Raw genomic sequence first — 62,364 nt, 5'->3', positions numbered from 1 at the left:
GGAGTACTGAAGAGGTCGCACGAAACGCGTTAGGCTGTTTAAGCTTTCCTTCATCCCTGCGGCTCAGCCATAGCTTCTCACCACTTGTGCTTCCTGCACTGTGTGGTAGGATATATCCCAGCAAGTGCCTTCTCTTGTTTTGTGCACAAAGTCGTTTGTGAACCTCCGAGCCTAAAGGTATGGCTGAAAGGTTTGTTTGCTGAGGGTAGAGTTGGTCTGTGAAATTCTGTTGTGGAAATTGTCGGCATATTGTCACAAAATCATAGAATTTTAGGAGTTGGAATGCACCTTACAGACCATCTAGTCCTCACCCCCCCTGCCCTGGGCAGGGACACCTCCCCACTAGACCAGGTTGCTCGAGGCCTCATCCGACCTGGCTCTGAACAGTCCCAGGGCTGGGGCATCTACTACCTCTCTGGGCAACTTTTTTTTCCTTTTAAAAAATAAAGTTTTGTATTGCTAGTTTTCATAAAACTTGTAATTATAAGGTTGGTACATGTAATGTCAGAAGAGTCAGTTTGTTCTTGTGGCTAGGCTAGAATCCAGTACTCTCCACCTGCTTAAGGAGTTGGCACGGCTAGTAAACTTTTAAAGCACCTGAGGTTTAGCATCAAGTGCTCTTTGATGTTAAAGTATAAAAGGATACTTGGATTATGTGTGTCCTGAGAGGGAACATTCTTAATCTTCTTACCGCGTTTTTGGAGATATTGTCCATATGCTTATATGAGGATTTCTTACTCCATTCAAAGCCTGGGCTGGCTGCTGTATGACTTCTTTTTGTTCTTTTTAGCTGCCAAAGCCAAAGTGTGGGGTGGTCTGTGGATGGATAAAGAGTGAAAGCAGGAAGCAGCTGTCACGACTCGCCTGTCAAAGTCAATTTAGTAGGTAGGTAACAGTCCTGTGTACTGAGTGGGCTCCACTTTGGGAGAAGTTTTATTTAATGCTAAAAGCATTTCTGCAAATGTTTAGCCCTTTTATGTTTAGATAGCACTTCTCATGCTGGAAGATGCTAGGGTAGTTTGATGCTGCCATACACATGCAGTTTTGAAGGTAGCCATGTGTGTTCAGCAGTGTAATGCACAAAAGCTTTGTAGCCTTTTGAGTGTGGGGAATGTTTTATACCTGAGGAGTCAACACAGACTTTGGAGAATGTCATTCTCTACTCTTAAGTTTTGTGTATTTATTGTTTAGTGAATCCTGAGCACAGCAGAGATGATGAAACAAAACTTGCAATGCCAGGTGTCTCCAGTTTTGGAGAAGAAACCTAAAAAGGAATTGAAAACCCTTAAAATGGAAATATTAGTGCAGTAGATTCTCAATGACCAGCTAAGGGAGATGTCTTTCAAAGAACATTGTAAAGATGATGAAGAGAATCATATTTTATTTATCCATCAAAGTTTAAATGCTGAACTTGTTGCTTTGGAAATGAGTATTTTGATGGTAAGGAATTTGGGTAATCCAGGTATGTTTGCATTGATTGTCTAATTCAGTAAATAATTTAGATTAGGGGTGGGAGGAATGATGTTTGTCATCTCTCCAGATTGTGTTTTTGCTTATAGCTCTCTATTCAGGCAAATCACTAGGTTGCATCTCATTTCAGAATGCATTTTGTTAACTTTATTTTTATTTTAAATCTTAGTTTTTCAGCTCAGTTGTGTGGAAGGTAACATCCAGTTGCAGATTATGGCTCATCGAATTTCAAAAGAGGAATTAGATGAGCAGTTTGAAGAGTTCCTGAAAGAGGTATGTTTGACAGCAAGGCCACATCCCTTTTGTCTTATAAAATACAGAGGAAATTTGAGTATGGAAGAGCATGAAATGGAAGATTCAGCTGTGCTTTCATCACATAATTTACATAAATGTCTTACATGTGGGTCTTTGCAAGGTCTTAATTGCTAAACTTAATTAGTCCTATTTTGCTGTATTGAAATCAAGAGAACAGTTTTCAGATTAAATCATTACTAGGTTTTATCTTCAGAAAGAGCCTTCGCTTCTTGATTTTTGTTTCAGTTTTATTGTATGTGTTATGTAGCATCAGAAGCTTCAAATTGATATGTAGTTGAAAATGAGGTTTAAAAACTTTTCCTGTATATAAACACAAGGTATGTTTTAAGAATAGTCTTATTTTTCTGCATAATCTAATGTCACTGAATTCTGTTTACAAATTCTTGTAAAAATGAAGCATGTTGTAGTGATTAGAAAGTTTTGATTCCTTTCATTCCTGGTGCTGATGATGATTTTGAGTACATGCAAAATCATGCATGTCTGTGGGTTATGACTTCAGCTAACGATTATCAGACATCATTGAAATGCCTTGACTTGGTATGTGTTTTTCACTGCAAATTAGACCTGTAATTTCAGAACTTGCCCTGTGGTCTTTCAGACATTGTGGTAACCCAAAAACATAAATCCTGCATACATAAGGCCTTTACTAGATTCTGTTGCTGTATGTAAGCTAATGATGGCAGAGATTATTCTTGAGATCTCTGTTAAATGTAATGTATGCTTGAAGGTTTTTAGGTGCAAAGGCTGTGCTATAATTTAATGACTCATGAGAAGTAATTAATTTGGTGGTGTAATTGAGTTAGCACTCTTGAATCCTCTGAAATTATTAATGTTAGTACCATTAGAAAATTAGGCTTTGCATTCCCTTCAAAAGTTCCTTATACTGTTGTTATGAAGGGAATTGCTCTGGGGAAGAAAAAGGAGGTTTATTCTTTCATTTGATTTGCATATCTGTCAAAACTCTGCGTGATTGCTTCTGGTGTTTTGTTCCTCATTTGACATGCTCTTCTTGCTCCCCAGCTATTGCCCACATTGAGAATGCTTGAGTTAGGAAAAAAACAAGTCAAAATAGCTGTATTGAATTATTTTGAGTGGTATTTGGCATGTTCCAGAGACTGTAACTTTTAACAAATCATGCCTTAATTGTCTTCTGTCATTTCAAAGTAAAACTGCCAATCCAGTCATTCAAAGTATGGATTCTTCTGAGTTTTTGCTGGCTAGATACAGACTCGAATAGCACTGACATTATCTACTCCTGTTACTTTTACACATGCATCTTCTCTTTGCTTTTGTTTTTTTATAAAAGTGTGTGGCCTTTTAATGTTAGAAAGATGAGAAGCTGATGTGCTGCATTGTTTGAAATCTCTCTGTAGGTGATGCTTGTGTTGAGTGTATGTTTGTGGTTAAAACATGTAAAGTTAAAAGAAGGACTCTAGATACAGTTGGATGATGCAGGTCTAATATGAGGATTACACTGAAGTCTTTTGGCATATACATGAAACTTTAAAAGCTATCAGTGAAGAGGATTTTCTAAAGTATCATACAGAAGGGAGCACAAATGTGTGATAACAATTACTGCATGTAGGATGAATCTTTTAATGATTCCCTCTGACTGGTTTTGCTGATTCCCAACCCCTTTCCAGATGACTTGTCATCCATGATTCTTTTCTTCTTCTTCCACTGTCTGTGTTGCTGTGGTCCATCCACTCCCTGCCACTACTGTCTTGTTTCAGTGTGCTTCACCTATTGTCACTTTGATTTCCCTTAAGCATCATCTGTCATATTGGTATATCTCCCAGTTTTGCAGAAGTTCTCTTGGTCCATCCAAAGTGAGGAGGTCTCTCTAGTACACAGTGCTTCAATCATTTGCTTTTTTTTGATGACCACAGGCAAAACAAAGTTGTGAAAAAGCTTTTGTCTGCTTCTAGTCTTTTTAGTTGACTTTGTTCTACTTGATATGTATGAGCTGTTGAGAAGGAAGACTTCCAAAAAGAAAGGCTATAACATCTTTATTAGAAAATCTGTAGAATAGTACCTGGAAGTGAAACACCACACATTAAACCATGTTTGAAAAACATTTTTAATTTTTATTGAAACACCAAATATGTTAACATATTATTTTGTACTAAAAAATATAATTTGGAGTAGACTTATTTCACTGAAAAATACTTGTTGTTTGAAATAATTAGGACAGCTGGTCGTGAAAGTGTCATAGAATCAACCAGGTTGGAAGAGACCTCAAATATCATCGAGTCCAACCCTGTCAGTGATTTAGCACAAATCCTGTATTACCTACCTACTACGTTAAGTTCCTTCACATGTAAAGGAGGTGGTAAGCTGATTTATGTGCCGTGTAGTTGTTCCAGGTCTTAAAACTGAATCCTTTGGCTTTTATTTATGTGGAGATTAAACAACTGAAGCTTTTTTGGTCTGTGTCTGTCTTCCTGAAAGACTGACAGGCTGTTTTGTAGAGGAAAAGGAAGAAATTGCTGCTACTTACTCATTTTGTAAAGTCATTACTGGTCCAAAAAGTTGATTGATTGACTTACTGTTCAAAAGAAGGAAGAAAATCTCTAAGTTTTGCTGTTGAGACAACTGACATGTTGGGAAAAATGCCCCACTCTTTTTGTGTCAGCATTTCTTTCCCAGCTGCTGAAACTTTGCTGTCTGCAGTTGACAAGATGACTGGACATAGAAAGTTTCCAAAACATGAGAACAACCTGTGGGAGTTTCAGGTTCTTTAGTTACGATGCTCTAAGGAGTATGAGCATCACTGAAGTTCTGCTTGCAGAGCAAAAGATACTGTTAGCTGTCAAAGAAAGGCAAGTGATAACAGAGCTTGCATCAAGCACCTGTCAGTCCTTCTAGCTAGCATGAGGCAGTCTGACCTTTGGGGACAGTGGCACTTGTGTTGTGACTAGTGTAAGGAAGCTGTTATTTGTTGGATATTTATTAGGAATGTAGAGCTGTTATGTTCTATATCACTGAGCCAGCTTAAATTGCAATACATCCTGTTGTCCTGCAGTTTTATAATTTATTAAAATTGTGGTTTTATTAAAGTGCAAGGCTCAGAGCATAGTTTTTCTTAAGTGAAACTGTAAGCTCTAAAGATGTTACTGATCAGAGATATTCATAGGAACATTTTATTGTAATTATTTTTCTTAAGTGATGGTTTTATGTAGTTGGTATTTGCTTTATGGATGTACCTGTTGGGCCCATATAAACTGAAGCATTAGGCCTGTAGTAAAGGTAGGCTCTTATGGTAGTGCTTTTTGTGTAATTGGGATCAGGCACAGGACTGCAGGGGCTTGTTTTAATAAAACATACCCTTGTGTTTAACATGTTCAGTACCCACGATCCTGTTGCCTCTGATATTCTATTTATCATATTTTGTTATTTGTGACTATTACAGAAATGAAGCTTTGGAAATTTTCCCCATATGATGCATTTCATATGTGAATTCTTTGTTTCTTATGCTTTACAGCTTTTGCTAACTCAATTCAACTGTCTTCTTTAAGACACTTTAGGACAATTGGTTTCAACAGTTATGGCTAAAAAAAGTTAAAATTAAAAGTCATTCTTTCCATTCTCCCTTAACCCCAGCTTGCTGCACAAAGAATACACAGCACGTAAGGTTGCAGTGCCCTAACTTAATGGATGTATTTCCTTGTTCAGTGTCTGGACAGGTAGTGGTGGCTTTGAACCTGCTGTAGGCCACAAAGAGCTTTGTTAAAGGCAGGAGCAGAAGTTAGTTGTCTTTTCCTTCCTGTTATTCTTCAATAACTGAAATTCATAGGATGTTTGTACTCATAGACTTTTTCTCCATTGATTTAAGGTCATCAGTCAAAATCAGCATGGATGACTAACACAAATGAAAGCTTAATACACAGTTGGGTAGGAACAACTCTGGCATGTCTGTTATATTTCATGAACACAAAGTATAAAATTAGTTTCTGAAATCTGATTTGCTGGGAGCTAGAATGTTGCTTGTGCCTGTTTATTTTTAGATTTTTAATAATGTTCCTGTACAAAGCAAGGCCCATGCAAAACTGTTTCTGCTCTATTTCATTATCTTCAGAGATGTAGTCAGGATTTTGGTTCTTATATCTTGTAACTAATTGAAAAAGAGCTGATGATGCTATTTATTCTAACATACACTCTCCAAAGTAGTTAACTTTGAACATATCCAAATTCTGGCTGTGGGGCTATTATAATGTGCAGTTTTATGCCACAGGAATACAGCTATTGTTTCTTAATCACCTTTGTCATGCATATACAAAAAAGGCAGACAGTGAGGAGTAAAGACAGGCATTTGGACTCAGAATTCCAGAACTGAGTGGCTGAAAGACTGAAACAGTGTGAAAATGTAACAGCTGAGTTTAATCTTGTATGCAATTGTTTCAGTCTCTTTCAGATGACTCACTTGGAAGCTCAAAGAAGAAGTCCAGTATTCTTGAGACATTGGGACAGCCCAGGAATAAAGAAGCGAAGAAAAAGGATTCGGTGCTGTGGTGGTTGTCTGACAAAGATTTGGATGATGCTGGTAAATATGTAGTTTTGCAATATTTTGGCCACAGGGGGTCAGGCTAGTTCTTTCTCATACTGCATGTTAGGCCTGGTTTCAGATTAAACTGATACCACTCAAGTGCTTTAGAATATTACCAGGCAAGTTTGTAAAATATAGGACTCAGATATAATTGGGTTTTTTTTAAAGTATTAATATTCAAGCTGTAAGCAAACTTGCTGCTCTTTTGTCTATAGCTTTTGAGTTGTTAAAACTTGTAGAGAATAAACACATTATAAATAGTAATTAGAAAACATAGCTTATGAATGCCGCTGGAATATTTATAGGTGTGTTCTGTAACCAACCTGTTCTTTACACTGACTTTTTTTAATTTTCTGTTTTCAAAACTATGGAGGAAAAAGACCAATTTGTGTAAACTTAGGCTAACTGCAACATCTGTAAGAGGTTGGAGAAGCACAGAAAAACTTGTCAACAGCAATTGAAGCAAAGATGTATATCTCTCAGTATTCTCAACATCTCCCTTGCCAAGAACCATGGCTCAAGGGGAAATGGGCTGTGATAACATGATTGCTAGCTCAGTATTGACATGGTCACATAGTTCTGGAAGAAAAGATACTGTTGTTTACAAGCTTTCCACCTCTAGTTTTCCATTTCTCCATTGTTTTCTTGTTGGATAGTAAAGCCTATGAGTAGTGAGTTTCCAGAGAGTGATTGCCTCTTGTTCTTGCAGTAACTGGTGTCTTCTTCAGTTTCATGACTTGTATTACTTATAACTGGAGCTTAGCATAAAGTTCCAAAAATCAGTTTTTCATATGTCAGAGTAAGATACTGCTGGTAGTCTCTGATTTTAACCATAGCTCTGTCCTGTCAGTGTTACCATAACTGGGAGTCAAATCCTAGTCAGCAGTTGTGCCGTTTAGGCATAGCCCTAATAGGTGGTGTCTGCACTGCTTATCTGTCTCTGGCTTTTCAAGATGTTGCTGCAAATCCCAGATAGATATGAGAGTTGCTATCAGGTAGTTATGAGATACAGAATCATGGAATATGATTTTTTCCTTACAGTTGTTAAAAAAATGGAGGGACAGAGCATTCTTGCTGGGCAGTGTGAGACTTAAGAGGTTAGCATGACCTCATTTTTCTACTACTATCAAAGAAAATTTTCCCATGTCTTCTTAAGTTCAGCATTTTTCCATGTTTTTACTGAGATGCTTGAGGCAACCAAACTTTGATGGTACAAAACACAGTGGAATAGGTACTTAAAAGGCAGGGTGATTACAAGTTGTAGAGAACAGTGCTTGATGGGTTAACTAAAATGTAAAGCAGACTCAGAAGAAACAATATTATTATATCAAGTTGTTCCATCCAAACAAATTCCACCCCTTAAATTTTTTAAATTAAGACTATCTTATCAGCTGTTTAGTTTAACTAGAGGGAGGGAGTTGGAAGTACTCTGTGTATAAGTACTCTGTGTATAATGCTTTTTGAATCAAAGGTCCAACATCACTTGGCATTTGGACATAATTAAACTGAGAATATAGGAACACAAACCAAACATGCTAGGTCTGTGCGCTGAATTCTTTCCCAAGCACCATTTTTGCCAGCCAAATTATTAGTTTTATTTTATTTACTTCTCTGTCACCACTCTCTGCAGAGAACTCTATGCTCGCGGGACATATGCAGTGAGCCATATCTTACCTCATATTTTCATATTGCCAAGCAGAGAGTCCTTTAATTCCTACTAGAGGGCTTTCCATTTTCAGTCGTGGCAAGATGATAGGATAGCTGTGGCATGAAGCAAAGCTGCTGGTTGTACCATCCCATGATGAAAGGGCTCTGTTTGTCACACTGGACACTCACAAGTGGTCACAGTGATGGATTAGGAACTGCACAGCACAGAAACAATACAGTGAATGCCATTCTGCTAACTAGGGTCTAGTTGTAGGGCAATTCACTTGGAGTCAAAAGAGAGCCATTTGCAGAGGCCAACTTGGCCAACTTTGTTATGAACTAAGTTTTCCTCTGCAGTTTCATGTGGCTGCAATTGAGAATTATGAATCCCACATATAAAGGAGGGTTTGTATATCAACAAATTATTTTAGTTTGTGTAGCTATACCTGTGGTGTTTTAAAATGAGAAGTCAGGTGACTGTAAGGATGTCAGTGTGGATAGGCTTCTAGAACTGCTCCATTTTTCCTCTGTGTGTGTGTCTCTTGGTCTTGCATGCTTCCAAGTACTTTCTCAAAGTTTTGCCAGATCAAATATTCTCCAGCAGGTGTTGTGTCGTGTGTTGCTCTGTTGTATTAACAGTAGATGAAGGCACAGCCACATTGCAATGTAAAGTTACTGCACAGGATGGCTGAGAAGATGAACATTTCGATTTGTAGTTCTTCATAGGGTTATTAAATGCCCCCTAAATAGCAAAATAATTGTCCTACGGGGAAAAATAACAATATTGCTGTGATGGTAAAAAACATGAAAATAAGCTAAATTTAATTTCTGAAAAATGTTGGTATGCTTTGAAATGTTGTGGAGAGTCTTGTGTGTTCCTCTAGGCTTGGTTGCAGATAGGACATTATTAATAGTCTGTCAGCTAACAGAATTAGTATTGTCGAAGTGTGTTACCATCATAAATACAAGTTATTTAAATGTATAAATCTTACCTCCACCCACAGTATGGCATTGCATTACAAATATCTGCTCTGTATGTATAAGTAGATGTGTTTGGGTGTCACTGTGTAGAGGTATTTTCACCTTAACAAAGTCTGGCTAATTAGTTTAGGTAATATACTAAGCTGATAAGTTGTTTCCAGTTTGAGGTTTTGAGTTACTTCAGTATCTATATCATGCTTTCTTGAAAGACAAGAAGACTAAATGTGCTGTATGTTTATTTGTTATCTTGTTCTTTTTTCCCAAGGCATCTTGTTACAGAAGTGCCAGGAAGTAGGCAGAGAGTTAAACTAATAGTCTGTTTTCACTTGGTTTTGTAGATTAATGGTAATGATGTAGACTATTTCTGTTCATTTGGCTGAGAAGTATAAAGTACATTTTAAAATAACTCCACTAGTTATTCTAGGCACGTTTGAACTCTTTGGTCTTTAGCTTTAAACTGAAATGTGCAAATTATGATTCAAAACAATGTCTTCCATATTGGACAGGTTAAAGGCCTAACTCTGACTAATGTCTCTTCTATTTGCTTTTGTCATTTCAATGATAAAAATAAATTGAATAATAAGAAGTCCTGTCTTGCTTGCCTGTCTGTTCCTGCTGTTTGTCTTTTCAAGATTCTCAAACAAAATTTGTTAAACTGAGGAAAGAGAAGAAACTGACAGAAAGCCATGCTGAAATAGTGGGAAATAGTGAGCAAAAGAGTCCCCGTTCAGATCCCCAGCCTGGTATTTGATTTAATATGTTTTGATGTATTTATTCAGTATTGACCTTGTATTACTAGTGTGTCTCCTATAGAAAGATCCTTAGCAAGTTGTCCATTTGACCCTAGTGTTCTCAGTTAAAACAAGCTACCACTTACTTCATTTGTCATTTCCAGAAGAAACTAATAACTGTGTGAACTTTTGCTCAGTTGTCATAACATCATACACTACCTGTAGCAATGTGGTAGGACAGGCAGTATTGAATGTAAGCCTGAGAAAGGAGGGGGAATAACTTTGAAAATGTGAACAGAAATCTCTCACTTGTAGTAAACACCTGTTTAAAAAACAGAAAGTCTCTTATGCTTTCTGTATTTCATACTCAAGAGTTATTAATGTTCATTGTTCTACTTTTTAATTTCAAAGTCAGCAGTCAGGTAAGCATTCCACTTGCTTTCTATTGATGTGGTTCTTTTCCCTTTGCTGACCAGTGTACTGCTCTGTGCATGCTGCTCCTGGAATAGAAACAGCAGAGTTGGTGTGATAATGACAGACTTAAATTGCTTTGTCTGCAGGATTATTTTAGTCAGTGAAACTTCAGATTCAGCGTTATATGTGAAATCATTTTCTATGCTATTGGAAGAGAAACTCCAAAGGATAATTAAGAGTTATAAGCATTGATCCATTAAATACCTTTGTTTAAAAGATAATAGCAATTAACTTGTACTAGCTTAAGTGTGGTGTTGGTGTTAAATTCAAGCAGATCAATGGTATTTTGGAGAGCCATGACAATGAAATAATTGGTACTTGTTTTTGAGATCATGTTGGTGATCTAGTGTGTAGCCTATAGAACATTTCCCTGTGTTAGCTTTCTAGAATGTCTGTGCTGCCCTGTTTTCATAAGCCTCGTTTGCATAGAATAGCTACAAAACATCTCAGTCTAGGAGATAAACACTAAAAATGAATTTATTTCTTGAATTAGGATTAATATTTGAAATATGAGCAGTAGGAGGACTTTGGTAGTTATTTCAAATTGCTATTTTAAAAGGTACCGGGTGTTTGCATTATGTATAATAGAAGACATACTGTCAACACTCATAGTTTCCCAGTAAATGTGGGAGAACATAAATCTAGAGAAGTGATGCCTCACTAGAGGTCCTATACATCAGTTGAGAGAATAAAGGACCCCATCAGAATGGATTTTATACCTCTTCTCTCCTTGCACTGCACCTGCTCTATGCTCACCAGCTTCCTTTAGTCATCTTGGGTGTTTGAGGTGTTTCAGGTCACACATCCCCACACTCTTGTTTCTAGATAGCAGAAGTATTTGGCCTGATCCCTTAGACTACACTCTCTCTCATGTCAAGGTAAAGTAAAAAAGACCCATAACTAAGAGTTTTCTCTGAATTTAGAAGCCTCTTCCACCCTGACAATTTTAACAAGGGGAAGTCTTAATACAGACCATCTGGCTAGCTGAAGGTATGTAAAGGGTGTAGCATGACTATCCATAGCAGGGCCACTAAGATGATTAGAGGGATGGAGCACCCTCTTCTACAAGGAAGGGCTGAGAGAACTTTGTTTGTTCAGTCAGAAAAAGAGAAGGATTTGGGATGAGCTGATTGTGCCCTTCCAGTACCTGAAGGGAGTCTACAAGAAAGATGGAGAGGGACTTTTTACAAGAGGATATAGTGACAGGACAAGGGGAATGGATTCAAACTGAGAGAGGGTACATTTAGATCAGATATTAGGAGGAAGCTCTTTCCTGTGAGGGTGGGTAGTGAGGCACTGGAACAGGTTGCCCAGAGAAGTAGTGGATGTCCCATCCCTGGAAGTGTTCCAGGCCAGATTGGATCGGGCTTGGAGCAACCTATTCTAGTGGAAAGTGTCTCTGCCCATGGCAGGGGATTTGGAACTAGATAATCCTTAAGGTCCCTTCCAACCCAAAACACTCTATGATTCTATGATGATGAGAGAACAGTTTTCAGCATAGGTACTGTTATCTAAAACTTAATTCTGCTAATGTGGGTGGGAGGTGTTTGGCTGTATTTGCTGCTGAGCAAGTCCCCACAAGGGTTTGTTTGCTGCTGAGCAAGTCCCCACAAGGGAGCAAGTCCCCCATCAACCAACTGTTCTGACATTGATAAAGACAGTAGTATTTGCATGTAAGTACCTATGTTTTCCCACTTTTCTATGTACTGATCTAGATGCTTTCTTTCAAAACCTGTAGTACAAACCTTTTATTCTTGAGGTGGTTCTACTAGTTTCATTTGTTTTCAGGTAATATATAGAACAGTGTAATTGAATGCAAAGTATATATGTAGCAAGAAGGAATTGATTTATTTTTTTTAGCATAAAAAGACCGAAAAAAGGAGTACATTTTCAGAAGTTATAAATATTAACTTTAATTTTTAGTTGTAGCTGGAAAATTAGAGATAATGCTATCTACAAGAAACTGAACTGTATTGCTTTTTGAAAAGTGTCAACTTGAAGTTTCACATCTTAATTTTCTCTTTATTCCCTGTCCATTATGCATAAAATCTTGTAAATGCTTATGTACACTTAGAAGTAGCTCCCTCTAAACCTTCTTCCAGTGCATCTCGCAGCAAGGCTTTGTCTAAATTCAAACTGTTGGAAAAATTCCATAAGGAGAAGAAAGAGTCATACTTAAACAGAGGAGAAGGAACCTCTTCTTCTGACAGTCCAGACATTTCTGAGGGTAACAAATTTACTGTGTTTTTTATAAAATTAAAATGGTAAAATGGCTCAATTCTGACAGTCTCGGTCAGGTTAGGGAAAAAAGAAGTTACTTTTTAAGAAGATGTTTGTCATTGTTGGTTTCAGTCCTTTGTATTTATGTTTTTAAACTTTTCTGTGCAAGTGTGGTGGCTAGAAATACTCTTCTAAGTGAAACTCAGGTTCTTATTTTAATTTAATTCAAATGGCAGGACTTAAAATAGTAGAGTACTGTGTATCATTAGCCTTTCAAAATGTCACCTGTGAAGTTACAGGTAGAGAAATCTTTGGAGTTCGAGAAAACTGTTGCTTTAAGAAGTTTTTACAAAAAGTAACAAATACACATACACCCCTTCCCCCCCCAAAAAAAAAAAAGAAAGAAAAAGAAAACACTCTTGCTAGCCCCACAGAAACAAGTAGGACTATTCAAGCAGCCAAAACCATGGTGAAAATGCTTTGAAATCCATATAAGTTTCTATTTTTTCCAAGTTTGTTAAGTTTCTCAGAGTTCCAGTTGTGTTGGGTGAGTGTAAACAGACATTGTTTCTTTCATTAGTGACCATAATATCCCCTGTAATCTGCACCGTTTGTCTGGGTGTTGAGAGTGGCTAAATTGAAAAGTTTAATGGCTGCAAAAACAGTACCTGATTTTCAGATTATTATGAGAGATACTTTTTTAAAGACATAAACAACCCAGATTTGGTTTGAACTTTTAAAATATTACATAGTTTACACTAATCCCATGAAGCCTTCAAGATCAATGTGCATCTGTTCAGAAAGTTCATTGAGTTTGTGATGATTTAAATAAAACAACATAAGACAATGTCTTTAAAATGTTGTTGTATTAAGCATTCTAACTCTTTTTACTGATGTATATCCCCTTCTCCTTTCTTGCAAGTCTTACACAGGAGGTCTGTCACAGTTTATCATTTGATTCTGCTAACATATTCTCATTCAAAAAGAGGGTGTTGAAGGTCTGGTGAGATTATGGCTAATCTAAAGCTCTGCAAAAAAACTTGTGTCCCAGCTGCAAGCAGACTCCTGTTTGTTGTCTGGATAACTAGAATGAAGTGCCATCTGGGTAAATTACTTTAAATTACTGCATTTGGCTACCCGAGAAATGGGCAATTTCTAGTTTTTCACTTCTGTTAACAGAACACTTTGAGCTTTCCATTTTATACTTTTCAGTGTAGTAGCAAAATGTATTTGAGCATTAACTGTGTATATATGGAGCTTGACCGTTAGACAATGTCCCTGACATTTATTTGTTGCATGTGAGGCAGTTCAGTCAGAACTCTGTATTGAGGACAGAGAGGAAGTTACATACAGGAATGTGGATTTCCAAGATGTACAATCTTAAGCACTTAGCCTACTAATAAAACATGCAAGGGGACTTTGTCATTGAGATCCAGAAAAAAACCCTATTGTACTTCAGGGAGGCTCTTGTAATGAAAATGAATGTGCTGAGGGCTGCTCAGTAAGGATGGAAAAGGTGTCGAGACACTTACTTTCCCCATCTTCCTTCACCCTAAGTACATTTTGAGTACCAAAGGGAAAGGATTTGCCATTGGCATGATATAGGCAAGTGTGGCATTTCTTAAAAGGGACTTGTATGAACCTGTATGGGGGACAGAGGAAGAGCCTCGAGTTGAAGCACTTGATCAGCATGTGGAAGACTAGTTTAGTGCTCTTGTTCTGAAGAGTTAGTGATGTATGCAACTCCTCCAGTCTCCTGCAGCAGGAAATGAGCTGTTGTCAGTATCTTCACTCCTCCTGGTATGTTCAGAACAAGGACACAGCTACAGTCTGAACATCATGTGTCCAGGCAGAACAAAAAAATCTGAGTTTATTTTACAAACTGAAGGTTCATGGAATTGGAAAAGACAGACTTACTGTTCCCTTCTGTGAAAACTGTTATATAATTTCACATGTCATTGGTTAAAATGCACCTTTTCTCCTAGCCCTTCTCCAGTGAGAACTTACACAGAATCTCTGAATAAATGTGTGTGTTACACAGGCAGGCAGAAGAGAGTTTTTGAGCTAGCAATGTCCTGCAATGTCTGGCTTTTAGTCTTCAGTAAGGAAGTAGCTAAGTCAGCATTCTGTCTGAGAGCCAACAGAAAGTTGGTAAGGTGATGTTAAACCCTCACAGCAATGAAGTTAGACTAAGGAGGGCAAATTGTCATTGCATAAACAGAATGGAAGAACTGGGTGTTCATCAGTGACCTTTAAGTGACTTTAGTTACTGTTTATTTCCTTAAGGCATTTAAGCAACAAATGGAATATAGCTGCTAAGACAATGTCTGAACTTTAGGTTTATGTGTAAATATGAAGGGTAGGGAGACAATGTTTATAATACCTTAATTAAACCACATTTATATATAGAATCATAGCAATGGAAATTTGGTAAATGTGATTTGAGACTGCATATCTTTGCAGTTGCAACATGGGATTAAAACTGGCAGTTCTGAGCCTTGACTAAAAGACTCAACTGTCATACAAATAGCTTTTAGATGGTAGTCAAGAATATTGCAACTTTTTTCCTAGGAATGCTTGGAACCAATGGAAGCTTTGTCAAGAAACAAAACACTTCACAGCCTATGGGAGACAGTTGTGAGAATATGCATGTGGAAAAGATGCAGCTTCAGAAGAGTAATGAGGATGCTGTCTCCTGGAGTAGAGACAGCCTGGAGACAAATGGTGAGAACTGAGAGCCCAACCATTTCATGAAGTTAACTAGATCTAAATAAATTACTATTAAAAACATTTTGCCTTAATTCTATTTGAGATGGGATTCTTCACTTCTGTCAGCTGCATCTCATGAACTGAAGGCTCCTAGTACTAGTTTGTGATGATTTGCCATTGTTCATGTTTTATGAGTCTGTTTGTAGTTGTTAACTGTTATGGCTATTCTGTGTGGACATACAGAAGAGACACAGTTTGTTCTTTGTTTTGAAATTTAGATTCAGTTTTAGCTTCTGGGCCTAGTCAAGATATCGTGGGAGTTGGATTGGATACCTTGGAAGAACAAGAAGAAAAAGAGATCTTCTTTGCCAAACTTGAACAAGAAGCTTCTTCTACTATTGATTATTCAAGACTAAATCAAGAGCTGGAATCCAATGATTCTGTCATTCTGGTGCCGTGTGTACGGTAATTTAGAGGGGAGAAAAGCTGTGGACTGTATTAGAGGGCACATGTGACCTGAGTGTGACCACTGAGGTTTTGTGAGACAACATTCTGTATGATTTCAATTGGGGTTTTGTTTCTTCATTGCATTTTGGCCCCTTTTTTTTTTTTTTTTTTTAAGACAAGGACAGCTATGAGCTGAATAAATAAAGAAAGGTGAGAGCACAGCTTGGTGATGAGTGGACATAGCTGCAGAGTCTTGCACATAGCTCTACGGTGACAAGTTGATTTAACATTCTTAATCATAAGATGTAACTAAATGAAGTGGTAACAACTGATAATAGAACCAGGAAATAGGAAAGATTCTGTGTCCCTGCAAATGAATCTAGAGGAAAAAACCAAAATCTTCACAGACTGGGGCACATCAGTTAGGTGAAAATAAGTTCAAACACCTGTGAGACCAATGGATGAAGGGGAAGTTCAGGCTGCTGTTGCAAAAAATGCTGAGTTCAAAGGCAATTTCTGGTACAAAAACAGTTGGAGTGACAGATTTCTGGAGAGTTTTAGGTAAGGACAAGACTTTAGGAGAAAGGGGGAAAGAAACAGGTGGGGTTTTTTATTTCTTAATGCAGAATGAGAAGGTCAGAACAGGAGGCAAACCTGTTTTGAGAAGTTATTGTAGGTATTGAAGAGAATGCAGAAAGGGAATGATTCTAAGAGTTAGACTGAGAATTTTGAACATGGATAGTTGTAAAAAAGAATACTTTTTTTAAATAACTGCTCATATTTTTCTGCCTTTCTTACCTGTGACTTGATATGATGGGCAATTTCAGGTTTTATATTTCATTACTAATTTTAAGGAGTATCAGAGTGTAGAGTTGCAAAAAAAAATTTATTTATTTACTGTCCAAAAAGAGAGTACAATTTTCATTTTGTTTCTCAGAAATGAAAAAAATGAAAAAATGGAAAAAGGAGAAGAGGAAGCTGCTCATGAAGAGAATTCTGGTAATAACAATCTTTTCTCTTACCTGTGCTTCTTACAATCAGCCTTTTAGGCTGCCTTTTGTATTACAAATGTGCAGCAGTTATTCAGACAGAGAGGTTTAGGGGTTTACTTTTGGGTTTGTGCTTGCTGTTTTGTTGGGTCTGAATCTATGGCAATACTACAAATGTGCAGCAGTTATTCAGACAGAGAGGTTTAGGGGTTTACTTTTGGGTTTGTGCTTGCTGTTTTGTTGGGTCTGAATCTATGGTAATACAAAAAAAAAAAACCAAAAAGAAAAAAATACCCCCCCATCAATCATAAATGAAAAAAATTACTCTGACGTTGGTATGTCTTAATGTTTGATTTACTCCAGTGTCTTAACTATCATCTGTATTTTTGTGCCATCTTCTCATGCCTGAGTTTAATCTGATTTTTATTTTCCCAAATTTCCATGCTGCTCTCCTTCCATCTTGCTTATTTGTCTTTCACTCTTTATTTCGCACTTCATTTCTATAATATGATAGAGTGTGTATTTTCACATTTGTATATTCAGCTGAAATTTTGAGAGATCCTGTTGTCAGGCTTGAATTTCCCAACATGCAGATCCTGTATTTGGAAATCATAAACACAGGAAATCTTTTCTTCTTGAAAGCTTGGTTACTCTGTAGCAGAAATGCTGCTGCAATTTTGTAGACTTTTTCCTCACAAAACAGTTGAAATTACCTGATTGTTATGGTCACTCTTATGAAATTGAGACTTCTCATTTTTAGGAAATCTGTTGCTATGGAATACCTGGAACCATCACTCTGTGTGTTGTGCAAGCTTGGTTTAGTCTTTGTCCAACTGGAATTGCATGAAACAGCAATTGAAATAGTGGATAATAGGCTTGCAGGAGTAGTATAAGCACTGTGTACGTATTAAGTTAGTATGAGAAAGCTATTTTCAGCTGATTAGACTTCTCATGGTCCAAAACCAAAGAGAATGCCAAAACAGTGACTTTTTCATAGAGTACTGAATGTATGTAACATAGAGTAGTAACATATGAGTTAAACTGTGTGTCAGTTGTATTGGTGACAAAACACAGAGAGAACACCTTCTAAGACAGTGTTTAGCAATGCTTCTAGATTTAAGTGTTACAGGTAATGCAGACACTCAGTCCTGTAACCACAGGAGGTGAGTGGGAGAGATGTAGCAAAAGGGAACTGAAACTTGTACAAGGATCTGGATAACTGAAGGAAAAGCATTTGGCTTGCTTGTCAAGTTCATTCTCTGATACACTTATGTTTTTAAATAATTCTTACCCTTGAGAGTGGCTAATGGCCCAGCAAAGCAGGTCAGAAGAGGCAGAATTGCAGATTCTGAGCCTAAAAACTGCTGGAGTTGTCAAAGTGGATGTACAAAGTACTTTATCTAATTGGTGGGTTTTATATTATTTCACCCCTGTGTGAGAGAAAGCGATTGAATAAAAGGGGTAAATTCAAGTACAGCTTGAGGAGGTAGAGGTAAAGCATATCTGATCATAAGACAAACTTGATTTGAATGTAGAGATGTGTGTGACTTTCACTGTAGTTTCAGTACTGCTCCCAGTCTTGGAATCTTTCTGCTGCCTTTGTAAAAGGAGTGACACTAGCAGTAGCTGTTCTTAGATGATATGTTGGGGAAAAGGAAATGGCTTACTGCGTTATCTTCCTTGAATATTCAATTTATTTGATGTTTATTTACCTCTTCAGGTAGGTACAGTGAAGATTTTGAAGAAGAAACAGATGATAATCCTGCCCTTAAATCTGAGGGAAGTCAGGTGAATCAAAATGCCATGTCAGAAGCTGATTTAAGTCCTCAGAAACAGGTATAATTTACCAAGTGTTTAGTATTACTTGCCTGAATTTTAAAAGCTCTGCAATGTATAAGTGTAAATATGGTAAACCTTCATATAATATGTACTGTCTGAAAGAATATAGAGGTCCTGGGACTATATCTTTCTATTAAGGATATAGCCCTTTTAGTGATTTATTACAGGAAAGTATAAGTTGTCACAGGGTTTGCTGCTTACTCCTCGTGTGAGTTAAGAACTGTGGCTGGGAGTGCACAAATGTTGAGCTCAGGCTGGAGCTTCTGCTTCAGAATGGGTAGTGTTTTATCACTCTCCGAGCTATTAAGGTGGTATCTACGCCAGCAAGTGGCACAGGCTGATACATGTAGTTCTAGTTCTGTACAAAGAAGCATTTTGGATAGAGGAACCAAAATCTGCACTGTATGAGCTTTGGGGGAGCTGCTGTCCACAAGCTTAGTCAGGTCTTTCAATGTGGAGCATGTGTGGCTGGAGCACACAGGTGTATCCCTGGAGCACACGTTCTGATTTGGGTTTTTTACTAAATATGACATAATCATCTTCAGTCAGTAAAGTGTTTTTTAATTCTTTTTAAGCAAGTTTGTTAGAGTAGTATTTCTAATGAAGGTTTGAGAAGACAAAATAAAATGGAAATGTAATGTGCTAACTGCTGCTTTACTTGCTTTTCTCAAATTACATTAAAAGAAAACCAGGAAGGTGCAAAAAATGTGCCATTTATGCAGAGTAGGATTTAATTCCTGACCACTTGTGAGAAGGTTTATAGAGAACAGGATGTCAAGAGCCTTCAATCCTAAGGAGGGTTTTAGAGAATTGCATATACTTGGAGCACAAAGAACTGCTTAGTTATGAGTTCTAAAAACTGTTTTCAGGTATCGAACCAGCTTCTAAAGTTTGTCCAATTTCTTGGTTTTTTCTGTGAAATTCAAAAGGATTTTTATTTCTTTATTTTTGTTAGGAAGAAGCAAACACTGGCATGCTGGCTAAAGGTAAAAGATAAACTTTGATCAGTAGGAGAAGACTAAATGTAACTTTTTGAAACTTGCTTACCTGATTTTTACTATTTTATCACTTGATTTTATTGTGTTCTACTGAAAATCTGTTGGATTAAAATAGTTAAAAATTAATCTACAGGTTAACACTTCAAAGTGATTATCAATGCAATTTTATATTTATTACATCTAGTCAGAACTGAGATTTTGATGCTTGCAATCAGAATTCATTAGTTTACCATTAATGGCATTAGAATAATCTGTATAGTATTTTTTGTATGCTTTGGACCTCAAGATAAGCTCTGGGATACTTCTAATTCCAGCGTGACAGAGTATAAACTTGAGAATTGTGTTTTCTTTACCATTTATCTTCTTGGGTTTGGTTGTGTTACTTGATTCACAAGATTCAACTACAGAACTTCAGAAAGCCACAGAAACATCAGACATAGCTCCAGGTGAACGTGATGAGCCTGAAGAAGTCAGTGGAATTGAAATGAATGAAGCAGGTAAGGGGTGCTTTAAAAAACACCCAAACAACAAAAATACCACGCAAGAAAACTCAAACCCCAAAATCTTAGTTTGCTAGAATAGGTGGCTCTGATGTGTTAATTTGTTATGAGGTTATCAGGGAACATGAAGCTCTTGGCTTCTAGCAACAGCTCTTGAAAGCAGAAGGAAGTATTTCAGGAAAAAGTCATGTTTCTGCCAAAAAGGCCTTTCAAAAGTATGGATATTGTAATGTAGTTTTTGACATTGCAGTGTCATATTTACATACCTTCTCCTTTGCTTATTCATCATTGTGCTGGTTTCAGCTGGCATGGAGTTGAATTTTTCTTCTCAGTAGTGATACAGTGCAGTGTTTGGATTCAGGGTGAGAATATTGTTGATAGCACACTGATGTTTTCGTTTCTGCTTAGTTGTGTTTATCTTAAATCAAGGACATTTTCTTTCTTGTGCCTCATGCTCTGCCAGTGAGAAGGTACAGAAGGGAGGGAGCATAGCCAGGACAGGTGATCTGAACTAGCCAAAGGGATATTCCACACCATGGCACGTCATGCCCAGTACATAAGCAGGAGGGGGATCTGATCCAGGGGGAGGAACAGGGTTGTGTCGGTCTGTGGATGGTGAGCAGTTGTATTGTGCATCCCTGGTTTAGTTTTGTGGTTTTTTTCCCTTTAACTTTCTTTCCATTATCCATTAGCATTTTTGCTCATTCTGCTCTTTATTATTAAACCATTCTTATCTCAACCTACATATTTTATTTTCTCCTTCCCATTCCTCCGGGTTGGGTGAAGGGGGGAGGAGGGAGTGTGAGCAGCTACGTGGTTCTTGGCTGCTGGCTGGGGTTAAACCACAGCAATCATAGCTAAAATTCTTCTTGTGACAGCATTGAACACAATTATGAAATACATTATCCTATCAAACTTTGCAATATAGGCCACTTATATCCAGGATGTGGCTCTGAGGGCATATATTATAAGAGTTATAGCACATCTGCTGTTATTTTTAGTACTAATAAAATATTGGGGTGCAGGAGGATGTTGGAGAGGCATGCAAACTGTAGATAAGACTATTTTGTATGTGCTAATTAACTTTGCAATTGTTTATTTTTATAGTAAAAATGAGATACTGATATTTTTGTGTGTAACTGACATCACTGTTTGCACCACATAATAGACCAACCTAGTGACTGAAACACAGGCTCCAGTGGGATGTTTCCTAAGCAGAACATCCAGTTGTGTCTCAGTGTTGCGCCTCTCATAAGCCTGCACTTTTCACAGGCACTTCCTATGGACATACCACCAGTGAGATTGAAGCTTTACAACAAGCATATCATCATGTTGATCAGTCTTTGGGAGACACTGACGAGCAGAAACTGCACAATTCTACAGTGGCAGTCTCAGAAGGCTTAGGGCAAAGCATGTCACAAAATAATGATGTCCAGTCAAAAAACATGTCAACTGTTGAATCAGGTAAATAACTGAAAGGAAAGCTTGTCTTGTACAAACATGTAAAATGAGTGAGCTAGTAATATCCTTAATATTCTATTTATGAAACATTTTTCAGTGTCCTTTTAACAAATACTTTTTCTAAGTTGTTCTTTTATTTATTTTGCACTAATTAGATTTACCTACTGTGGAAGAATTGATGAAAACTATTAAAGGACATTCATGTAGTATCAGAAGTTTTGATGTGGAGCCTGAAAGGTATTTATTTCAGGATGCATTTTAAGAATTGTAATAGTTTAAACCCACTAACTGTTTGTGAAAAACAGCTTGATAAATAACTCATCTGTCTTTCGCCCTAATTAAATACTGAAATTTCTTTGTCTTGCACTGGCATTATGGCATTTGCAGTGAACTGTAAAATGAATATAGAGAGTTAATAGGTTTAGACCAGGGATTCCCAAACTTAATTTGAGTGATAAGCAGTGATGTTTGTCCAATCATTTGGAGGAGTGTTCCTCACTCTCACAGCTAGGATCTCTGCTTTCCTAGTCTTCTGCTCTTTCCCCTTCTCCATACATGCATTTCAGTCCATATACTATCCTAGCTCTCCAACCTCCTTAAAAGATCAAATCCTCTTACTTTGCCTACTGTCATGATTCTTATTAATCTGTGCTTCATACCTCCTTCTTGTTTGCTCCAACTGTTTTGTCTAGAGCAGAAATTTTAGGCCTTGGAACTGTCAGAAGTAAAGATTATGCTTAGCAAATGAGTTTGGGGAGCCTATCATGTAGCTGTACCCAGCAGAAATTACTGTTCATTGTTGTATTAGTGTAAACTGTCTGCTTGCAGGTGTTCAGCTTGTAGTTGAGTTTGGTACCTCCACAAAAACAGTCACTGCTGGGAAATGGCTCTTGTTCCACAGTGTGGGAGTGAATCTGTATGAGGAAATCTGCAAGCTAGTTCTTAAATGAAGCTTAGTAGCTCTTTGAAATTCAGGCAGTCTTTACAGCTGATACCTAAATTAAAAATGGCCCTCTTTTTCCAGAGTTTTAGTAAAGCACAGGGCAAAAGTCTTATTATATATGACTTTACTCCTTTCTCTTGTAGTCCTGTGAAACTGGTAGGCAGCACAGCAAATGACCTCATCAGCCACTTGCCCTCTGAAGACCTCCAGAGAAACACAGTTTGGGAGACAAACTTATCTGAAAGGTTTAACAGAGAAGAAAGCACCTTTCTACAGAGAGGTGTGAGTGACGATAACTTTCAGAGGGTGACTGAGAAAGAAATTCAGACCAGTGAAGTGCAGCCTGATATACTAAGAGAAAAAATAGTCCAAGACTCTCTGCTTTCACAAGGCAGCAAAACTGAAAAAGTAAGTATTATCAACCATATTTTAGTTATATGAAAATACATTTTAAATCTGTATGTTTTTAGGCTGCTTGTCATTTGATTATGCTCTGATGTTTAGAAATTGAGAGACTGTTGCTCATTTTCGTGAAACTCTCGTGTTGCCATTGCTTTTGTTAGAGGTAGCCAAATCTAGTGAAATTTGGGACCAGTGGGATTCTTCCTGTCCCAGCCCAACATGTGCAAGGCTGCTGCAGTTCCGTGTCCCCAGCTCAAGCTTGTAATGAGCCTGAGCATGTGAGCATTGGAGGGACATGTATAAACATGAAAGAGGAAAGCACAGTTAGAAATGCAATAAGAATACAGGAGGGACTGCAGTGATCAGTGTCCAGCTGAGTCAGACAAGTCTACTGACCCAGAAACCTGGTCATGTCACCAGGTTTTGTAATCTGATTTTCCCCTCTGCTTACCAGTCTTGTTCTTCTATGTAGTTTTTGTTCTTTCCCATGTTTTGCACATTCTTACAATCCTCTCAGATGTTCCAGAATAAGATTTACATAGTTCCAAGTCTTCTTCCTGCATACCCGATTTTTTTTTCTCCTTGCATCCCCTAAATTAGCTTCACACTCCTTTAGGCAATCACCTCTTCTGTCTGCCAAGGCATTGCAGCAGGAGGGGTTTGGCTGATTTATCCTGGTGGATTTCCCACCAGGGCTAACAGGCTAAATGTTTTCATTTTCTGGTCTTGGGACCTGTGTGCTCTATTTTTGATGATCAAGTTGGCAGAGCTCCTCTGCCTGCCGCTATTCCCCTCTTCATTGCTGCATTTCTGTGATCACTGTGTTTGCCCTATAGTCATGAGTTACCTGCTTTGGTAAGCCAAAAGATCCTGTAATGTAATACAATTTCCCAGAAAAATAAACAGAGCCAGTACAAAATACTTGCCCTAGATATACTTCAGGAGTAGTACAGTTCTGCAAAATTACACACTACTAATTTGGTTAAAAGTAATGCTTCCCATCACCCTGAGTCTTACAGCTGTGTAGTTCTGGTAACTGGTTCTATGATTTTTCAGTAGTGAAAGCTGCTCTTGGATTACAGTATAGCCTAAAACTTGTTTGAAACAAGTATGTTCTGTCACAGGTTCTTCGGTCTTGTTCCTTGAAGAATGAAAGATCAGAATCAATGACGACTAAACCAGTGCCATCCAAGAATATCAGAAGTCCAGCAGCCTTACATAAAAAGAAACCTTCATATGGTCCTCATGGGCTGGTTAGAAGTTCTGGCTATGGGAAACCCAGTTCACTCTCAAAACAGTTGTTTCCAGTTAACGAAAAGAAAACACCAAAAGAAACTTTGAAAAAGACCTTTATGAAAGCCAAAAGTCCTGCAGACAGAGCAAAATCTAAAGGTAATTCTATTGTAAGAAGTCTTGATTTTTAAGAGCCAGAGCTTTACTGTTCATGCTTCACATTACAAAAAAAAAAATTGAAAATGTCACAGGAGAAATCTAAACCCCAATTCAGTTAAGCACTAAGTTTTTTCTGTATCAGTATGAAGCTGCTGGGAGAAAGACTCCTGAATAAATCTTTGCACTGTATGCCATTTCAATTCACATATACCACCATGTTTGAGACTTAATCTATTGTTCACCAGCAAGACCAAAACAATAGGAATAGCTCATGTTCAAAAATTTATATCTACAAATTGACACTTCTCATTACAGAGAATGCAAAGAATTGCTGGTACACTAACTGCTGTGTTTGAGGCCAAATTTCTGTTCTCAGCTGCTGCTTTTGATCTTTGCTTTCCTAAAGTACAAAGAAAGTAGTAAAAAGCATTATTTTCTGTTAATTTCTCTTGTAACACTGTGGAAAGGAGGATACCAATGCAGTCCTGTGAAAAGTGAGTTCCAAGTGAAGGACTGAACCTTTTTATTTTGGGGTGAAGCCTGAAGAGTTTCATGATACAATTCAGCTTAGTGTCTTTGCAGACAATGTTTGCTGCCTCTGAGGCACAGGAGCGTAACTCTGCAGATACCCAGGTTTTAGTGCACTTCTAGCTTGCAATGCTTTTAAAAACCCTGCAAGCAGTGCTGGGAAAAGCAGTTTAGAATTATGTTGCTTGTCTTAGGGAGTTGTTTGGGTGGCAGCAGTCAAATTGAGGGACGTTAGCTCCTCAGTACATTGCTGTGTCACTCCCTGGGGAAGAGAAGGTTGTACAGCTTAATGAAGGCGGTAAAGTGATTGATGAGTACCAAGAAGGTGAGACCACTGGCCTCATTCAAATATGTTCTTCCCTCTCTAGCTATAGCCATTCCTCATAGCAATTTTAGGTGATTTCAGAAATAAATCTCACCAGGATGCATTCTGCAGGGGCCTCTATAGCTAGCAAGAGAATTCAATGAATCAGACAATTTCCTAATCATCAGTGCTAAAGAAGCACCTTTGTGAGTGGATAGTGTAAGACATGTTAAAAAGTACTAAATATGGAAAAGTATCATTGTCTGTTTTCAGGTATAACATTCCTAAGCAGGAGCTCTTTGCTTATATTGCTATAGGCAGAAATAAAATGGCAATTGTAGTTACTGTCTGTATTTCAGAAGACTGAGATGTCAATAGTTCTGTGTATGTTAGGTACTCTAGAGGGGACTTTACTGATTTTTAATTCTAGTCAAGTTGATGCAACAAATAAGTGTTGCATTTCTTTGTATGCTGTCTGTACTTCAAAGTCCATTTTGAAAATTGCTATGTCTTAACTTCACTATAGTCTGAAATATGTTGTGTTTGTGTATACTCAGATAACTGGCCACTTCTCGAGCAAAGGACTGGGGTCAACCTTGTGTCATGAGGGATTTATTATCCAGCTACTTGTTTCAGTTGTTCCCTTGAGTTTTATCTTGTCATTGGTTCCTTACTTATTCAGGTTGTAGAATACTTAGTTTATATACCTAAGGGGTGAATCAAATGTATACGATTTTTTTCTGAAAGGACATTGAATTCTTACTTTAACCTTGCTCTCTTTTACTTTCTGCCTATACAAAGAAGCCTTATTTGCTACTAGGATAATTAGATCTGCAACAAATGAACCTACTTTGGAGGGAAGTATTAACAGAGTTTTGTCTGGCCAATCAGTTGTTAATAATGTTGGACACCAGGCTGTGGATTACAACAGGCAACATCAGCATGTAAGTGATAATCAGTGATGCTCCTCATTATAGTATATACAATTTGGTTTGCAGGCCTATTTTGTCAGACTTTTAACATTTATCACAAGATTGGCAAATACTGAAGTATCTAATAAAGACTTCCCTTTGGTCAAACCACTAGTTTTCGTTTTTAAAATATGCAAGTATAATCATACTGCTTTTCAGTTGCTTGGCTAATGCTGTTGCTCAGGTAGTTCTATAAAATTAAAGTTGCTTATTAAATTCTAAAAATTACAATTTTGTGGTAATATAAAATTGAATAAATCTTCTGCTTAAAATATTCTGTTATGAATGTTAAACAGTACTACTGTTTGGGGTTTTTTCCTGTTTGCATTGCATTAAATATTGAATAGTATCTTCTGACTTCTCCAAGATGTCTGAATTTGGAGTACTGTAATGGATTTTCCTTCTCCTTCATCAGCTGCATAACAATATTATTCATTGAATACCTAAAGAATTACTGCTTTTCAAAAAGTAAGATGCATAATAGAATAATTCTGATAGCAATGTAGTGGCTCTCATATGAGAGGTATTCGTTTCTTGGTTTTTTGGTTTGTTTTCATCATATGAATTTTGGACATGAGAATGTAGCTCATTAAAGCAAATGCAGGATGTTTTGCTGCTAGAATGTTGGGGTGTTTATCTTTAGGGTATTTTTTTTCCAACTGTCTTATGTGGTTGCTGGGAGCCAGACAAGCCAGTTAAGTAAAATTGATGAGCAGAATTTTGGTAAAGAATCAGCTCAGTGTAATGTTTCCCTGACTACTTCTTTTCACTAGGATTTATCATTTTCTCCTACCAAGAGCTGCGATAGAGACCTGTATTTGTTAAAACGAGTACAAGTTGCAGAGGAGGACCTGAGCACAGCTCGTGATTTGATTCAGCAGCTAGGCAGCAAGGTCTCACAAACTGAGAAACAAATGGAGACAAAGATAGTAGAATTGAAAACACAGCATGAAAAAGAGCTTTCTCGTCTGGGTCAGGAAAACTATGTTCTTCTGAGTAAGGTACTATATCATCTTGTACTCTGTTCCTATAGGAAAGGAGAAATGTTGCTTCTGAATATTAATATTACTTTACATGACTTGCTAATGAACATAAAATTCAGATTTGCACAGGCACTTTGTAAATACATCCCTGCTGTTACATTTATTCCCTGTATACATGAGTTTTTTCTTCTGCTGACATAAACTCTTATCCTGAGTTCATTAGTTTCCTATTTTGAGAGTTCTGCAGCAGGTTTTTTGCAAAGATTAACTCAGTCTTGTAGAGGTTAACAGATATAGAATCACAGAATCAGTTAGGTTAGAAGGGACCACAATGTGTCATTTGGTCCAACCTCCCTACTCAACCAGGGCCACCCTAGAGCATATGGTTCAGGATTGTGTCTGGACAGTTCTTGAATACCTCCAGTGAGGGAGAATCCATGACCTGTCTGTTCCAGTGCTCAATGACTGCACAGTAAAGAACTTATTTCTCATATTCAGGTGGAACTTCCTGGGCATCAGTTTTTGCCTGTTGCCTCTTGTTTTATTGGTTTCCACCACTGAGAAGCATCTGGTCCATCATCTTGGCACTTGCTGTTCATGTACTTGAATACATTAGTGAGGTTCCCCTCTCAGTTGAACAGACCCAACTCCCTCAGCCTTTCATCTTAAGTGAGGTGCTCCAGTCCCTTAATCATCTTTGTTGCTCTCTACTGGACCAGCTCCAGGAGCTCCATGTCCCTGGACACAATACTCTACTCCAGATGTGGCCCCACAAGGGCTGAGTAGAGAGGCAGGATCACCTCCCTTGGCCTGCTGGCAATACTCTTCTTGATGTAGAAATACAATTTGTTATAGATAACTACTATATGTTGGAATATTTTTTATAGTTTTAGATGCATTTTTCAATGTTGTGTGTTGTCTCTATGAAATATTCCCTCTAGATACACTGAAGAACAGGAGCGTAAAACTTTAACTTTTCCCAAATGTTTTATACTTTGTTTCTGTTTCATAATGGTTCTGCAAAACTCCAATAATAAGATTGGCTCATTGGTCTGTTTTCATATCGTAATGAAGAGATTGAATTACTTACGTTACAAAAATGTGGTCTTGTAGAAAATTCCATATTGCTAACAGAACTTTCTTACTGCTTATGTGTGTGTTTCTTTCGTTCTGGAAGTTAAGAAGTATGGAAGAGATGGCTCAAGAAAAGAGGTTGAGTCACCATGCAGCAACAGTTCCTGTAACTGAAGAAAAACTGGCACAAATACAAAAAGAAATTGAAGATCAAGAGGTCATTATTCAAGGTTATCAACAGGTATACCACACAGTATATTGAGCTGTGTTCTAGCCAGTTTCAGAAACAAAATTGTTTAGTGGTTCTACTTTTCTGTTGAAAATAGTTATCTTGCTATTTAAAAAGTAGATGAAATTTGGGGGTGAAGGGTAAACATATTGCATGTTTAGAAAGTATTTCACACGTGTCTAGTTTGGGCTAAGTTTTTCCACAATTCCATGTAAATTCCTTCTAAATTGTAAAAATCACTGACTTGTCAGTTGAGAACTGGGAAAATACTTCATGGCCAATAAAAAAACCACAGACCTTTTGCTCCAAATGTAGAAGAAAAGTAGTATTTTTGAGCAGTATTAGAAATCTGGAGTGTTCTCTTTTTAAGATGCTTTTCTGAAGATCTGAGTAGCAGATTTCAAGGTAACATTATCAGTGTGGCTGATTTTTATTACTTAAATAATATTTCTACACTCAAGTGTGGAAATAGATAATGCAGACTTAGTAGTCCTTTTGAATACTTGCAGATGTAAAATCCAGTGGTTTAGTTTAACCAGCTTCCAGCTGCTGCTCAGCAGCATTTCTTGGTAGAGACACAATGTCTTGCCTGCATGGCTGTGAACATCCCAAATCAGTGATGGTTTGTGTCCTCAGGATTGGAGTATGGGCAGCCTGAGCTCTACCACTCAGCACCCACTCATGAATGTGCTTTTAGGATGGGTGTGAAAGTTGGGATAGCTTTGGAGAGGAACTGGCTTAGGTCGTCCAGAGTGAGCAGATGCTTGGATGAGACTGTAGTGGTCACTAGCATAAAAATAATGAAAGTAGATAGCAATTTTAGAAGCTTAGTAGTGAAACATTCAGTGTTTGCTTCCACTGTTTCAGTAGGCAAACTGTGCAAGTCACAAAGAATTGTTTTAGAACTGGAGAAAACAGTAATTTATGAATGTTCTTTAACTTTGTCTGTCTCAACTTAGGAAAATGAGAGGTTATACAAACAAATGAAAGAGCTACAGATCCAAAACAAAAGAAATGAGGAACAAATGTATAAGGAGAATCAGTGTTTAATGGCTGAATTAATAGACCTAAGGTAGGTTTGTTTACATATCTGACCTAAAAATCTCTGGAGTTTTCAGCTGTTTACTGTTTTATTTATGAAGAACCACTGCAGAGTCTGTCAGGTGCATGTCTTTTGGTGGGTTTTTTTTGGGTTTGTTTCTTCTTTTGGTAATTGATTTATACTGACTATGGGCACTTAATTCTTAGACTTCTTGATGATGATGCAGACCTGTGGGAAGACTAGAGTCTTCCACTTGGGGAATATTTCAATGTTGTTATTCATATTGGAATTCATAATATGCATAGTAGACTTGTTCTAGTATTATGGCTCTCATGATGGGTCAAAATGTTTTGATACTGTTGTAAGGTGCACAGTAGATCGGGGCACAAGAGATCCTATCCTGGGGGTGGAGGAACTGTTCAATTCACTGCTCTGTAGGTCCTGTAAGATTTGCATCCTGTCCTAGTAATGTGGAAAAATAACCTATCAGTTATGTGTACTCCTAATTTACAAATCTCTGCTTTGGACTGGCCCATAGGTGAGTTCCACTGATGCAGAGTAGATTTTGTTTCCCTCCCTTGTGTAGTCCCAACAAATAAATTTATGCAAAGTGAGAAGATCTCACCTTACAGGTGAATTTTTCATGTATACAAATGTAGTGCACATTTGCTTCTGTCTTTGTTTTGAGCCTGCACAGATTATCTTGGATGAGACTGTAGTGGTACCGTTTTGGGGGTTGGTTGTGTTTCTTTTCCAGTCTGCCACACTTAGCATGCCAAGTTGCTGCATTGCATAACTGGTTTTGCTGTTGCTGTTTAGAGAAAAGATAGAGAAGGCTAATCACCAGTTCCACATCGTGCAGGATTCTGAACCAGCCAGAAATCAGAGTTTCACAGAATTGATTTCAGAGCTTCGAGCAGCACGGGTAGGTATATACCAAAAACACATGACCATCCATACTGTAGACTACTAATGTAAATTAATTAGTGGAGCATGCTACTTTTCTACAGCATTAGTTGTTTTCCGCATTTATATATCAGAAATATCAAAAAAACTTTCAGAAGTAATCCCCAATGACACACGTTCACTAAAAGAAGTGCAGTGTTGCCATATTTACTGGCAATTCTAAAATACCTAGTAAGAGCTTTCAAAAACTAGTGACACCTCTATAGCTTTGCTGCAAAGGACAAAGCCAGAAGAAAGCTTATCCCTGCTGTGTACCAAGTAAGTTCTAGAAATATACATCAGAGCAAAAAGGGTCATTCACTCATTTGTCTTTGTAGTCCTAGAGATGCTTCTGGTTTTGAGGAAGGGTGTTTAGGTCATGGCAAAATGAAATGTTTTCAGGAACTTCTGCTGTGGGGACTGTTCTGGTACATACTTCCTCCAGTAGTTAGACCAGAAATTTAAACCTGCTTCTTGCATTTTTCATTGTTTGTTGTAACCAATAACCGGTTAAGCAGATAAGAAGTTCTGGATCCTGTGAGCTGCAGGACCAGCAGAGATTCCTGTTCTGACAGAGCTGATTTTGAGCTCCTGAGACTCCAGGGACTTCTCTAGTGACCTCAGAGGTGCTGCTTTACTAACCCTCTCCAAAAACAGGAGAGAGTAGTCAGGCATTGGAATGTGCTGCCCAGGGAGGTGGTGGATTCACTGTCCCTGGAGGTTTTCAAGCACTTAGTGACATGGTCTAGTAACCACTGTAGGGTTGGACTTGATGATCTTTGAGGTCTTGTCCAACCCAGTTGATTCTATTTTCTACTTCTACGAGTTATGTAAGACTTAAATATGCTGTTTGTTTGGTGTTTTTTTAAGGTTTGGATAAAGTTTTTCCATGCTCTGCTATAGCAAGGCCTGAGAATAATAGCAATATTAAAAGGCCTTATCATTGCTGTGGTCTGATGCAACTGTTGTGATTTAATCATTTTATGGTGAAAAAACATGTTCAGGTTTTTTGTGTGACAACGTATGTTTATTTTTTCTTGTTTTACTGTTTTTCCTAAAACCCAGAAGGAAGAAACTAAATTACAGGAAGAGATAAGACATCTCAAACAAGATAAGCAAGCTCTTGAGGTAGACTTGGTACAAGCAAAGAAGGAGAGAGATTTAGCAAAAGTCCAGATTGCATCTGCATCAAGTAAAGCACCTTCATTTTGTTGAATAACTTTGCCTGCTCTGCACTAGACTAAATATTTATGTAACTAAAACCTGTTTCTTATTAAAATATTGTGTAGTGAAATGCATCTAGGCCATTTCCACATACTGTCTAAACTTCTAATAAAAGCATGCAGTGAAGGATATGCTCGAGTACTTTTGGCACTCTGTTAGAAAGCATTTTCTTGTATCCAACCAAACTTTTTGTTGTTGCCTATTAAATTTGATTTTGTGCCCAATTTTCACTGGGCATGGAAAACAGATAATTCCATTTATATGATAACTGTTGATAAGAAAAGATTTACAGTGTCACATCTTAGTCTTTCCATTTAGATCTTGCCATTTTTTTTTTACCTATAACTTGTGTCTTGGGACTTTCTTTAACATTCTTATCAGAAGTTTTTTCAGTTTCAGTTAATGAGAGAGGTCCAGAAATTGGACTCTCTCACTTCTGATATCACAAGTGCTAAAAGCAGTAATATTTACCTCCATGTCTCTTCTCAAAATGCTCGATCACTAAAGGGGAAGGGTATGATCAATACACATCTAAGCATATATTCTATGTTGTCATTCATCTTAATGCTGAAAGTTTGTTTACCAGACTATGATCAAGAATAGATCTGCCTGAGATTCTGTTTTAAATACTTACCATGGTGAACTGTGAGCCACTGAGTCCTACTATGTATGAGAGAAAAAAAGTAGAGTTTTTTTCAAATGTTATTGCTTTTAGAATCCTAATTAGGGTCTGGTTTTAAAACTTTACTGCAGTAACAGGATTGTCAAAGGAGTAAATGTATGAAATGTGCTGGGGAGGACAGTGTTGTCTAATTATTCCTTCAGTGCATAATTACTAATGAAACAATAGTAAAGATGTTTTATTCTTGTAGGTGAGAAGTCTTATGAATTGAAAGTTATGGAAGACTCATACAAACAGGAAATTACTCACTTAAAAAAAAGACTTCAGTGGTATGCAGAAAATCAAGACCTTTTGGATAAAGATGCAGCTCGTCTTAAAGATGCAAGAGCAGAAATTGAGAAGCTAAGACTAGAGGTGATAAAATCTAGCTATATCTAAGAAGTTGGAACTTGAAATCGTTTCTTTTTATAGTGATGAGTATAGCATAATTCTGTCTGTCATAATAATCCCATTTTTTTCCAGGAAAAGACATGTCAACTCTTTAGAACCTTTAAATCAAATGTGGAGTCTTTATATGCAAAATTGGTATTAGTGCATATGCAGTGAGAGTTACAAGTGCAGAATGCTTAAAAGCTAGGTTTGCACTACTATATATCTTGGTGCTTCTGGAAACAAAAGTAATGTGCTTCCTTAAAACCTGCAAATTTCTTGCCTAAGAAAAAGAAGTGCATTGTTACATTTCCAACTTGGAACATGCCTCTTGTCATTCTCTTTCCTCCTTTTTTTGCCCTGTGGTAGCATAGGCAACACTCTTTTTTTCTCTTAAGTACCAGTTCTAAATTCTTTCTTAGGAAAAATCTCTGGTTGCTATAGTAGGAAAGAAAAAGCTAAAACACCTGAAATACAAATCAAACAGAAGTGATACATGAATCTTGAATGGTTCTGAAATTTCCCTTGCCTTGCTCTCAGTACATTTGACTTTGGATTCACAGAAATAAATAATTTTACCAGTGATAAAATATAATTGATCTTGAAGTTTTTTCATGGTGTTTTATTAAAGAGATGAGAGACGAAAAGAGATGCTTCTGGAGGAGATCCCTTAAAGATCACCATAGCAAACTTTGATCAATATATCATTGCTGTGAAAGAAAATATTTTTATTTGCGTGTTCTCCAGGATGTACTGGTGCTTAAAAACAATGGAGAGGTTTGACTTTGTAGAAACAATCAGATGAGTCAAACTGTGCTGGCATAAAAGCATTACTTATGCTAACATTGCCAGTGTGAGAGAGAAAGCAAGATCGGAATTCTTCCTGCTATTCAGGGTGTAATATCGCTGTGCAGAGATCATAGTGGCTGATAAAGGTGGGAAATTCAATTTTAGATTATGGATTTGACTCTTCATGGGCAGATTTCTTGCGAGTTCAGGAGCATTAGTTATCCAGTTCCTTCCCCCAGTTCTGGGAGTCAGCATGTATTTAGGCACAATATAACGTTATCTGTTGGCTTTTTCTAATGTCTCATCACAGAGCACAGCCCTGCAAGTCACAAACTGTTTCCCAAACTCACCCTGAATTCATGGAATACACTGTAGTACTATAGCTTATTAGCCAAGCTTGCATACTGGAAGTATCAGAGAAAAAGTTTCTGAAGACAAGAATGTCCCAGAGCTGAATTTATCATCTGGGTTTCCATAAGTGGTTTCAGCTCCTTTGGTCTTAAATGGCTTAACGAAGCTGTCACAGAAATTATGAACCTGAGGAATCAGTACAGAAAATACCATTACCAGTTTTGAAGTGGCAGAATACCTCCATTACATTTTGTGTGCTTGAATTGTTTTTGTATTACAGGACAATGTCTCTGAATATGCATTTCAATTTATTTTCCCCTAAATTGGCTAGGTTGAGAAGCTCAGAGCTGAAGCAGGAGTTCAGTCTGTGCAACAGAAGAAACGTTCAGGAGACAGAGCAGCAGATGCTAAAAGAATTCAGGATCTTGAGCGACAAGTATGCACTAATAGAACTGTGTTTCATATAAACTTTGTTTTAGATAAGATCTCTTAAAACACTTAGCAGTGCTTTCTTAAGGATAAAGCATTGATTGAAGTCCTATGGTAAAGTAACTTGTGTTATGGAACACTCTTAACACATAAAGCTGCAATTATTTACTTGCAAAGAGCTCTTCTTCCTTCTATGTTCTAATAAGCTATTTACTGATATCTTTTAAAATACTGTTTAGAGTTTCTAGAAAAGGGGCAAGAGGGAAAAAGCCTAAGTTTGCTGTTTATCTTCTAAGACACCTTCTGTGTTCAGTAAGCCCTGAACTTACGCAAAATAGTTTTCAATATATGCATCTCTAATTTTCATTCTTCCCCCAGCTTAAGTAGATGATATCTGTTCACATTCTGTCACTTATTTCTGTTCACTTTTCATTAGAACTTTACTCTTTTTGACTTCTGACTTTATTTTCTTATTGATAGATCAGAGAAATGGATGGAATTCTAAAAAGGAGGTATCCAAATTCTTTGCCTGCTTTGATTTATGCTGCTGCTGCTGCTGAGAAAGCTAATGATCTTTCAGCTAAAACAAACACAGTTGAATTTTTGGAGAGAAGAATAAAGAAATTAGAAACAGAACTTGAAGGTAAAGATGATGAAGCTAAGAAAAGTCTCCGTGCCATGGAACAACAGTTTCAAAAAATAAAGGTAAAAGTTGGAGCCTTTGCAAGTAACAGTCACAAGGTAACTGGGGTCTAACAGGGTAGTAGTGAAAACTGAAGGCAAAGACCATAGTCAAGGAAAAAAAATCTTCAAAGAATTTATAATCAGAATTTCAGTATCCTCAGGACTTAAGATAAAAAGAGTGTTAAAATTGTTACAGTGGTATTGAAACTGAGAGAACAAGTTCTTGAGGCATAACAATTAATTACAATTAAAATAAGTGGTTTTCACCCTGTGGGTCACAGTGGGTGCATATTTAATTCCTGGCAGTACTAAAGGCTGTGGTTTCAGTCTGCTGACTGAGCATTTCTGTAGGGAATGGCTGAGAACACTAAACATTCTATCCAGAAATTGCATGGTATCGAGCCTAAGACTTGTGCTTGGCAGCATGGAAGTCTGGAATTCTACTTCAAGGAAAGGGTGAACTGCAGAGGTGCTTAATGAGAAGGAAAGAATTATTGACCAGTTGTTCCTCCTCTTCTCCATGTGAATCATTCTTCATGCTTTCCTCAGAGGCTGTCCATGTTCTTAAGAAGGGTTAGGTTTTCCTCAGCTCATTAGGAAGAAAGATTCTGTGTCCCTCTGGATTCATACTTCTCTATTTATACTTCTAAATAAATAAATAAAAATATCTTCTGTTAAAATTTAAGATGTTTTGCAAAAGCTGAACTACGTTTTTTAGCATATGACAGTATTGTTTGCAAACTGACATGTGGCAAATACCTAATGACAAAATTAACTACTGCTTGCTACAGCAAAATAAGATGTTTGCCTTTCTGAGTAACATCTGAAGGGAACTCAAGTATATAAAAACAAAATAGTTTCTTGTCAATATAATTTTCTATCCCATAGTTTGTAGTAAATGTTTTGAGTAAATCTCTTTTAGAGCAGACTTAATTTTTTCACTCACTGATACCTGAACTGTAATAGTGTTGTTAGCAATGCTGATATGTATCCTGTCTCCTGAAATCAGATGTGCAGTAACTTTAAAGAATAGTAGAAAGAGCTAATAACAAAAGTACACTGAATAAACTGCATTTTCTTCCCTTCTTTCTATTCCCCTCCTAGTTACAGTATGAGCAAAGACTTGTAGAGCTTGAACAACTACTCGCCTATGACTTTGTGAGTGAAACACCAAACCTGGATGATGATAAAGCCACTTCTACGGAACTTGAACAGGAGCTTCAGAATCTAAAGCAGACCCATCAGACCACTGTTAGAAACCTCCAGACAGAAATTGAAAATCTTAAAAGCCAAAATTCCCAATTAAAACTCAGAGGTAAAAATGATAATAAAGACCTGGCATCCACAGACTCTAAAATGAAACATGGGAACACAAAAGACAGATTGTTAAAACTAAATGAAGAACTGGTCACCAAAAATAGAGAGATACAAGATCTTACAAAAACTGTAGAGAAACTTCAGAAAGAAAGGATGGTGATGTTGTGCGATAATAATTTGAGAAATAAAACCAATAATAAGGGCAGCTCTACAGAAGTCTTGAAAACAAATACCTCAGCAACAGATAAAAGGAATTCTGGCAACAGTGAACCCTTTCTAAGCAATTTCAATGATGGCAAAGTCTACCAACCGGATACCTTTTCTGACTCTCATCTCTTGGAAGTTCTGCAAGAAAATGCAAAGCTGAAAGAGGAGCTAGAGAGATTGTCTCTAGAAATGAGCCAGCAGCGAGTGAAGTCTCAAGCTGCACTGGCTTTTTCTGAAAATAACATCCGAAGGTAAATGCTCAGCATGTTCCTTTAAAAGCCTTGTTCAAGTGTTGGCTCATACAGAATTGAAGTGTCACATTAACATATCAGCCATGTGTGAAGCTAGTTTATAATTTCATTTGTACTGTTTGTTTTCTGGCTTTGGGAGGGGTTTTGTTTGGATTTGGGTTTTGTTTGTTTGTTTGGCTTCTTTTTGTTAAATGTTTGTTATTTTAATCAGTGCTCTGTCACAATTCTTCCTACAGGCAAACCTGTATTAATCCTCTTATGAATGCTACAATTTGTTATGGTTCTGAGTAAAAGTATCTTAGTGTAAATCATTATATTTCAGTTGCTTTGTGTTGTATAGCATTAATATTTGGTACACATACTTTCCTTCAAATTGGAGTTTACTCTCAGAGGGTTTTATTTGACCAACTGTAGAAACATTATACTTCACTTGAGATCCCTTCATATTTGAAGTAGAGGAAAGCAGCATTTTAAGGTTGCAACACATTCTGTTCTGAACTAGATACCTGAAAGAACTGTCTGTAGCTGCTTTACTACATCCTATTTTCCTCTCACTCTATTCAGGATACAGGAAGACACAGCAGAATACATTGCATCTCTGAAAGCTTCCTATCAGAGGGAAGTGGAGAAGATTGTCTGCCAGCATGCAAAGGATCATTCTACTTCTAAAGTAGCTGAGCTAAACAACAGAATTTCAGCACAAGAGGTAAGATACAGTAGATATATTAATTACATACAGATATATCTTAAAGTTTTTTCTTTCTGTGTTACTATAAACTTTAGCTTGAATGGGATCTGTTGTTTTAAAAATTGTCCTGTGGCACTGTATTCACAGAATCCCAGAATGGCTGAGGTTGGGAGGGACCTTTGAAGGTCACCTTTTCCAACCCCCGTGCTCAGGAGGGTCATCCAGAGCCAGTTGCTCAGGACCATGTCCAGATGACTTTTGAGTATCTCCAAGGAGGGAGATTCTGTAGTCTGAGCTTAGTTTTACACATAGTATGAAGGTGGAAAGAGTTATTGCATTCAGATTGTTTAAGAACCTTTTGAATTGAGGAAAGTGACTTGAATATTGACTCGTTTTCGTACGCCACATATGTACCTGTGCCTGTTTAATAGTCCATGTAGAGGACTGTTAACTAGCACACCATGCACATGTGCTAGAGACAGTATTGTTAATACACACAGCACTTAACACCTGCACTACTACAACACTCTATTTTTGGTGTACTTTTCCTGCATGGATTTTCACACGTTGTCATGGGTATTTATGTTAACGGCAAGCTATTTTTAATCTTTTTGTAGATATTAATAAAACATCTTCAAGAACAAATTGGTGAACAACAGAGACATCAGGAAGCCCTTTTAGTTTCACAGATCCGAGAGCAGCTCCTACAAAAAGAGGTATATTTGAATTTGGATTGGGGGTACCTTATTCTAATAAAAGTTTTCACTTTCATCCCCATAAAGCCTCAAATAATATACAGTAATATAAGTCTTAGAAACAGTATCTTTGTCAGTTGCTTCTCCATCAGTTATACGTGAGAATGCAATATGTTTTTCTCATGTGAGCAAGAGAACAACATAGAACAGAAAGCAGAATTTTGGACCTTTTTGTAATTTTCTTAATATTTTTAGTTTAGTTTGTTAGAAATGTCTGACTTCTGTCTGAATGTTGATCAGCAGTTTAATCCAAGCTTTCATAGCCTCTTCTTTGAGATTTGTGATGGGTAGTAAATAGACCACAGAACTTTTTCTTTATTAAGAAGATTTTTTTTTTCTTATTGTTTCCAAATTCTTTGTTCAGATAAAGCCTTTATTTTTTCATCCTTCATTGCCATAAAACTGACTTGGGCAATTATATTATTGGTTTTGTCCTCTGCTATCTGTGAAACTTAAGGTCTCTTAAGAAGGGAAGGTTAGTTGTAAAAGTTCTTCTGTAGTTCACTGAGTTCTGAGAGAGGTATATAGGGGGTTTTTTCTAATTTTCTACTATTAATAGCATATACTCTTAAAATTACTCTTGTTCTTATTTGTGCTTTGGGGTTAATGTTGTGTGAAATTGCTGTTCATCTTTTAGCTCAAGCTTTTTGAATTATTAGCTCTGCTTTTATTGTTCTTGAGGTCCTGCCAATCTTTGTTATCACTTCCTGTTCAGGAGGAGGATGTAGCCTGTCTAAGCATTGTGTCTATGCTTAATTCACCATATCCTTGATATATGAACATGACTAATTTTAACTTAAATTCGATAATACAATAATTAACTTGCAAGGGTTATTAAAATCAATCTTAATCTCACTAAACTCACTCAGCATTTATCAAAAAATATGTTCTATTATACAAGCTCTGTGATTGCAGAGTAAAGGCTGAGACTTTGGGTACATATTATGAATCTAATGATAGATGTTGCCTTTTCAAACAAAGTTTGTTTCATTCCAGTGATCTCAGTATATGTAACACTTCTTCCAGGGAAAACAGAGCAAGAGTTCAATGAGACAAATGTTATTCATTTGTTCCCTCTATGGCTGCTTTGCAGATTATTAATGAGAGTGATGGTTTAAGAGAGTGATCATCCTATCTGACCCACATGTTACAGGCCAAGTTCAAGGGGCATTTAAGAAAATGTAAAGGAGTGTCTTAGTTACAGAAATCATTGCAAGACTGTCCAGAGAGAAACGTCCATGGAAAGCTTTGCTTTTGCCCTCCAGCATGATTGCTGTGCTGCTTATAGAATACATCTTAAGCTTTAAATGGTTAAGTAAGTTGAGCTGAAAAATGAAGACAACCAAACCTGGGGAAATTAGTCATGATAGTTCAAATGGAATTAGTCATGACAGGGAGAAGCACTGTCATTGGTAACAGGACTGAGTCATCTGTCTAAAATGATGGTACCTTAAAAAAAGGCAAATTTATTCCTCGAGGCTTCCTGGAAGATTGTTATTTGAATACTAATTTCAGAATTGCAGTTTATGGAGATTTTCCATAAACTATGTACTTCTCTTCCATAACAGTTTGCATTGTAACACAGCTTTGTATTTAACATAGTTCTGTTGCTGGCAAAATCCAAGGAGCCCATTTTCTCCTGGGGTTTTTCCCCCTCATAACATATTCCCTGCATTATTTTTGTATTATATTTAGCTATATTCTTGAGATCACACATCAGCCCTTCCCCTCAGTGGGGTAACTTAGCAGCCCAGCAGCACACACTGTTTCACAGACACTATGAAACTAAGACTTACGCTCCTCTGACAAATGTGGCTGAACTTGGTCCACAGGTTCAAGGCTGCTGGAGTAATTAATGGCCAGGCAAAAATGTACTAATATAGGCTGTGGTATTTCAGAAAGCCACCTTAAAATACAGAAATAATAGTAAGCCATCTCAGAGCCACTTCTCAGTAAGAGTGACAGTATCTTCTCTAGACACAATGCTTGCAGCTACTTAAATTCAGCAGCAGAGAGCCAAGGATGGCTGAGTGCTTGAAGAGGGTTAGCAGTTCTCAGATATATTGGGTAAGGGGAGTTAAGGGTTATCATAACCACTTCAAAGATAAACACTTCAAAGTTTTCACTTTAGATCACTTACACACATGAAGAGTGACCAAAAATACTTGGGATGTTAAATGAAGAAATAGCAAGGTACTTAAAATAGGCAAATAATGAGAATTAACCAGTAGGGCTTTATAAGAAAACTTACCTGACTTTCCTGGAGGATTTGGAAATCAGTTTAAAGTCATTAATAGAGTTGATTTGACCTGGTAATCATTAGACCAAAGGAGGTTTGTAGTCATGTCTGTTACCAGTATGTCTTTCCTTGGCTTATTCCTTAGAAATACACTGGTATATTTTATAATTGGTCTTTATCCAGGGTGTGACAAGAGATTGTGTAAGAACATCTAATCATAACATTCACTATTACTTTTTTTTGTACAAAGTATAAAAAAATTGACTGACTACAACCACTTAACAACATATTATGAATAGGATTGGATTTATCAAAGAGGACTAGACTTCAGGCCACTTCTTGGGAATGAAAAATCTTAATCAAAGTCTCTGAACCCTTGTTAAAGCTTTTGAATAAAGGAGATTTCTCTTTTATGTCTTCCTCTCTGCAGCTTTTGAATGGAATGATTAAGCTATGCAAATGCATTTTGAAAGGAATCTGTTTTATACACTGCTTAACACAATGAGAACAATTTTCCTCAATTCTTTTGTAGGTGACAAAATTGGTGGAAGAACTGAGAGAGGCTAAGGAGAGCCAGAGGCCTGAAATGAAGCACTTCTTGTGCCTGGAAAAGAAAATCAAGCACATAGAGACCAGACAGGCAGAAAGAGAGCAAGAAATTCAAAAGGTACACCAGAGCAGATCTGCATTTACTTCTCAAGAGCAATTTCTTGGTTTAAGTGTAATTTTATGGTATTTGCACAGGCTCATTTAGCTCACACTGCAGGAGGGCAAGTACTTTGTCATGCAGCCATGGGTTTGTCTCTGTTGCTTGGTGATGCAAGTGAATGTAGACACAGTCCTGGTCAGCTTGTCCTTGCTGTGGTAATTAAGAACACTTGTGCACTCATGTAACTTCCTTGCACCCTTATCTAAGGAGGCTTTGCTGTGGCAGAGAGTGGGACCACATGACCTCTGTCCCTTTATCAGTTGGTTATTTTGTATTTCGGTTACATAATGAAAGCAAACTATTGGAAAACTGACAAGAGCTTGTAATGCAGTTTGCTAAGCTGTGATGTATTCCTCAATTGAACTGTAATTTTCTAGTCCTAGCAGACTGTCCTGTTCAGAAAAGCTGCATTAGAAGTACAGAAACATCTTAGAGCAGTCTACCACACACTGGTTTTAATACTCCAAACAACAAAAAAAGGCCTTTTTCCTCCACAAGCGAAAAGTTTCGGTGTTTGAAGGTTGGATCTTTGTGACAGAGCTGTTTGTGGCTTGAATGGGTAAAACAATTTTGCATTGATTTTTTTTTTTTTTTTTTTTTAAAAAAATCTTTGTGCCATGATCTGCATCCTAATTTCTCATCTGTCAGGGGAGATTCTGTCATCTGGAAAAAGTTTCCCAGTTCATACAGATTTTTTTTTTTTCCCCTCAACACTTTCATCACTTAATTATATGACTGTCTTTCATTAGTATTTTTACTTAAGTTTTAACTTAGGTTTTACTTAAATACATGAAGTCAAAGAAGGGCACTTAGACAGGAAGATCATCAAACCTGTACTAGTTCTTAGTTTGTGCGGTTTGTTCTACAATTTTGAAACCAGATCTCAAGGAATACACTTTTATATACAGTTCTTTTGTGGTAGAAGGTTGTATTCTTATACATTTCTACATCAAATATTAAATTTTCTTTCCAAAAAGAGCTGTGCATAAAACAAGTCATTGGATTAAGAACAAACCCTGCTGCCAGTGATGATTTCATTATTTTTGTTCACATTCTGTCCTGCTAAAGGCAACTGCAATGCAGATCATTTTTATGCAATTTGTTTGCTTTTGTATAATGTGAGAACTTCTTTACCATTTCTGTAGAGTGTTTGTTTCTGCCTACTCCGTGAGGTATCTCCACTGAATACTTGCTGTATTGACTAAGATGTTTTGTAATGTGGGTTTTTTTAGAATGGAGAAATAATAGTACACATAACAATTACTACTGAGTAATTTCATCTTTCCTGATGCTGCTGGCCTTGTTTTGGGTTCTGGTTATCCTAGTTTTGCACTTTTGACCATCTGCACTGGGGCACCAAACAGGCCCCCAAATGAATGGTAAGAGTATGAACAATATGGAAAAGGTGATTGCTGAGCAGGGAATGAACAGGTTATCCTTAGTGTCAAACTGCAAATATGATAATTATGTGATAGAGCTTTTCTGTAGAGAATCTATTAAATTAGTAGTGGTGTGGAGATTTTGATACCCTATGACACTTTTTATTTGGGGTAATTAAACAGGATTATGCCATGAATTCATGTCAAAGTTAATTCAGACTTTTAACTGCAGCAGCCTCAGATCTTTGTGGGTACAGCAAATTTTCTGATAATTAGGACTTGTGGTTTTTAAAAGTACAGTAGTAGCCTACAACATGTCATCCAGATTTGGTTTGTTTCTCTTCCAGAGTGTTCTTTTAATTAACATACTTAAATGTCAATTAAAAAAGTTAATTTTGATTAGAGGGATTTGTGTTGTGTGCTTAGTTTTGTCTTAAATATTCAAGCCTTTAATTGCTGCTTTGGAGATGATGATAAATTAAATTCTCATGGGGCTCATTAGTCGATAATGGATTCTACCCTTCTGTCATTAATGCAAATATTTAAAGGAATTCATTGCTAGCAGAATGACTTTTTTAATTTTCAAGACAAATTGTTTCCACTTAACATGAGCATTAAGCTTTGAGACTGAGCATCAAATATAATGCAATGGTGTATTTTTGCAAAGGGGCCACAATGGCCAAGTACGGGGCTAGGAAGTCACAATACTGACTTGCTTCTAATTTGCAGACAGCCCAACTAACCCAGTACATTACTGAAGCAAGGCAAAGCCACGAGGCTGAGAAGTGGCGAAGATTGGTACAGCAGAAGAATCAAGAACTGGAGAAATTTCGAGTGGAATTGGATTCAATATTAGATGTTTTACGTGAACTGCAGAAACAAGGGGTTGTTATTCCTGCACCTGATTCCAGTGGATTCAGCATGACAAACAGCTTTTGGAAGACATGATTAGGTAGGAGTTGATTAGAGAAGCAGAATTTTAATAGTCAAAGTTATGTATAGAAAATGTTGTTAGAAATGATTCATGTAACACTTGTAAATTGAGCTGCATTCTGATCTTAGCTGGAATCTTGCATGACCAAAGGTAGATTTACATTGAGCAATACTCTAGTCATATTGGATGTTTTATATTTTGTTAGTAATAAAGTTACATACCATTTTTTAAAAAAATAATAGGAATATTGAAGTTAATCCATAAATTTGATTACCATTCAAAAATTCCTTTTCAGATACTGTAGAACATGCCTGAATATTTTAACTTGTGTCTTATAGTGATTCCTTTGGGAACAATTTGAATAATAAGCTGTTTGGTTTGTATGTTTGGTGTATAGAGCTAATATATTTCATTCTGTAGGGCAGGAAAATTGCCTTTTTCCAACATTTTGCTTCTCTTTCTCCAATTCATAGACTATTCCTTCCCTTATCTTTAAGACCACTTCCAGCTTAGTGAATGGAGGGCTGGAGCAGAGCAAGCAGTCCCTGATGATACTCAAATTCACACTGTTGTTTACTTTTCAGGTATTTCCAGCTGTGCTGGTAAGAATGATGGCAGAGTGGGTCTACCTGAATTCTTACAGGGCAAAGATTAAAAAAGCCTATAAAATACAGCACGAGTAGTTCTTGGTATCCCTTTCAAAAGGGAAGGCTGTATTGGAAAAGTTTTTAACTGGGCTGTTCTGGATCTTGGCATAGTGGTATCTTTATAGACAATCTTGGCAGACCAAAGAGGGCAGGCAAATGTGAAGACAAGCTTTCATTCTCTTGCTTCAAAAAAGAGAGATGGACCAAATAGAGGGAAAAGAACAAATATCATCCTAGAAAATGTAGCCACAGGAGCCTCTGAAGCCACAGGGTCTGTTCTGCTCCAGAGAGGGGACTGGGGAGGGAAGATGAGTATGGCTGTTACACTTGACATATATGACAAACCTGCTGCCAGAAGGAGGAAGCAGTAAGTCAAATGAAATAAAATTGAAGATAGATAGCTATTTGGTGGTTGGAAGGACTGGGTTTCAAACAAATCAGTAAATTATTAGTTTGAAGTTTCAGTGCTGCAAATCCTTAAGAATTCCATAGCACATATATTGAGGTTGTAGCTCAAGCAACTATACCTATTCAGGGCAAAGAGAAGTGCAAAGCTAGAATGTGCTCTTCAGGTTGCTGTAGTGTTGGTTGAAGCTAGCATTTCAGTCAAATGTGAAATAGTTTGGGTCTGTGTATATATATTTATGTATTACTCTTCCTCAGGGACCAGCAGTGAACGTGCATCTTCTTTTATAAAAGCATGTGACTGAGCATGCACAGAGAACAAAAGTGCATAACAAATCATACCACAGACAGTGCCTAAGTGAAAGGATTTCTGCTGGCACAAACAAACAGATAGAGAGAGGGATTACAAAAGAATGGCCAGTTAGCAATCAATATAGTAGTCTTGGTTGGTTCAATATTTCTACTATGGATATTTTGTTCCCATATAGCAAAGTATTATTCTATATTCATTAAAATGTGTAAATATAATAATGCTTTGTGTATAAAAATATCAGCTCTATGTAAATATGCTGTATTTTCTTGATTTGGGTCTGTTTTGCAAATAAAAAGGATAAAATTGGATCATTGCAACTTACTGTTTATTTCCTGTACAATTTGCTGCATGTGTAATACTGCATTAAACTGTGTGACATGAAGTCTGAGATTTCTTACAATTACAGCAATCCTTGTGTTCCCAGAGAGGCCACATCCTGCATGGAGGTACACCAGGGCACTGCCTAGGGCAGGAATCCTAGGGAAAGCATTTCTGGTTACTGCAAACTCTCTCAGATGCTTATGTCATCACGAGAGGGTTGCCTTAGTGTCCATGCAGTTCATTCAGACACTTTCAAAATTCTTATAGTCTCAGCAAAGGCTTATATCTTAAATAGTTTGAATTAAATTCTCGCTGAGTTTATTTTACAGAGCAGGGACAGTGTTATTTACCATTATTAAGCTATAATATGGTTTATACTCTGTTCTCACATGTATTTATGTAGTTGTACACTCACTAAAGTGAGTTGTACACTCACTAGTCTTCAGTTTTTAGGCATTTACCATGAATTGAGCACTCGACACAGTAACAGACTATCTCTGGGCTTGAATGGCTGTAGTTAGGGTGTTCTTTTTTGGAGAACTAAGGTACAATTTCTCTGCTAAAGTTCTTGAATCTCTGGCAGTCTTAGCAGTACAGAAAGGGAGAAATACCCTTAACTGATGCAAAGGCTGACAAAACAAGTCGTTGGCTTTTACTGTATTCCAGTGAGGAGTTCAGTGGGATCTTTCAGGGTGTAACATAACTATATACTCCTTGTGTATGTTTTTCCTCTTCTCATGCCATCCTATCTCATCATGCATTTCCAGGAGGCATTATAATGGATGGATAGAAAGAATCAAACATAGTGTCTTTAAATCATTTTCTAATGCTTAGCTGGAATTCATCTGTTTACAGCAAAGCAGCTGGAGTATAATAATTTGAACTGTCATGTTTGAAGCTTTTAAGAAATCAAGTGAGCAGCTGGCTTAGGTGATTCAGTGACCTGGATTACAGAGAAGACAGTTGCTTCAAGAGAGGAAAACAGGATGTGCAGAAAATGATCAGATCTCATTATGGCACTTGTGGCAGACAGAAGTGATGTGTTCCATTTCAGGTTCTCTGAAACACATGTCAAAATTGTTCATGTAACAAAATAAATAGGTTGTCATGGATGAAGACTTTATTTGATGGTGCATAATACATTTGGAAGTCTGCCATTCTATCCCATATTTAACCTCTTCTGCAAAAAATAAGCAAAACTGATGAGTATATTAGCACGAGCTGTGCTGCCCTGACTCCTTTGAACAAAAAGTCCTGTGCTAACTTTGAATTATGTTTGGACTTTCTTACAGCTAACTACATACTCCTTGTCCAAAAATAAGAAAGCACAGGCCTCCTACTCTTGTTTCCACTGGAGAATGTGTGGGAAAAGCCTCGGGCTCTGTGCTGTCCTTGCTACCTGTCAATACCCAAGGCTGGCATGTAAGTTCAGTCAAGCTCTCCAGTGGATTTATTTACCTTTTTCATCTTTCACTGCCAGGAGGATATGGCAGAGAAGGAGAGAAGCACACTTGATTTCTTCCTTTGCCAGTTGCTTGTGAAGGGAGTTGTGGGGTTCTTTTAATCACAGAGTGGCAAAAAATGTTCCTGTTACAGCATTGAAGATCTACAGCTCAGGTGTATAAGTACTAAATTGCATGATAAACATACATTATTTACTTTGCCTTTTAGTCTCAGAGCCTATAGCAACTGGATTTTAGTAGAGAAGGTCAAGGTTTTACCTGTTCCCTTTATGAGCAGGCATTTTCCGATTGTACATTATAGGTTTGGGTTGCTTTTTTTAAAAAAAGAACAAAGGTACACAACTAAACTTGTTTACACAGAAGAATATTTTGCAAGTATTCACCTTTGAAAACTGGAATACATAACTTGGCCTAGTAAGTTCTTACAGGATACAAGACATGTTTATGCAGACAAACATATGTAGTTGTTTTAAAGAAACTCTCTCTGCAGTTAAATCTACTGCAGGTGATGCATTTATAGTGAGCTTTGAGAAGAGGCTTGAGCTCAAGCAGTAAGAAAACTCACAAAAATTCCATTTTCAAACACCATTAAATTCCAAGTACTCCTTTTGAAGGATTACTCTGGTTGAAACACTTTCTATTGACTTCATAGTGGATCAACTCATTGGTTTTCTGGAAAAATATGAGGTTTTTTTAAAGTGTTATACAGCCCTTTTCCTCAAGGCAAAACATCGTGTCTGATAGTTCTTAAAAAGGAAGAAGAAAGAAAGGAAAGAAAGCTTTAAAATCACTGCTTTTGAAGACTGCAGGAAGTTTCTGCATTTGCCTTTGACTGTAATGCAGAGGCAGAGCAAAAATCTGAATCAGACTGTATTGCTGCCACCGTGTCTCTGAGTGATGTGGAGCTCTACAGGTTATTTTTCTGTAAAAAGCAGCATGAAGGACTTTCAATATAGAGGTGAGATAAGATTAAAAAGAGAACCATCATCAGGGAAGAACAAGAATAGTAAACTAACACTTACACAGCTTCATAGGATTAATACATGTTTCAGAAGGACACTATGAATACAGTTCAAGTGTGTTGTAAGTTAAGTTGGCATTATCCCTCGGTCGTTTTATTAAATACCTTTCCTCTAGGCATTGTCAGCAGTGTCTGTACACATAAATGCTTCTCTTTTCTCCCCAAAGTAGGAAAAGTCACAACGATTTAAGGTAGCACAAGAAAAGCACTTGAATTGTATTTAGTGTCCTTCTGGGAACAGCAATGTTTTCTTTCTCTAAAACCAGACCTGCTGAGACTTTTGAGATTCCTTCCCTTTAAGGTTTGTCAAGCACTGGAACATGCTGCCCAGAGAAGTTGTGGAGTCACCATCCCTGGAGGTTTTTTAAAAGATGTGTACATGTGGTGTAGTTGTGGACTTGGCTGTGCTGAGTTAATGGTTGAAGTTGATAATCTCAGAGGTCTTTTTCCAAGCTAAACAATTCTATGAAACACAGTTTTAAAAGCTTTAAAAATAACATTCATTTCTTGATTGCAGAGGATATGGATTCTACACAGTTCTTCCCTCCTTTAAGCAGAATTTCTGTCTTCAAGCATGGGAAAGGGAAAAAAATTAAAAAATAATAGTTCGAACACCACTGAAGGAAGATCACTCATCCAGAAATAGGCTGTAAAAGCCACATGTAGTAGAAGTCCCAGAACATGTTAGCAAGAACAATATTGAGCTTCAGTTCAGACAAAACTTAACTATCAGATAGCTAACACTTGTCTGAGGTGCTTCAGTAGTAGTTGCCATATTCAGAGGCAGATTTCCCAAATTTCTTAGTCCACAGCCACAGAATTCATACTTGTGGTAAAGTACTTACCATGAAAAAAGCCTTTTCTGCAGCTAGAACATTTTGCTGGAGATCTGCATTGCAGCCCATGGAGCTGTGCTCATTTAGAACAGGGTTGTCCTCAGTCTTCTCTTGGAATTATCTTCCAGAAGAATCTGCTAGTTTTAAAGTCTCTGCTTTGTTTTAAGTATAATCCCATTACTTTAAACACTAGAAAGTCGTGCAAGAATTACATTTGAAAACAGGAAATTTAGCTAAAAGTGGTTTATAATAAGGGCACAGGAGATAAAAAGGAAAGATTTTTCCTGAAGTCTTTGTGTTCGAGAAATGCTCAACCCATTCACTTTGTCTTTGTGAGATGAAGAAAGGATGAATTAATCAGCATTTAAGTGCCCAGAAAATGTATCAGGCCATTGCTACATTTTCACTCTGACGCAGACAGGTTGTATATAAAGCAGGTTAGTTTCAGGAAACCCAGTTAGGCACAGTATCTTGAAGCCACCCTTTTCATTTCAGTTAAGAACTTCCTGCAGAGCATACTCCAGATCCAGCCAAGGATTTGAACCTGGAGCCTCTACATCCTATGTCCTTGCACTGAAACTATTTGGCCAGCAGTTACCATCTTTTGAAGGAAGCTGAAATAGAATTTAAATACTCTAAGGTGCAGAACCTTATTGTGTCTCTAAAAAATAAAGGTTGAAACTACACCTATTCAATTCCTTAACAAACCTTTACCTGGGGAAACAGCTGTGGTTGCAACACCATCCCAAATGAATACAAAAAGAAGATGGAACCAGCACAGCTCAGCTACACTTTTGGGGCTCAACATCTTCATAGCCTGCTAGCCCTTCAGTGGCCCATGAGTATGGAAAGGGCTGTTTATAAAGCCAAAAAGCATTGGAGGCTTCATCCTATAAGCAAACAACACAAGCTTAATGTACCACAACCATTAGCATGTAGTATATTTTTTGGCAAAAGAATATTTTTTTTCTTTTTTTCCTGCAATTTATCTGTTGAATCCTGCACTTACCAACCTGGAAGTTCACATCAGCAATTTAAAAAAAAAAAAAAAAAAAGGAAAAAAGCAAGCATCAAATCACAGTTTGTGTTTGTGTGTAGAATACTAATTCCACCTCATCACTGGGCAGCTGTTAGAATGTCACTCTGAAGTACTATAATTACAGGCACCAATTTGCTTTTACTCAGCAGCAGGTGGTGATAGTATTTCGTAAATGCTGTAACCAAATGATTTCATTCTCAAGGTATTCCCTCTGGAAGGTTTGTAAATTGGGTTTAACCTGCACCAAAAAGCAGTTAGGAATCAGAAATTGAAGTTAACAGCAAGCAGATGTTTATTGTGCTGCTCAGTATCAGCATCCTGATTGAGAGTGGCAGAAGCTACAGAATCTCCCCAGGAGCTGCCTGTTTATTCCTTCCTTCAGTCTTACTGTGAGATTACACTTTTCTTGGCCAAGGAATTTTCATACACCTCCCAGTGCCAGACTCCAGCCTTCACAGTCCTCACAAATTCTTATGCTGTCCTTCAGAAGCTGGACATAAGCAGTCATGTCAAAACAAAGAACAAAACAAGAAACAAACAAATCAAGAAGCAGAAATAATGCTGGTCAAAAGATTTAGACCACAGAAGGCATCAGAATAAAGCATTCAGTGTTTTTCTTGTTATCTAAACTGAGTTCTGTCAGCACACCCAGTCTTACATACTGTAAAAAGCACAGGTCTGAAGTGCCTCCTGTCAAAACAGCAGAAGGCTGAGAGAGGCTTCAAACAGGACAATAACAGGAATGTTAAACTGAAAATAAAATATTTTTTCAGTCAAGGATGCGATGGGAAGATTGCATGACCAGTTTGCTTTCTAAAATGATTGGTGGCTCTGAGATGAGGAGATCATCCTCACCTAACGAAGAGTTCTGCTCAGTGTTCACAAAGTTAGGAATGTTAAATTTTGTAAGACAGTGTAGGTCTTCCTCAAACACTCCACTGCTTCTGGGAACCTCCTGGAAGTGGATATTACTCTCCAGACCTGGACCTTTCTTCTGGCTCTCTTTTGCTTTGTTCATGTGTTCCACTTCATTAATACAGAAATGGAAAAGTGACTGGGATTCTTCAGCTATTTGACGAGAAAAGACCCTCTCAGACTCCAGAGGTCTTCCAAAATCTGCCACAAAGCTGTTCAGGCGAAATCTTTTTTCAGAAGGTTCTGCATTGCTAGGTAGGAAAAAGAAAAATACAGTAAATACAAAAACATAGAACAATTTGAATCCTTGTCAGAAATTTTGGTTTCAGCAACCATTATGATCAGGAAGAAAGGAAGGTTTATCGACCACAGACTTTTAAAGTCAACACTATTATTTTCTGCTGAAGCTATTTTAAGTCTTGATTTCTCATGATAATTTTCCTTGGGAATAAGCTAATGCCATTGTTCTTCAATGGCACTTCTAGTAATCAATACGCTGTAATTGTCACCTCACTGAATAAGCTTAGAAATACTCTCTAGGATTTCCTCTTGACATCAAGTAGTATCAAGTGGTATCAATTTTTTTAATGGCTTCTAAGAACGCATTGAGAAAAATGTTTGCCAGATAAAATCTTTCTGAGGCACAGGCAGCACTGCTGTCACTAAAGGCACAGCTTAAGTGCTTGGTTGTCCAGACATCAAACAGTCTTTTCCACCAACTTCAATCAATGGCATTCAGATTTCCAAATTAGGAGAGTTGGAACTAAAGGTTGCTTTAAAGACTGGCAGTCTTAACAATCCAGGCACATAGCCCAGGAAGGACAGTTTAACATTTTTCATGGGAGTTTTCTATGCAAATCTTAGCTCAAACCAGCCCCAATCTGCAAAGACTTGTGCAGGAGCCATCAACAGCTGGGGGTAAGAAAAGCTCAAGCTAGATGGAAGTTTTACAGATAGTGATACAATCTTTGTCAGGCTGAATTTATATGCTGTCATCACAAAATGCAAACTATTTGCATCTGAAAGGCAGTAGAGGTATTCAGAGGATGAGTAATGAAAACCTAAACATGTTCTCAGAATATAAATTTTGTTAAGAATTGATAAATTATACTGTTTACATCTGAACACATAGCAAATGGCACTGGAGTCGGATAATTGGACACCTAAAAGTGCACCCAGCACCTTTTTCAGAGTTTTTCAGAGAAATACTGTAATTTAATTCCTTCAAGCCTGCAGTAGCAGTAAGTGCTTACATGGTTCTGAAAGCCCCAGATGACACCTTCAGAAATCTACCTCTAAAACCTTCAAGTCCACAGGATACCTACCATTAGTCTTTCAGTCACGGTTAATCTCAAAGATCCCTGCTTCTCAAATGCTAATTTCCTTCCATTACAGGAGAATTTCCTAACAAAATCACTTCCACCAGCCTTCAAATCAAAGCAGGTCTCTAGTTTGTCAAAACTGTATTGGCTCATTCTCATTTCACAGTGAAGCATGTAGAAGAATAATATTTAAACTGATGCAAGACAGACCAGTAGCTAAGTCATAATCTACTGTATACACAGCAGGAGGCAAAGAGGCTGGAATAATTCTGTGGTAGCCTTCAGAACTGGCAACTGACATAGATGTATTTGTAATACAATAAAAAGCACCACTGAATTGAAGTTGCATATGGAGTTTTGCAAATCTGTGCCAAGAGTTTCTATGTGGTATTGTGGCACAGACAGTGCAGGTGGCAAGCACAGAAAGGACAAGCACTATAAGCCAAGGAAGAAGCAGCTGGAGCAGAAAGCTTAAAATGCATCTATGAGAGAAGTACAAGTAGTTTATAGGTGTGGAAGGTGCTTCATAATCCAAAGAGTATAGAGGAGCAAAGGCTGAGTGTACAGAGGGGCACAGAAGACTGGCAGTGGCAACCAAATCTAAGTGGAAAAAGAGAAGATGCAAAGAAATTTTGCAATGCACCAATTTCCCTGGCAGTGTTCAAAGCCAGGCTGGATAAAGTCTTGACCAACCTGCTCTAGCGGGAGGTGTCCCTGCCCAGGGCAGGGAGTTGGGACTAGATGACCTGTAAGGTCCATTCCAATCCCTTAGCATACTGTCATACTATGAATGTTGAGGACATATGATAAAGAAAATCCTGTATTCATCAGCAAGAAACATATGATCTCAAATACAGTGATATTTTTGGATTCTGAAATTCACAAACACAATCTTTGAATTTTGGAGAGGAACATTTTGGTTTTTAAACTAGATGAGAAACTTGCATAGTCTTGCTCATTACAATATGGAGGAATATCTCAGTAGATACCTCTTCAGAACACTCAAAATAAGAAAAGCAGCTTCAGAAATCCCAGTTTTACTGGGGAAGGGAGAACAGCCACCTGGACAATCAAATCCCTTTTGCAATATTTGAGCCAGCAGGACCCTCTGAGTCCCATAAGCTGCCAACAGGAAAGCAGGAAGGTGAATGCCACACGCCTCAAGCAACAGACGTACTGAAAACCACTCAAAATGAGCAATTGCCAGTGACCTAACCCAAGCTCCCTTTTCTGGGAATCTTCCAGCCTACATTGCTGGGTTCTGGTCTGCTGGATTCAGTACCAGCTCTGGAACTGAACTGCCCACTGCAGTTCAGTGCACTGTCAGGGTACAGACCATGTTGCCCAGTACATCCTTCTAACAGGAGCATACGAGTTTGGGACTGACACTTGAGATTCCTCTATAGCTTAAACACCTTTCTCTCAACACTCCCTGAAGTGACTTGGGGTACTTGGAAAACCACGGAAAGGAATAAGTAGCCAATCCTCCAAAATAGCAAGATTTGACATCCTGTCAGGAACTTGTGGGATCCAAACAGAACCTCAGTACCAATCCAGAAGTGCTACCCTGAACCTGAGAAACCTTCACTTTTACTGCAGCTGGTGGTACAAAGTACTTCGAGAGCTGCACAAAGCTCTGAGAGTACATCAGCCAATATTTTGTACAGATAGGTTACATGAACTCTTGCATTTGTTGCACAAAAGTGTTCTTAAGGACATTTGCAAATGCAGAAACAGACAAAGCATAGTATCCTCTCCTAAGTGATGAATGTGAGTATTTTTCAGAAATTTGGAAAGATTCTCAACAGATTATTTTTTTTGCTGCACAGGCTAATGTTCTACACACACTAATATGCAAGCAAACAAAATAGAAATGCAAAAATTTCCATAACAGATTTAATTTCTGCCCTTCCCTGTCCATATCCTGAATCTTCTCATTTGAAAATGTACCCAATTCTGAACGTCTTATACAATTTTGAAAAGTACATCCTATCATGCTCCTTTATATTGAGCCAAGAAAAACATACGACTACAAAAATCAGAGTATTCTACTTTGGATCCATCCATCTGAGCCCAGTTACACTTATCTCTCACATTAATGGTACTTTAAAGAACAGCCAAATAGCCTTACTGAAGTCAGAGACACATCCATCAATCATGATGGCTTTCTCCCAGGACCTAGGACTCCCATTAACATCTCTTTCTAAAGGAGAGCTGCAAGACAGTCCACTGATGAAATGCCAAGATATGAAAAACTCAGTCAAGTATAAAACCAGAAGATGCAGACAAACTAAAACCACAGTCTGCACTGGTTTTACAGGCAAGTGTTCTCCAGTTTTCATATACATGTATCAAAAAATAAGAGGACACAACAGTATTCACTGCACTTAGTGTATTCCTGGGTGATCCATGTTCACTACCACACACATTTGGTTATCAAACATCAAAAAATTGCTCAAATTCAGAAAGGGAAGCAACTCAGCATACAAAGTGAGCAAACACTCAAGCACACAGCTCCCAAACCTGCAGAGAGGTTTAAAGCAAATACAGAAAGGAATAACTGGATTCTCTTCAGGAGCTGAAGAAAAATTATAATAAGATCTAGACTGGAAGTGACTTCTGGAGGTTTGTAGCCTAATGACAAAGGCAAGGCCAACTCTGAATTCAGATCAGCTTATCTGGATGTAGAAGTTAACCAAAGATGGAGGTTTCACAAACTCTCTAGGCAACAGTTTCCAAGAAAATGGACATAAAAAACCAAAAACTGTGGGAGATACCAAGCAGGCCTCTGCCACCTGAGAGTACTTCTATACCAGTGCAAAAACTTTTGACAACTGTTTTCTGTGTTTTATAGTTGACTTTATCATTTCTTCCCCTCTGAAATTACTCACATGGAACACAGACTCAGATACTTAGCTAGTAAGTTCTTTGGGGAAAAGAGGCAACACATCAACACTACCAAGAGCTTTAAATTTATTAAGAGCAAAGTCTGGCTGCTTTGTAAGTCTGTAAAGGATGCAAAAATACCAGCAAGTCAGTTCTGCTAAGCTGAATTCTTCTGCCTCTATTTCCTTCTCACAGAAGCAAAAATTCAGGAGCAGAGAAGAGGCTCATGATATATGTGTTCCCTCTCTAATATGGCCCTGCTCTAGAGATGTGCTGTTACATGAAGTTTCAGAGACAGTCTGCATAGGATTTAACAGCAAAGGGCCTCCAGGAGGCAGAAATAAGCTTCAGGAAGCAATAAGCACTAAAAATTGCCTTTCACAATCAGCTTCTCATCATTGCTACCTGCCTGCAAGTGATCTCATGCTCCAGAGAGGCTTTCTATTTCTACTTTATGGCACATAAGCCTGAGAGGAGATGTGGATTCAGAGGAAGAGGCACTGACAGCCTGTGTGCAGTGCAAAGTGCAGATAAATTGCTGAGGCAAGGTGTGGTCTGCTCATACTTACCAGCCAGAAAGAATAAGAAATAAAGGACTTTCAGAGAACTCTGGTTTTAAATAATTGTTTAAAGAGCTGACCTGCAATTCAGCATGCACTGAAATTTCTCAGCAGAAACTAAGACACTCTGAGACTAGGGGGTTGAGGGAAGATTTTATAAATACTACCAATGTCAACCTTTTGGATTTGAATACACAAACCTGGAAATCTGCCAGACTTCAGCTCCCTTCATTTAACATCTGCAGTGCATTTTATTTGTATATAAGCTGTCAATATTCACCCTTCCACTCCATGATAACTTGAGCCTACCTAGAATGTTCCCATTTATTTGCAGAACAGGAGTCTAAGGGTACCTGTTTGGCAGCCTACACCAACTTCCTTTTAGTGTGAAAATGCTAAGATTATTTGAAATGAAGGTAGACTGCACTGTTTGGTAAGAATAGACTAGAACAAGGCAGTGCTGAGCCAGTACAGCATCAGCACTGTCACTGCTTGTTTGGGGCTGCAGAAGACCAGATGGGCCACTTAGCAGGCTGGATTTGTTATTCCCATTTTCAGACTCACTCTTGATGTGGTGCTCCTGTCTTCGTCAGTAGGGTCAGGACGAAAAACATGAAGATGACAAAAACTGCAAGACCAACCCAAAATCCAATCACAATGGAATCTGTCAGAAAAAAAACCATAAACAAGATGATCAGTATTTTGCCTGCACTTGCAGAAAATTGCTTTCCCCATGCAGCATGGCTGCAATTCCCAAATAGTGTGCAGCTTATTCATGGGTAGCAAAGAGGAAGAATAATCACATTTATCAGTATCTAAACAGAAAGCTTCCACTGAAACTCTCATTTCTAGCTTGAATTTTACAGATATCTAGACAAAGCAGAAAGAAGATAAAAGAGGGAAGACACAATTCTTTCAGTTAGTAAAATAATCCCTCTGTGTTGTCTGGTCCATTTCCAAGCATTGTTTTGGAAACAACTTCAGTTCTAGAACTTGGAAGAGAGGATTATTTGATTTTGAGCAAAATCCTCTGTCTCTGTAGAACTGAACTCCTGCTATTTTAAATTACTTCTGCCACAGACCATTAAGTTTCTGGGTTTTAATGGATTTTTGGCACAACATGTTTAGGAAGAATTAGCTTTCTTTTAGTGGCAAGACAGAGGGTTCTGAAATAAACAGAAGCACAGATAAAACTATTTGCTGCTTCAACAAATACCAATAGCCAACATATAATAATATAAATATTATATAACCAACATATCAATATACCAATAATCAACATGTTTGAATAATTTTTAATTTGGCTTTCCAACTTGAGTACAGAAAACTGCAAATAGACTTGGACAAAAATGTCAAAGCACCAGTTAATCCAAAGGAAAACCAAACATAGAAGTCATTGGGAAGAGCAAGGCTTTTCACCTGTGTGTGCAGAAAATGTACCTACACTTCTCATTTATAACAAAGAGACCATAGAAAATTTGCCAGTCTTACTTAAAACAAATCTATGTCCACTTACTGATTCAGAGTTGAGCTACAGTTGCTCCTGAGGGAAGTTCAAAGTTTCTGAGAACTTGATTTAGAGAAGTTGAAGTGGGACAAACATATTTCCAGGCAACAATCAACCAATTAACATGGACCAAAGTTACAGAGCACCAACACAAATTGACCTGGTCCAGGACCCATCAGCATACAGGTACTTTTACACCTGTCTTTCAGTTAGTTATTTTTTGTTTATGCAAGTATTCAAAACTTCCACTGTCAAAAAAAATTCACATACAAACATGCAAGAGGGAAGTCTTGGTCAGGACAGGAATCCTTTCTGCCCTTACCCTCTTATTACACAGCCACTACCAAACCTCAGAGATCCTCACTGGCTGTAAAGCTGTGTGATGATCTGTCTGGCCCAGTGCAGCAGGTACAGCACAGAACTGCTGAATTTTCCACAGGACTAACTAAAGATATCAAAAAACCAAGGAACAGGCTAATCTGTTGGGTGCTTATCCCCAGCTGTTAATCACACTCCCGCTGTGAAATACCTTCCACACTAAAAGGCAGATGTGGAAACTGGAAATCAACTCAAACCTTTTGCTTTCTCCTTGCAAAGGCAAAATATCTGGTGCAACTTGAGATTCTCTCCCTGCGAAAATACTTTACCACAATCGAGTCACTCCTTAATCCTTTTCTCTGGTAAGCTAAGGAGGTTAAGTTTCAAGTCTGCAATGTTTATTCCATCTCTCCTATGCTTCATCTCCCCCTCTCAACACCCTTTGTAAAATAACTAGATGGTGATTCAAGTATAGGTCTCTGTGACGGGGGGAGGAATTTGTTGTACCCCTTTTTGCTCAAAGCCTACTGGTGTGAGTTTGTTTCTGTCATTCCATGTATTATGTGCCCTAAATTACTTTCAGAATCATTCTACAAGTATAGCCTGTATTCAGTGGTTCAAGATGCACCTAGTGCTTGACCTTTCTACTACTCAATAGCTCATGATTGTCTGCCATCCTGCTGGACTTTGTAGCACCTGAAAATTTCATCTAACAAGAAATACTCCCATTAAAAAGTCTACCACTTAACCATTTGCAACTACTAGTACCAACCAATTAGTCAGAAATGCTTGAATGATATGCAACTGCATCAATAGTCACAATGTGTTACTGTGTGACCAAGATGACTAAAAATATGCACATAAATTATGTTAATCAAGCTGCAAAACCTAACTCAGCAACTAAAGGGAAAAAAAACTAATTAAAAAATATCAAGACTCTAATAAACTATTACTTCTCACAAAAATCACACCTACCAGCATTGTGTGCTGAATTACAAGCCTGTTTTGTGGTTGGTTTGGTGCTCCTCCCCCCAACAGAATCCCAAAATTCACTGAGCCTAAAGCTACATCTTCCTTGCTTTATTGTGCCTCCTGACACACTTCCAGCCCTGTGCTGGGGTTACATTATCTGGATTTGTTTAAAATTCAAGCAGGTGGCCTGAGTTCTCTTCAGTATTTCAGTTAGGTCTCACTCACCTAGTGCAAATTATCCAAACCTACTAACTTCTAACTACTTATTCGAAATGGACACTACATAAAATGACTTTTGTTCAAAACATGCATTATGAGCGACTTGAATTTACAATGCTGACCCATTACAAATAAATTGTAAAAGTATCCCATGACTTTCACAAGTTGTAGTTTCAGCCTTCCTTTTCTTCATAACACAGATTCATAAGAACCTGGCAGCAGTTCCAACTCCCCTGATCATTCCTACCTATTTTACCTCTCTCTAACATTACCAATGTTTTTCTGTTTCAAAGGCATTTCAGAAGGACTGCATTCTTATCTCTGCCAGCCACAAGTACCTCCTGGCTATCTTTGCTATTTACTTTCTAAAGCCTTAATTTACAAAACATCTGGTCCCTGCTTTTCCAGATTTTCTGATTTCCAGTTCCTGCCTTCACTTCTCCTCAGGCAGAACATACTTTTTGCTTTTTTTTTTTTTGGCAGTTGAATATTTGAAAACTCACCATGGCATTTGAATACTTTATCTTCTCCCCACCTCTATATTTATTTTTTTAAGAAATGTATTTTTGTGTATTAGATTGTGTCATCAAGCTTTTTCTTCACAGGCCATTTTGAATAAATTTTTCACTGCATTCAGAAAAGGGATTTCTGAATTCTTTTAGATATATCAAATATTAGGAGCCTCCTCTTGTCTACAATTAATTAAAACAACATTAATCCAAAAGTGACCTCTAACTTTCTCTTGTAGAATTCATCTTTTAGCTCAAAACAATACCCTCTCATTTTGGGTGAAATACCATGTGTATCAAATAAACAAATAATACTAAGAAAAAACTCATACAAGTCTAACTTTAGGAAGGGCCAGTGATGTTTTACAGTGGGTCAAGTGTCACTGCCAGCCTGCACCACCTACAGTGGAGCCCACTCCCCTTCAAGCTCTCCAACATAAGTTACAGACATTCATTCACACCTCCTCTTTGTAAATATTCAGGGTCTCCCTTCATTACAACCCTGGTCTAATCTCCTCTCATCCTTACTCCCCAATTTAGGATTTCAGAGCAGTTCAATGTCTGATCACGTTGTCTCCACATTTCACAACAGTCTCAACTCAGCTGGCAATAGCTAGAGCAAGACACATTCCAAGAACACACCGTGTCAAGAAATATTCCATACACAGCAAAGACACAGACTGTTCCTTTCCTAGATTACAGTCTGCCCTCTGAGAATGCATGCAGCAACACTGAAGGAAACAGAGCCATCTCCAATCTATCAGTTCAAACCAACCAACAAACAAAAACCAAACCTTCCCCCACCCCCAACCAGAAGGGACTTCCCAGGTCACTGATTCAGTACCACTAGTGACATCTTTCATCAAACTCCACCTGAAATGGGTTGTTAATTCTGTCCTGTTCTCCAGGAAGAGCTGCCCAGAACCTTCCTGCTCTAGGAACAGCACAGCCAGACAGGGAAGCTCAGCTGCCACTCTTAGCCTGGCAATCACTGTGATGGCAATCCAAGATCTGAACTGCAGCTAATGCCTTCTGCAATCCAGAGGCAACTATCAAGTATATGCTTTTCTCTCATCACACTCTTTGACACAAGGAGCACAAACGAAGATATGTACATAACACTGCAGCTAATACTGGTAATTGGTAATCTTTGTAATCAGGTTGTAATAGGCCTCTGATTAACCTGAAGAATGAAAGATAAATTAGAGACATGACAAAAGTTCAAATATCTAACATTTGTAAAAATACAGACAGTAATCAGCAGACCCTTTTGGCAAATAAAAAAAAGGTTAAGTACAATTCAGGCTAAAAAGCAAATTCTACTCTATTTTTTTCAGAAGTGTTCATAACTTCAGCAAGTTTCTTATGTCCCTTGCAGAGTCTCCACAAAACCTCCTGGCTGTGCAGAGCCAAGAGAGATCAGCCTTTCTGGGCTGCTGTTTGCCACTGCAGGCACTACTTTTTCCCAGTCTGAATGTTCATCCTGATTGTGACAGTGTGACAGAAAATACGTATCCCACCTTGGACCAGTGCTCCAGCACTGGATAGAGACCCTCCCCCAATACTTTGAAGACTGCTGCTCAAACCCTCTCACACTGTGTCCTGTTCAGAAACAAACAAGATGGTTTGTTTCTCTTTGGCAAAGTGCTTACAAAATACATCAGGTAATTCTGAGTTGATCTCTGTTACTCCCCCACACACACTTTTTGTATTTTTCCCCCCACAAACATCTCCTCTAAAAAAATATATTGTCAAAGCCATGGTTTAGGTATTAGATAAATGTTGGTCCAGATGTATTAGCTTGTCCTAGCTACATTTCCTCCCAATTCTTACTCCTGTTTTTCATCTCTCTGGTCTCTACCCTCCACTTGTTACATCTACTGTAAAACAGCTCTGTTATTAGTAAAGGCTGAATTTAGCACATTCCTCCTATGAAGAAAGTCCCAATGATAAAAGTTTGTTCAGAAGGAGAAAGTTCTTCTTTTATTTTAAACCTTTCAAAAGCCTTCGATTCATTTTCCATGAAGAAAATCAAAAGCACTAAGGCTGTGCACCACTGCCTTTATACCATTAACAGGAACAAGGACAAAGCAACATGGATCATACTGAGTCATCACCAGAAGCAGCAATGACTCCATTTGCTGTTGTAAACTTTTCCTGACAGTCTGATATTCCTCAGTATTGACAAATTTCAACCATAGCAAATAAATCCATGATTCTCTCCTGCACAGGATAAACAGTTGACGAAAGGACACAGAATAATGAACTGTGATAATAATTTATTAAGTGGAGAGATTAAAATTGCAGAAAGAATCCAAAAAATGAGGGGAGAGATATTTTTGTACAATAATCATTCACAAATTAAGAGTAAGAACATTTAGATAGGAAACTCAGCTGCAATAAATTATGTCTCTACTGAACTTACATTTATGAGCCTTCAGGCCTTCAAACGACACTGGTCCATACTCATAGTACTCATAGTCCCAGGTGTAATCAGAGTTAGACAAAGCCTGTTGGGAGGTTCTGTTAGAAATCAGCCTCAAGGCAGACATCTTGCACCTCAATAAATATGTATCTGTGGAAATGAAATATGTTAATAGATACTACATACTTCTAGCACATCTTTTGATTTTATAAAGAATTTCTTATTCATGGGATCACATCCTCATCACTGCTTCCAAAAGGAGCCACTGTCTCATCAGACAAAACAATCACATCTCCTCCCATTCCTTTCCCAGTCTGGGCTGGTAAACCACCAGTTAACACAGAGCTTCTCTTCAGTGGAAAGAAAAAAACCTATTTTCACCTCCACAGAGATGCCTGTAACCATACAAAGTATCAAAACCAGATTCCTCTGATGGAATATAGCTTAAAAATAGTACATACCAAAGACCACCAGCCTCAGCAGCATAGGATGGATGCTGCCATAAAATCTGGGTGGAGAGCAAACCAGACTACCAGGCTCAAAGGGTTATGTTTTCCATATGACCTCCAGCTGGCAGCTGGTTGCCAGGGGTACCCCTGAGGGACTGGCACTGTGATGAAATGGAGTGCACATGCACCGTGTTCACAGATTGTGTGTGGGGCAGGCAAGAGGCTGGAGGGCAGACTGCTGCCCAGAGAGACCAGGAAAAGCTGGAGAAAGGGAACAACAACAGGAACCTTGTGAGGATCACCAGTACAAATGCAGAGTCCTGCATCAGGGAGGGAATGTCCCCATGTGGCAGCACAGGCTGGAGGATGCCTGATGGGGAGCAGCTCTTCAGAGAGGGACTGCAATGAACAACAAGCTGAACATGAGTCAGCCGTGGGCAAAGACCACCAAGTGTGTACTGGGCTGAATTAACAAGAGTGTACTCAGCAGGTCAGAAGTGTTTATTCTTCTCCACTCACCACTGGTATGACCATACCTGGGGTACTGTATCCAGTGAGTATCCCTAATTATAGAAAGACACAAATACACTGGGGCAACTGCAGTGGAAAACCATCAGGATGGTTAGAGAGCCTAAGGGTTTGTTCAGCCTGCAGAAGAGATGGCTCCAGGGAGACCTTAGTGCTGTCTACAGTTAGAGGGTGCAGCAAAAATTATACCAGGCTCTTCTCAGAAGAGCAGAGTAAGAGGACAGCAGGCAATAGTCAAAAATTGGGAAACAGGAAATTCAAATCAGACACAAGGGAAAATTTACCTGATCTAGTCAAACATGCTTTGTGCAGGAGGTTGGACCAGCTGACCACCAGAGGTCCCTTCCAACCTAAATTTCTCTATGCTGATAAACAGGCTCAATATGCCACTATGTAAGGAAAACAAAACAGAAGTGATTTTCCCCCACAGATTAACAAAAACTGCAATGCAACACTAAGCATCATTAAATTATCTTGACAGTTATGTCTGTCATTACCACTGTGCTGCACAAGGGACTTGCATTTTGCAGAGTAACTTTTCCAAAATATGAGACAGTTTTAT

At 37.9% G+C, this 62,364-nt stretch overlaps 2 protein-coding genes across 2 annotated transcripts; one reads left to right on the top strand and one right to left on the bottom strand.

Annotated features, from left to right (window-relative positions):
* The first annotated feature begins 1,683 nt into the window (after nt 1-1,683).
* Nucleotides 1,684-43,194, top strand: CEP162 (centrosomal protein 162kDa). Its single transcript, XM_009074766.1, has 25 exons — nt 1,684-1,743; nt 6,190-6,328; nt 15,372-15,558; nt 16,478-16,539; nt 18,250-18,317; nt 19,324-19,352; nt 19,739-19,863; nt 21,139-21,330; nt 21,483-21,564; nt 22,414-22,678; nt 23,797-24,064; nt 25,698-25,840; nt 26,641-26,868; nt 28,028-28,165; nt 29,113-29,225; nt 30,015-30,120; nt 31,206-31,332; nt 32,237-32,400; nt 33,887-33,991; nt 34,465-34,689; nt 35,773-36,443; nt 37,008-37,149; nt 37,749-37,847; nt 40,658-40,792; nt 42,943-43,194. Exons 1-25 carry the CDS (start codon nt 1,684-1,686, stop codon nt 43,159-43,161), a joined length of 4,092 nt encoding a protein of 1,363 aa, XP_009073014.1. The 3' UTR covers nt 43,162-43,194.
* A 6,596-nt stretch (nt 43,195-49,790) lies between these two features.
* Nucleotides 49,791-60,952, bottom strand: MRAP2 (melanocortin 2 receptor accessory protein 2). Its single transcript, XM_009074765.1, has 3 exons — nt 60,826-60,952; nt 55,440-55,539; nt 49,791-50,358 (listed from the first exon to the last, which is right to left on the bottom strand). The coding sequence occupies exons 1-3, from the start codon at nt 60,950-60,952 to the stop codon at nt 49,962-49,964; spliced, it is 624 nt and encodes a 207-aa protein (XP_009073013.1). The 3' UTR covers nt 49,791-49,961.
* Between the last annotated feature and the right edge of the window lie 1,412 nt (nt 60,953-62,364).

The sequence above is a fragment of the Acanthisitta chloris genome, unplaced genomic scaffold, assembly GCF_000695815.1.
Source record: "Acanthisitta chloris isolate BGI_N310 unplaced genomic scaffold, ASM69581v1 scaffold7305, whole genome shotgun sequence".
Lineage (NCBI taxonomy): Eukaryota > Metazoa > Chordata > Aves > Passeriformes > Acanthisittidae > Acanthisitta > Acanthisitta chloris.
Note: the sequence above shows the minus strand (reverse complement) of the source record. Positions and strands in the feature narration are given on the sequence as shown.

Coding starts and splice junctions, on each gene's coding strand:
- CEP162 (XM_009074766.1), top strand. CDS start 1,684: ATGGCTCATCGAATTTCAAAAGAGGAATTAGATGAGCAGTTTGAAGAG. Junction 18,318..19,323: donor TTAAATCTGAGGGAAGTCAG/GTGAATCAAAAT, acceptor TATTTTTGTTAG/GAAGAAGCAAACACTGGCAT. Junction 32,401..33,886: donor TTGAGAAGCTAAGACTAGAG/GTGATAAAATCT, acceptor TAAATTGGCTAG/GTTGAGAAGCTCAGAGCTGA.
- MRAP2 (XM_009074765.1), bottom strand. CDS start 60,952: ATGTCTGCCTTGAGGCTGATTTCTAACAGAACCTCCCAACAGGCTTTG. Junction 55,540..60,825: donor AGGCCTGAAGGCTCATAAAT/GTAAGTTCAGTA, acceptor TTTTTCTGACAG/ATTCCATTGTGATTGGATTT. Junction 50,359..55,439: donor ACAGGAGCACCACATCAAGA/GTGAGTCTGAAA, acceptor TTTCCTACCTAG/CAATGCAGAACCTTCTGAAA.